This window comes from Phocoena phocoena, chromosome 16 (assembly GCF_963924675.1).
Source record: "Phocoena phocoena chromosome 16, mPhoPho1.1, whole genome shotgun sequence".
NCBI classification, from domain to species: Eukaryota; Metazoa; Chordata; class Mammalia; order Artiodactyla; family Phocoenidae; genus Phocoena; species Phocoena phocoena.
Window position 1 is genome coordinate 46,072,350 of NC_089234.1, and position 64,695 is coordinate 46,137,044.

Below are 64,695 nucleotides of genomic sequence, written 5' to 3' on the forward strand. Positions count from 1 at the left end.
ACTATGAGTTTTTTAAAATTATGAATGACTGTTGAATTTTTTGAATGTATTTTAGTGATTTTAATGATTAGAATGATCCTATTATTTTTATTCTTTAGGCTGTTGATGAGTAAATGACATTTAGATATCTTCTAATATTAAAATCCTTTGCATTCTTAGATAAACCTGAATTGATCATGGGTGTATTATTTCTTTTATATTCTGTTAGAATTTGTTTGCTAGTATTTCATTTAGGATTTTTGGATATATATGCATGAGTTAAATGGGCCTGTAGTTTTTTTTTTTTTTTTTTCAGTACGTGGACCTCTCACTGCTGTGGCCTCTCCCGTTGCGGAGCACAGGCTCCGGACACGCAGCCTCAGCGGCCATGGCTCACGGGCCCAGCCGCTCCGCGGCATGTGGGATCTTCCCGGACCGGGGCACGAACCCGTGTCCCCTGCATCGGCAGGCGGACTCTCAACCACTGCGCCACCAGGGAAGCCCGGGCCTGTAGTTTTTCTTTGTACGTCCTAGTCTGGTTTGGATATTAAAGTCACACTGGCTTCAGAGAATAAATAAGGGAGTATAGAAGAAGAGGGAATATCCCTTTATTTATTTTGGATACAACTGAAATGAGTACTTCTTAGAATGTTTGGTAGAACATGTCTATAAAATTTAATGTTCTTGACACCCCCCTTTCTTCCCCCGAGTGGGAAGACTTTAAATTATCACTTTGGTTTAAGATTTATAAGACTATCCAGAAATTTTATTTCTTCTTACATCAGTTTTAGTCAATTATATTTTTCTAAGAATTTTTCTGTTTTTAACCTGTTTTTAAATTTATTGCCATAAAGTGGTTGATGTGTTTTTGTTATCCTTTTATCATCTACTTTATTGTAGTTATGTCAGCTTTTTTTTTTTTTTTTTTTTTTTTTTATGCGTTACGCGGGCCTCTCACTGTTGTGGCCTCTCCCGTTGCGGAGGACAGGCTCCGGACGCGCAGGCTCAGCGGCCATGGCTCACGGGCCCAGCCGCTCCGCGGCATGTGGGATCTTCCCAGACCGGGGCACGAACCCGTGTCCCCTGCATCGGCAGGCGGACTCTCAACCACTGCGCCACCAGGGAAGCCCATGTCAGCTTTTTATTCATATTATTATTTATTTCTGACCTTCTCTTTTTATTTTATTGGTTTTACCAGAGACTCGTCTATTTTGTTAGTCTTTTCAAAGAATCAACTTTTTCTTTATTTAGCTTCTCTATTGTTTTTTGCTTTCTCTTTCACTGAGAGCTGTTTTTATCTTTATTACTTTCTTTGAGTTTACTGTTCCTTCTGCTTTCTTTGAGTCTATTGTTTGGTCCTCTTTACTTACTTTTAAAGTTACACTTAGCTCATCAATCTTGAGTCTTTCCTCTTTTCTGATGTAAGTATAAATTTCCCTCAAAGCATCGCTTTTGCTGTATCCCAGAGGTTTTGATATGAAGCATCTTTATTATCATCCTGCTCTAAGTATTTTAAAATTTCCATTATTATCTCTTTTTTGACCATGAGTTTTAGAATGGTATGTTTTCTGGATTTTGTAATATTCTTAGCCATTTTCTCTTTGAATAGTACTTTCCCCCCACTGTATCTAATCTCTCCTTTGTGAACTTCTATATGTATCTCTCCTGTACTTTTATTTTTTTATAATGTTAAACACATCTATTTCATGGCTTCTCTTTGAGTCATCTCTTTTCTCCAGCCTTTGTGATATTATTCACCTGTTTCTTTTATCCGCTGCTTTCCGTCCTGTGAGCCATCTCTTGTGCTGTTTGTATTTTTTGACTGTGAGCTCATTTTTAATGGAGTGTTTTCCCCCTGGGGGTTTGGTGTGTCCAGGGTTGTGGAGAGTGGTTTTATACTTGATTCTGCTGAGGCCCTTCGGATCTTACTAACCCAGGCAATTTAAATAAATTATTGGCTTGGAATTCCTGCTTTACAGATAAGGTGTATACATTCAGATTCTACATCCACATGTGGCATAAGCTTATAATTAGATTTCTCATGGATGTCTTTTTTCCACCATCTGCAGCCCTGAGTGAATGGCCTGGTTCCTTAATGCTCCCCTGGGCTGATGGGGAGAGTGTTTCTAGTCCTTTATAGAAAAGTGTTGGGACACCCCTCTGAGGTTCCTGTTTTGTGAGGGGTGTTTAGCTGTATCTCCCACCTTGGCTGGGCTGAGGTTACGTCCTGTCAACTTGCAGGGGTGGAAAAGCCCACTGTCAACCACTGGAGTCTGTGTCTGGTCCGACATACCTTTAGCTCCCACTCACTGCTCTGTTTTGAACAGCCTTTTTTTTCTGGAATGTGGGGATTTATTTTCTTTCTTTTGAACTTGACTCTATGTTTAAAATTTCCTTCCTCTTTGTGTGTATGTTTTTATAGGCAGAAGGGGCCCTTCTGTACCAGCTCAGCCTGCCATTTTGCAGGCTCCTTAAATATAAGAAATGGAGACCAAGGACAGAATCCTGGGGTCCAACGATATAAAAGGAACAGAAATAGAAAGTGAAATCCCACAAGGAGGTGGAAGAAGCAGTAAGAAAAGAACAAGGAGAGAGCTGGTCCTTAGGGAATGAGGGAGAACAGGGCTTTGAGAAAGGTGAGGCCAGCTTTTCCCCCAGATGCCATACTATTCATCCTGCAGACTCAAGAGGCCTCTTTGGAAAGAAAACTCAGAGAAACATAAAAGCAGGGAGACTGCCTGAATTTATAAAGGGAAACCAAGGTACTGGTTCTTTCTCTACCCCCAAGAAGAACTGCTTAGGAGTAATTTGGAAACTCATGGTTGCCCTTGTGAACCTAGGAAGGACCCCTCCTTACATTTTTACCTGAATGTACCAATGGCTACCTCTCAGGACCTTCAGAGACAATAGGGAGGGGGTGGCATTATTTTGCATTTTGGGGTTGGCTTGCCTGTTGGTACTCTTCTCTGTCGCCTATATCTTGTTATTTTGGAGCCACGTGTGATATATGTGATCAATAAGAGCAAACCCAGATTACTTTCCTCCTGTTCCTTCCTATCCCCCCCATTGCTCCCGGAATATTCTTAGCCATTGTCTTTTTGGATAATGCTTTTCTGCATCCCAGTCACACAAATTCATACACTTTAAGGTTCGATTTGGGCTACTATCTGAAGGAAACTCAGGTCTGGTTCTGTGGATCCTTGGGGCTGTGGAGGGGATGTTGCAGCTGGGAATATACCTGTGCAGGGTGCAGGAACCTGTGTGCACATGTACCTGTGAGCCTGCAGTAAGGATGTTAAGTTTTTACATCACTTCTAAGTTTTTGAACAGTGACCATCTTCTGTCATCTTGCTACAACCCTGGAAATGGGTAGTGCTGATATCAACATCCCCATTTTACAGGTGAGGGAACTGAGGGCTAGAGAGGTGAAAGTGACATCCCCAAAGTCACTCTGTCTCTAACAGCAAGCTAGAGATAGACCTGGGGCTCCAGTTTAGGCATCCCGCCTCTGAGCCTGATGCTTTCCCCTCCACTTCATTCTGCTTATGCATGTTCGTGCAGGCTTGAGTGGAAACACTCAACTCTACACCCAGGTTTCTGCCAACCTGATCACAAACATCCCATGAAGCCTCTCTGACCCTCACCCCCACCCCGTGGTGGCATGCCACACACTAGGAGAGACTAAGTTCCTTCCCCCCTTTTCTCTCCCAACCCCTGTCTTTTAGACGTCTGCCACTGCTGCTGTCAGACCTCAGAGGCGAATGAATTGTTGACCCAGCTCACAGAATTTACTACAGAATTTTTATAGCATTTCTGGGTAGAAACAATAGCCAACACCATCTTTCTTGGCATTACATTTTATTGAATACAGACTTACAGTCTTTAAATAATTTGAATATAGTGCTTTAGTTCTTTAGTCATACATATATTTCTTTAGAGCACAAAACTGTAACCTAAAATTGAAAGGCTATAAATACACATGTACATATCGCCATAAATCTAGAACTATTTTATAAAAATAGAACTCAAATATCAACTTTATATATTTTGGAAACTTAGCAATATTGTAAGGTGGCCACATACATTTTTCTTATGCATCACTGTCCCCCAAATGTCTGTCTCCAAGTTTCATTTTCCATCCCTTTGGGGACGCTTGGAACAGTCTCCTTTACCAGGGTCCCCACAGAGATGCCCATGGCCATGGCTCAGCATTGCCTTGACATAAAGGCTCAGCGCCCCCACCAGTTCTTGGAGGGGGAAGACCAGCTTCCAGCCCCTTCCTCAGAGGGAGGAGGTGTTCCCTCCAGCCAAATGTCTGCCATCCACACATGGTTGATATCTGAATATACAGAGACAGGTTCCTTTCCCTATGCTCAGAGAATGTCAGATGTGAGTTTGTTTCTGTCAAATCAGTGTAGAAAGGTTGAAACAAACATCACTTGAACAATGCCTGCTGGGGTAACATCATCCTGACAGCAGGCACCAGTGCCCACCTGCTTGTGGAAAGCCCTTTACGCACGTGATATACAATCCTGACAACCTCACAAGGCCGGGACACTCTTTTCCCCATTTGATGATGGAGGCAATTGAGTCTCTGGGCTTTTAAGTTTCTTGGCCAAGGTCAGTGGGGCTGCCTGATCCCCAAACCAGAGTTCTCTGCCTACCCAGAAATCCATGGAGAGAAACCAGAAGAGAACTCGGATCTTCACTGTGGTCATTTGATGAGAACAGATAAGTGGCCTTGGGTCAACCTACAGCAGGTGGACAGCAGTTCCCCAAACATTCCCAGAACTCTTGGGCTGCACCTTTCCAGGGGGAGCGGGAAGATGGACGTGTGAGGGAAGGAGCATGGACCTATAGACCAATAATTTTGAAGGGCAGTGCCAGAATCTCCCAGATCATCCAATAGAAATCTGCAATCTAAAACCAGGGGTTTAAGGAATTCACTACATTGGGCTGTTTGTGTTACAAAGTTAAAATGCCCATCCCATCTCAGCCCTGCCGGCTTCTATACAGGCCAAAGTGCAGAGAGGTGGCGCAGTGGTCTGAAGAAGGGACACATGCAGGGTCCCTGGGCCAGTGTGGACGGCTCAGAGTGATACAGAGCAGGATGGGCAGGGGCAGGGAGGCTTTTCCAGAAAACCCCGCAGGGAGCATGGCAGAACTCAGTGTGATGGGAGCCCAGTTCTGCACCTCTTCTGGACAGAGGCAGGCTGCCTCAGCTTTTTGCAGTTTTGATTTTTCTGGTTGCTTTCCCATAAAAATATGCCCCAGCAGAAAGTGCCTCTCACATCTCCTCCACGATCACAGCCTCCCCAGACAATCTCACCTCGGCTCTGTGGACTGTCTGCCCCTCTGTCAGGGCTGGCTCTTCATGTGGCCATTCCCTTCTCCCAACCCCGCTCTCTGCCAGCTGTGCCCTCAGCCCCCAGGCCAGTGGAGAGCCCTGCTCTGGGCTCCTCCACACGAGTTTTTAGGCAGAATCCCTAGATAACATCCTCCACATAAAGGAGCCCAGCTGTCCAAGGGTGCCCTGCTTAGGCTGCTGAGATCTGAAATTAACGTCACAGTGGTTTTCTTAAAAGCCTCTCAAGAATGAACAGAACAAAACAAATAAACAACAGCAGCAGAAAACCCCCTAAGCATCCCTCTCTCCTCTAAGAGTCCTCTAAGAGACAGATCACCTATCAGGGCATGTTTCTTGTGAAGGCGGGTGGGAATGCAACCAGAAAAAATGCAAGTGGCAGGATCCCTGGGGAAGTGGTCCCTGCCACGTCCCCGGGGAAAGCAGGGAGCAGCAGCTACTCCAGGGCAATGGTGGACCATTTCTTTTCCCTTTTAGACTAGCCGGACCAGATTTTCTGAACTCACTGGAAGGCTGCTTCTGGGAGGCAAAAGGAGAAATGTGTCTGCAGGCCCAGATCATTATATTTTAAATTAACTTGTGCTCTGTGTGTGTATGTGTGTGTGTGTGTGTGTGTGTGTGTATGTGGGGGGGGGGTGGGTTAGTGCTTACAGGCCTGTGTGTCTCGGGGCAGGTCACTCTGAATGCCGTGATCAGACTGCTTTGAATCTGAAAACAAAGCCCCCTACTCCTCCCAAAAAGACACAAGGTCATGACCTGGAGTTAGCCTCTTCCTTTGTGGTTCATTTGGGTACATTGCACATAATAAGGTGACTCTTTCGTTGGGCAGAAACATCACCTGAACACGCTAGGTCCTGCTGGGAAGCAAACCAATATTAAGCTTCCATGGCCATGGAGGGAAGTCAGTGGTGCCTTCCCCATCTCGCCCAGGCCACCTCCGGGCCAGGCTGGCTTTATATCCCAGTGCGCAGGCCTGAGGGCACCTTGATCAATAATGACGATTCCCATGCATCCTGAGGGACGCTTTCCTCCTAACACTCCAGCTTTGTGTGATGCCTCAGTGTGGTCTGTGTGTTGGGTCCAGAGTTACAGGGGAGCTACAGAAAGCTGGGGTAAGGGTTGGGACAGGGGTTCGGCAGGGTGTGGCAGCTGCAGAATGCTGGGTTTGAGGAGGTGAAACCTAGTGGCAGCAGTTAAGGTTGGTGCCCCTGGCTGGGCCTTGTTACTTTTTCCTTTGTCACCAGTGGCTTGCCCGTGGCACAAGGTGGCTGACTGCAGAGGCCTCTCATTTCAATGAGGCTTTCTTCCACAGCTTTTGCAAACTTGGTTGAAGAGGTCTCTTTGCAGCCATGGAAGCTGGAGATGCAGAAAAGGATGCTCTCTGGCTGGGGGTTGTAGCAGGCGCCGTAGCCATTAGGTACCACAGGACCATAGCAGCAAAACATCTCCATGGTGGTGGGCACCTGGAGGAGAGGACAGGTCAGAAGCGGCTTGTTCTGAAAGTCTGCTAGAAAGCATGGCGTTCCAACAACCCAGGGGCCTCGATGGGATATTTGCTTCTCTTTGACTATTTTCCACCTGGGTGTTTGACTGAATTAACCCCATCAACTGATTGCTTCATCATGGATGGCCACAGCCAGAGTCGTCAAAACAAACCCATCTAACTGCATGAAATCAGAAGAAGAAGGGCCATAACGCCCTCCCTGGTGTGAAATCTGCTCTACTTGTGAAGTCAGAAGTTCCCAGAGTGACCTGGTGCTGGGTCTCAGCCGAGTCTCTCCTTCACCTGGGGGCTGTTTGAATCACCGAGGCAATCAGAGCAATTTACTAAATGGTACCCTGGTGGCACCCAACAGTTAGATGGCTTCCCAGAGGGAGTAATTTATGAACTGGAGGAAATCTGGCTCGTCTTCTCTGTCGATTTTTCCCACATCCTTAATTACTGTCAGTATTGCCTGGCTGGTCTGATTTTCTCCCCACAGCCTGGCCATGCACAATTACCCAGCACTGGGCGTTTCAAAGATGGCCATCAACTGGAGTTTTAGTTATGTACCTGATATGTTTTGAATTCAGAGGGCAGAGATTTTGTAATTTGGATCACAAACCAAGAAAGTGTTTCTGAAGGCATTCAAGCCATAAATGTTCATTCCAGTTGGAAAAAAGAGTCACCACGCCCTAAATTAATTTTATTAGCTGGCTTTAGAGGGAAAATAGAGCACATTCTTGAGCAGGTGCAGGGTGGGGTTTGCTTTAAACCCACAGGCTCTGTGTGCTCCAGCCTTCAGAAATGACACTGGCCATTTGAATGGGGCAGAACAAACCATTAGTCTTGCTAATAGAGTCACCTCATTGTCAGATAAATTTGCCGTGTAACAGCCGAAGGCCATAAAGCCGTTCTGAAGCACTTTTTGCCCATGGATGGTTTCCTGAAGAATTTATGTTGCTGTGTTCTGCCCTCGTTTATTCACGTCTGCAAGCTCACTGCCATAATGCCAAAATGAAATTACTGAGTGTGCTTTTATCCTCAAACACAACGTTATCAGCCCTTTTTATTGCCCGCATCCAGCTTTTCGCAGATGAGGTGGAGTTTTAGTAAATTGACATTCGCGGGGGCGGGGGTGGGGGGAATAGGTAATTTCTTCCCTAAATGGCTGCCTTTCTCTAATGGATTGCATTCTGTTTTTGTGTCAGTGATCCTCCGACAGAACAAGCCTGTAGCACTGGTTAGGAGATGCTGGGCCAGCAGTGGCCCCTTAGAATAATGGCTGTGACCTGTTCGGAGGACCCTGTCTGTGCCAGCCGCTGGGCTGGGCTTTCCACTGATATTGTCACATCTGGTTGAGCCAGGACCTTGCTGTGGGCCTGTCGGGCTTCAGAGCCTGTAGTCACCATGGTGGAACACCACGTCTCAGGCAACGTTGGAAGGAGTAAGCCTAATGGTTAGGACACCAGAATGGGTGTTCTCCCATCCTGCCCACCTCTGCTAAGGTGGCATTCATGATTATGCCCAGAGTACAGGTGGGGAGACCTGTACTCTGAGCATTCAGGTCCTTCCGTTGAAGGCCACGCAGCTCACTGGGAGCAGAGCCAGGACTTGCCTGACTCTAAGCAGTGGGCTGTAGACACCGAGCTCTTTAGAGAGCCCACTGCTTCTACTAAGTGGCTTCTTGGGTGATGGCCGTGCTAGGGCTGTACCTGGCTGGTGGAGAGGACAAACCGGTTGCTCATCAGGTATGTTTCATCCGTGAACATCTCGGGCAGTTCCTTGCACACTTCCCGAGCCAGCTCCTGCAGCCCCAGCAGGTGGTTGTCAATGGCCATCCCTGTTATGGCCTGGGTAGTTGGGGACAAAGAACAGGACATGAGACACGGGCTCCCCCTCCTCCCCTCCCCTCTAGTCCGCAGTGCTAAAGGGGACCCTAACTGCTCTCGCCTACCCAGTGCTTGCTGCAGACCACGTGTGTGGGTGACCGCCCAGGACTGACCACTGTACTACATGGCCTCTGCTCCTTGGGCCCTTGTGCATTTCTACGTCCACAGGATGAGCCGGAACAGGTTGGGTTCTAACACGAGGATGCCTCAGTTAAAAGTCAGTGAGTCTGAGTCCTCCCAACAGCATGGTCCCTGCTGGCGTACACTGTGTATAACTACTCCGTGCTCTAAGTGGAAAGAGTGGGGTCGGCTGGGCCATCCCCAGTGCCTTCTCAGGTAGGGCAGGAATCCGGGCAGGAGCACGGGTGCTGGGCCCCATCCAAGCATGGGGAGGGGTGCCCCGGGCTATCACTGGACAGACTGTCACCACAACCAACACTTCATACTCCAGCAGGAGCCCAAGGAATGAGGGGTAGAGAGCACTGAGGTCTGTTCCTGAGTCTTGGCTGCTGTTTTGTGGGCCCAGAATCAATTCAACTAAACTGGATTCGTAATCTAAGAATAATTTTGAGACAGGAACTAGACAGCTTAGCAGAGGCTCAGCTCACATTTTCAAGGGTTTTTGGATGAAGAAAGGGTTTTCCTTTTTGTCACAGGTATTTGAACTCTTATCAAAGGATAAGAGAGGGACTTTCATGGCGGTCCAGTGGTTAAGACTTTGCCTTCCAATGCAGGGGGTGCGGGTTCAATCCCTGGTCGAGGAGCTAAGATCCCACATGCCTCGTGGCCAAAAAACCAAAACATAAAACAGAAGCAATATTGTAACTAATTCAATAAAGACTAAAAATAGTCCATATCAAAAAAATCTTTTAAAAAAAGGGCGGGTGAGAGAATAGCAGTGGAAGCAGTGGTAAGAGAATTTCTGTGTAGGAGGAGCCCAGGGGTGGTGGTGGTGTGGTTGGAAGTGTGGCAGTGAGGCCAGGGCACTCATTCTTCATATTCCCCACTGGAGGCTGCATGTGTAGCACGCACATGGGTTTTGCTTGGATTACATGCTTATTTGGGGCAATTCGGGGCGCTGATGGAGACATAGGGGCCACATCTGGTCTCTCGTATTAACCTCTGGATCAACAACAGGGTAATTGTGAGTAACTCTTGGGGGTTTCACGGTTACGTAGGATGGCCACTTAGCTGTTAACACCCCACCTAGGAGGAAACCTCCCATCACAATGAACTTTGTTCAGGTTTACAAGTCACGTTTTGGAATTTGACAGCTATTTTCTTTCAGTTGACAATGAATGCATAAAGATGACTCAGAGGCCCCAGTCTCTCCAAATGCCCCTAATTATGGGCTGAAAAGACATGTTATACAACCACCGCTCATTTTAGATGTGCCCCCTTAGGACAGAGGGGAAGAACTGTGAGACAGACCAGCTATGAAGTAGATGCACTTTTAATTTCTCTGGTTGCCTCTGTTTAATGACTGATTTGTGTAGATCTATCAAAGCAGCTATTCTGTGCAGCAGCCAATCCACCCCTGTTTTCACCATCTCTGAAGTCACTGTAGCAATTGGGGTTGATTTAACAGGTTGTTTGGATCAGAGCCATGAGTAGTAATGAGTAAAATGACTCGGCATTCAGTCTTTCGTTTCATTCAAGGGATCTTAATTGAGTACCTACTATGTGCCTGAGCAGCTGCTAGAGAACAAAGCAGTCACAGATTCAGCCTCACGGAGGCTGAGTGTGATGGGAGACAGATGTTAACCAACCATACAACTAAGCTTGTGATCATAAACCGAGTAAATGCTAGGAAGGAAAAGCATAAGGTGCTGTGAGAGTATGTGATAGCGAGTCTGGATCACATTTGCTCCTTTCCCTGGAATTTCCTTTCTCCACTACCACTACCAAATATACTTGCCAGATATCTGGAGGTCTCCTGGCTTCCTTCCTCTGTCCCTTACCCTGCACGGCCAACCAGGTACCAGATTTACCTACAAAGCATCTTTATAGCTCTCCTCTTCCCATCCCTTCTCTCTTTTACTTTGTCGTTTTCACCAACTTAAAATAGTTAAAACAACAGAAGCCTATGGCAATGCTTTGGAAGATATGTTTCTAAATTTTTCATAAAAATTTAAATTATTATCAAAGTTGTATATTTATAGTTAAAAAAAAAAAAACCCCAAGTAAGCCAAAGGCTTATGTCACTTTGCCAGCACTGAGTCTCACTCCACAGAAGCAATCACTTGGAACCCTTTTAGCGACTGACTTTCTTAGTTCTAAACAACACGCTTAGACTGCCGTTACTGCATTTTTCAGTTTTCTTATTATAGAAGATGAAACTTTGGTTCTTTTATATCCCCACTCCCCAAATACACTTCCACTCTCCTATGCTCCCAAATAGAGTTACATTTGAACTCCTTGTTGCTTGATCAATATTCAGTGTTTACGTGGTTATAATTATACAGGTACTCACAGCTGAGTCCTGTAGTGTATTAGAATCAGATTTCCTTTCTCATCCAGTTTTTTGTTTTCCCTAGAAATGACAATTTGTAAATAATCAAACTATGATTTTCCCACTTGCTTACCTTTCTATGTATCTGTAACTAATTGATTCCTAAACCCTTAGCTCGAAGTGTAAAACTTCCCTTAATACACTAAAATGTATCAGATAATTTATCAATTTAATTTCTCCTTTCACTTCTTGCTTCTCTGTGGACCCTCTGTTCTCTGGATCTGATGAACAGCTGTCAACATGGGATCTCCCTTTACTCTCATCCTCTTTCTCTACCTCTTTCTTGTGTTGAATCTTCTGATGTTTGAGCTTATGACTTTCCTTTTCGTGCTTTATTCTCTTACATTAGTGGTCTATATCCTCCAATAGTTTTACAAGAAAGAGGGCTTAATAAGTAAAAATTTTAAGACCTTATCTGTATAAAATGTCTTTATTCTAGCTTCAAATTTGATAGTTTAGCTGGGTATAGAATATGCATTAAAAATCATTTTTCCTCAGAATTTGAAGGTATTGTTTCAGTATCTTCCACCTTCCAGTGATGTTAAGTCCAATTATGTTTTTATTCCTGATCTTTGTATTTGATTTTTTTCCTCTCAGACTTTTTTTTTTCATACCAAGGAAATTGGACAACACTAAGGTCAAAGGAGGAATTGAGGGGCTAACTGCTTCTCATATAGATCATCAGTGAATCCTCTTCTTTTCAGTCCCACATGCACTCCTACTTTTGGTGGAGCCTCCAACACCTGAGCCGTTCTGAGGTTCTGCAGTGCACTTCACTGGGCTCCTGGGTCTCCCTCACTGTTTGCTTGGGTTTCAGCTTTCTCTGGTCTGCTAAGTCAGATGCCATCTGTTCTGCTTTCCAGCTCTGAAACTTTGTTGTCATCTCCTTTCCCATTCTCTTTGCTCTAGTGTATTTATGGCTTTAAAAAACCCCTTTGCTGATGTTTCTGAGGGTTTTAGAGGGAGTGACAGTAAACCCTTGTGTTCAGTTCACCATGTTTGATCAGAAGTTTGTGTCTTCCTCTTCAACACCCCCTGCCCCTGATCTACATCAGTCCTTTTACCAGCTCTCCCTAAACATTATATAGGTCCCTAATTCTGTCTCTTGGCAGACCACCCCACGCTCCAACCAGTCCTTCTACCTGGTCACCAGGGTAAGCTTTGTGACAGGGAAATCCAGCATCACGAGCTTTCCTGCTTTTCTGTCCTTTGCAAGCTGCACATATGGAACTACCTGCTTTCCCTCCAATATGTCTTGTTCTCTCAAGACTCTTTGCCATTGCACATGCTGTTCCCTTCTGGGGCCATCCTTCCCTTCTATACCCACCTGACAAGCACTTCTTCATGCTTCAAGTCTCATATTAAGCACCACTTCCTCTGAAAAGTCTTCCCGGCTTTCCCAAGCAGAAGAAGGACCTTGCTACTCCATGTTCTCCGCTACTTCCTGAAGCACGTGAGACCTCTTCTCCCAACTACACGGTACACTCCCCAAGCATAGGGCTTCATTTTTTATTTCCTAGTACCCAGGGCCTTGCCTGGCATAAAGTGGGAAAACAAAGGCTACCCACTGAACACATGACAGCGAGCTTGATTTTCCCCAAACAGAACAAACACTTAACCATTCCGATGAATCAGGGACCTAGCAACTGAATTACAGAAAAGCCTACATTGGCTAGTTCTAAAACCCAGATATGTGTTGTGCTTGCTTTCAAGTATATAGAGTGAAATCAGTCAACCTTTCAGAGATTATATGATCCTTCAGAGACTGTATCGAAAGATTTGCAATTAATACATCGATCACCAGCCCAAGTAGTAGCTTATTCTCTGTTTGTATGCAAATGATGGCTTTGCAGTGCTAGAAAATATATTATTTCCCTAAACTAGGGAAACATTTCCCTTACAATTTCGATTTCACCGTTAAATTTCAGCAAATATTTTTTTAATTCACAGGCAGTATAAATAAATACATGGAGAATAAGAAGACAAAACCAGTCCTGAGTGGGAATAAATACCGCCTCACCTGAGATTGTGCCAAGTGTGCAAACCACCACACGCCTGACTCTCTTGTATAATTTGTAAAGCGCTATACATGCTGGTGTTATTATTACTGTTGTTGTTTCAAAGACCATTCATTGTATTCTTGTAAAATCTGTGTAAAAACCAGGAGTGGTGTGTTACCCAGGTTCTGAAAATAAGGAAGAGGAGGCTCTGAGAGGTGAGGTGCCCTCACCAAGTCGCTGCACAGGTGGTGGCCCGGCTGTCACCCAGAGCCCATGCCGAGGCCCCAGCACTGGGCACAGCCCACAGTCCTGAGCTGAGGCGAGGTCACTCACCATGACTGTGTACTCGGTCTGGGCTCGGATGGCATCCTTCAGGAGCAGTAGCTTCTCTGAATCCTGTAAATGGACCAGAGACACAGCGCATGGGGCTTTAAGAGGGTGCTCAGCGGCAGACAAGCTAAAGGAGCTGGTTGTCTCGGGGCTGAGAGGACAGGCGGTCCACAGCTGCCTCACTGGTCCCCCTGAGACTCCTCGGGCCAGCAGGACTTACCGGCACGGTGGCCATGGGGTCAGTGACGGTTTTCACAAAACGCAGCACCTCCAGAGTGGCTGATCGAATGTTGTCCACCCGCCCCTCGCGGAACCGACGGATGGACGCGCTCTCGTAGGTGGGCACGAGTCTCCTGTGGAGCCTGCACGGGATGAAGGAGGAATGGCAGACGGCGCCGCCTTCTCGGGGAGGCATAAATGCTGAAATGGCCTTGGCTGCCCTTACTTTTACAATCCTGCCTTCGCTCTGCACAGTATTTCATTTTAACGCTAATAGGATTCTGGAGGAGATTCCCCAAAGATGAATGTCGGGGAGCCTCGGATACGAAGAGTTGAGCACACTTTCCTGCGTGGGTGATATTGTGTGGATATAAAATAAGGAAGACGTGACTGGTAGTTTTTTTTAAAGTCCCAGTCTGGTGGGAAACCTAGGGTTTTCTGCGAGATCCAATTAGTGTTTGATTAATAGCACAGCATGGACTAATTCATCATTCGCACTCTTGAGGGAATCCTGTTTTATTTAGAAACAATTCAAGCATGATCTATGGATGGAGGCAGGAAAGGGGCCTTAGTGGCCGTGGGTGTCAGCTGCTGCAGAGGCTCACCGTCCAGGGGCAGCAGGGCTTCCAAACAGACCCACGGGCACAAGGGCTGTGCCTCTCCTCCCTCACGTCTGTGACCAGAAAGCAGTGGCCGCTGTCCCCACCAGCCAGAGCAAGTCTCTTCCCCTCGCACACCAGGCTGGCACATGCCCTTCTCACCAGTCAGGAAAGTTGTTGGTGTTGGGGTCAGGGAGGGGAAAGACACAGAACTCAGAGAGGGGCAGTGACACCCTGAAGTCACACAGCAAGCTGGGGCCCTGTATCTTGGCCTTCTCAGGGCATGTCTCTCCCACCCTGGGTGAGCTCCAGGAGGAGGGAAGGCAGAGTCTGGTTTGGCACAGTGCTTGGCACTGTATGGCTTGCCAAGCGAACGGCACTTTCTGTACACTTATGTCTCATTTCCCCAAGACTCTGGCAGGGAGCTCACTTCCTGTATCTCTCTAGCCCCTGGGGGCAAATGCCATGCCGAGCACAAAAGTAGACGCCATCACTGGCTGGTCGCTGATCAATCCCAATTTAGGTAGCTTCCAGGTTTCTGCTGAATGTAGGAGCAGATTAAAAACTATCTCTTTTGTTACAGCTGAAACTCTGAAGAACGCATTCCATGGGCAGCAGGTCGTATTTTGCCTATTCAACGAGCCCGGGAGCCTCTGGCCACATCTATTCCTGGCCATGTCCAGTGACAGCAAAGATCCCTGGAGGGTGGAGTTGGGAGGCTCTATGCAGTGTCTACCAGCCCCTCTGGGCTTTGGATCTGAAGCTCTGAAGTGCTTGCCAGGGGGGTACCGGTGCAGCAGTGTCCCCAGTTATGGCACCAGCAGAACACTGACCTCGTGGCCCATTTTAGCCACATACATCTGAGTATCTGAGTATCAGAACGGCATTGATTGCAGTTCCAGAGGCCAGGTCCTGCCGGTGAGGTCTCCATGTCCTGGTGACGAGCACAGTCCTTGTGTGGGGTGACGTCAGCCTGACAGATGACAGAGTGGCTGTACTCCCTTCCCCATGAGTCACAGCCCCCTGCATGGGACACTGGGCTCTGGGATGCCGCCTGCTCGTTAGTGACACCTCCTTGCCCCGGCTTTCTCCAAGGTCGCTTTATGCCTCCCCCGGCTGCAAACCGAAGGCAGGTTCTGGTGGGGGCATAGTGCTATTTACTGCCCGTGCCAGTTTATGAGCTATAGCTTCTGGAACGCTGAAACCAACAGGGGCCAGCCCTGTCTTGAGGAAGATCTATTTTGCATTTTACTTTTCCCCTCCTATAAAAGACCAGTTAGGCTCCCAACCCTGCCTTCAACTCTTACCTCGCTACGCGGCATCCCTTCCCCAACACACAGCTACCATTATAGAGATTTTTCTAAACCACACACCTCACTGTGCCACCCTGGGCTAAAACTCCTGCAGTGTCTTCTCATGTCTGTGACAGTCCCTGATGCCTACTCTGTCCCAGGTGTGCAAGATACCCAGAACATCATGCCTGGGGGAGACAGTCTAGAAAACAAAGTCAGCAAATTAATGAATAAGGGAGTCCACATGGATAACGACTGCCATGAAGGAAAAAGCGCAATGTGCCGTGACAGAGAGCTGGGTGGCAAGGAGCCCCGAGGTGGCCTCTGAGGGCTGACACCTGGGCTGAGACCTGAGCGGTGGGAAGGAGCTGGTACGTGAAGAGCAGTGGTGATGGGTGGGTGGGCAGAGGCAGAGCCAGAGCAAAGATCTGCAGGCGGAAGAGAGCTTGGGGGCAGGGCCCCAGGGAAGGCTGGTTCACAGGGAGCTGGACTTTGTTCTAAGCGTGAAGGGAAACATGGTAGGTGATAAAGACTGACTTGCATATTTCAAAGTTCATGCTTCATGAAGACAGGATTAGAGGGGACAAGAGTGGAAGCAGAGACCCCCCAGGGCATGCTACAGTTGACCAAGCACTGGATGATGGGGGCTTGGGAGGGGCCGATGGCAGTGGAGGTGAAGGGAAGAGGATGGAGGGTAGACATTTGGAGGAGAATTGACATGGGAATGAGGGGAATGAGAGAGACAAATCAAGCCCCAAATCTTTGACTTGACCCCCTTGCCGCGGCGGGCAGGGTGGTGATGCTAGTTCCGTTTCCTTATCAAGGCCAGGAAAGGTGGAGAGGAACAGGTCACAATTGTACAGGGAGCCAGGTGGGCTGGGTGAGATCAGCAGGAGAAGCCGCCTCCCTACCTGACGTCCTCATCACCTCCCTGGCCCTTGTGAGTTCTGTGTTCCTTCCCTGTGAGCTCTGTGCCCCTGGGCCGTCGCTCGCCAGCTCCTTGACTGCAATATCCTTCTTTTCATTTCTGAGGTTGGACTCACACTTTGAAACCCAGTTAGGTGACACCTCCTTCCATGCAGCCTGCCCTGATCATACCCCCATCCTCTAGGCCCACAGGAAGTCATCTCTCCCTCCAAGATGATTCTAGACTCTAGAGTAGCTTGTCAGTGAGCGCATCTTAGCAGGCTGTACTTACCTATAGAAGGCCAGCTGGAGGGCCACCTGAATAAAAGCATCGGGGCTGCATTTCTGCTGCTTAATGAATGTTTTCCCATAGTCATCAAATTTATAAACGGTGAAGTCGAGATTCTTTACTATTCTGTGGAAGAAAAAGAAAAGATGCATCCATCACATGCACTCACCACAGGGTCTAACGAAGTTTCTTGATCCTGGTCTACATCCCAGCACGCTAGATATCCAGTGCACTGTCAGAGACAGGCCTTGACGTTTGGAAGTGGCAGAAGGCATGCCAAGCAGGGTGACTCTGAGCTAAAGGTGAGGCTTGGCTGGGTAGTGGCCCTGCTCTGGGGGTAGGGGAGGTGGGCCTGGCTGCAGCGAAGGACACGGAAGCATGAGGGACATTTGCATGGGCAGGGAGAACACTGCCCACAAACAAAGTCCTAAAACTTCATTGCCCACAGAAGGCCTGAAAGAGGCCATGCATTCAATCTGTTTGGGAAGGTGTGTCCGACATCCCTATGGACTCTAGGCATCCCGGCCATCCTGCCAGACCTGCAAATCCCCAATGTCCAGGGAAAAGCCCGTTCCTCTGATGGCTGCAAGCAGCATCTCCTCACTGAGACTCGTCCCTGTCGTGCTATGGAAGAAAGGCCTGGAGCCTGGCCGCTGGTCACGGTCACCACAGCAAGAGCTGCTCATCTGGGCTTTGCTGGTGACTGAAAACCCATTTTACCCAGAAAGGGCTGCTGAGCCTCCCCTGACATGCGTAGGTCTTTGCTGCTCACGAATCATTGTCAGAGCAGCAGGAAGAGTCCCTGAGTCCACACTGAGACCTTTCAGCGCCGGCCTCCCCCAACGCCCACCCTCACATATTGACCAGTCTCCTCCTTCATAATGAGTCTGGGGTCCGGGCTGACTGCTGCCTGAAGCGACGTCCAGCAAGGTCCTCGCCGCCCATCCACCAGCCGCACGTGTGCGCGTGCGCAGAGCCCTCGGTGGGCAGCCCTGATCCTCCCCCCCAACACTCCCTCAGGATTTTCTGTTCCCTGCCTGCTGTGCCTTGAATTATCCCCCCAGCCATGTGAGCTCAGCTCTCGGTGGGCCATGCCAGGCTCCGGGGACCCATCAGGACTCGGAGAGGGCCCAGTGCTCACGGGAACTCACTGCTCAGTCGGGCCTGTTGACCCACCATCCCCCAACAGGCTGAGCTTACCGTCACCACAGACACCTGGGAACCTCTTGTCCAAGCCCTGGCCATCAGACCCTACCTGCCTTCCATGGCAGCTCAAGACCCCCCTCAGCTCCTGCTGCTTCCCCACCCACAGGCCTCTCTTGGCTTTTCTGGTCCTCCAGAAAGGGAAGCTAGGGGTCTCGGGACCGCGTGACGCCTGCTTGAATCCCTGAAAGTAAAGGGGCTCCTTCCTCGGCCCAGGGTTCACCAGCCCACCAGTTCACTCTCCTAACAGCCTGTGTGTCCCAAGAACAGCCCCGTAGGGTTGAGATACGAGCACAGCTTTACAGATGAACACCTGAGGCCTCTCTTCCTCCCCGTGGAAAGCCATTCAACCTCCCCAGCAGCTCGCTGGGGGCTCATCCTCGCCATCACTCGGCCTCTGAGCCCGGCCAGGTTCTGTCCTGCTCACCTGTGCTATTCCCACGGTCTCCTCACTGGCTCCCTGAAACCCCATGCACAAAATCCTCCAGGGGCTCCTCACTGCTACAGGACAGCTTCCAGTCCCCATAACATAAGGACATGAAGCTCTCCACAATGTGACCCTGACTTCCCTTTATTGCCCCAACTCTGGCCATTCTCTCACTTGCTGGCCTCCAAACCAGCCTGGTCTCTTATGAACCTATCTCTCCCCCAGCTGCTGGTACCACGAACTCCTAGTCAACCTTCAAGGCCCAACCCTGTAAAGCCCTCCCTCAGTATCCTGGCAGAACCCAGCGCCCGTGTCCTCTGTGTGTTCAGGTTCGAACGCCTCTCTCTGGTTTTGGTGCTTATTGCATCTGATATTTTTGTGTTGGGGGTCCACTTCCTCCACTAAAGTATGGAGGGCAGGCCCCGTGGCACATTGATCTCTGTGTCCCCAGAGCCCTACCAGAGGCCTGGCACACACCAGAGCTCTACACGTGTTTGATGAATGAATGAATGAAAGAGTGAATCAATGTACCCATGCTCACTTATTGAATGAGGGAATGAACAACCAAAGTCCAGATCAGGTTGCCAGCCCGTGGCTCCCAGCACACCTTGCCACTGTCAGCGAGGGCTCACATCCATCCCTGGCCCGCCTGCCTAGGTCCCATTAGGGCCAGCATGGCCCTTGGGGAAAAAGGCCCCTTGTCAAGTTGCAGTGTAAATTCAAGTAAATTGAAAGAGCTTGGATTCAAATGACTTATTCAAACCAGTTGTTTATGACTCCCCAGAAAGCAGAGGATGATTTCCCCGCCTTGACTCTGCTCAGTCAGGTGAAACCTGCGGAAAAAAATAGCTCCACGTTTGCATTTTATGGAAATGATGGATACTTCAGCAAGGTTATTTCCCCAAGAGTTATAACTCCCCTTCTGTTTGACTACATTTCCATGGGGGGGTGGGCAGAGGCAGGTGAGAGGAGGAAGAGTGGCCGGGGTCTTTGGAAGCTTCCAGGGTGCCTTGGCAGCTGGTGGGGCGGGGGCGTTGTAGGGTGACCCCCGGAGCACCACCCCCAAAGACCTGAGATTCTCCTTACTGTTGAAGTTTTTCTGCCGAGGAGGCTAAGAGGCCTTGAATTTCCGGAGAGCATTTCCACCTCAGTCTCCTGGGTGCTGGGAGCTCGCTGACCGAGTCGGCTCGGACCATTTTCTTGCTGGTCTTCACCCTGCAGGACAAAGTGGTGACCTCCTGTGGCCTGCAAGCTGGGGGGCTGCGGGCAGCTTGTTTCTTTGTGCTGTAGTCATCTTAGCTGTTGGAGTTTGATTTGCCCCCCAAACCATGAAACAGATGAACATTCTGAAGCTCAGAAAGGCCACCTAAATGAGTGAGTGGCAGAGCTAGGATTCCATCCGGTTCCACCTGACTCCGAAGCCCAGTATTCCTTTTCATGTTTTCCATTTGACCACGCTACACCACTAACTCTTCAAAAACACTCTGGGACAAACGGAACAAGCAAATTGTGTTGTTCTGTTTATGAGGGCAGGTTTGGGTTTTCAGTGATCCTGAAGGGTTCCTGAATCATGGAAGAACTTATAGATTCAGGGAGAAGATCCTAGAAGGAGAGATGAGCAAAATTGTGAATGGAGGAAGGAACATGGTGTGGTTAAGGGACACAGAAGTACTCAGTCTGTGCAGGATGGGAGTTGGAGAGAGAGACCCAGCCCACAGAAGTACTCAGTCTGTGCAGGATGGGAGTTGGAGAGAGAGACCCAGCCCAAGGGAAAGGAAAGAGGCGCAACTCAGAGGCCTCTCCTCTGTGCTGGGTCAACAGCAGGCCCAGCCCTGACTCTGGACAAGCAAGACATCGACCTGGACTTCCCTGGACCAAAGCAGAGGTTCCTTTAAAGCTGAGAATTCTTGGCCAAGCCTTGCCCTAACTGCCCCTAACCCGTTGCTCAGTCTGCCCCTAACCTGTTGTTCAGTCTGCCCCTTCTGTCCATGACCGATAAAGCATATGATGCCTTGTTCAGGTTGGTTTTCAAATTCATCTTCTGCTAAGACACTTTCCAGACTAGTGTGGCCCCCCAGCGGCCGCCCACATTTTTCTTGGCCTAGCTTGGCGGCTGCTTGGCAGTCTGGCTTTGCCTCCTCTGGCTGCTCGGGAGGGGCCCTGCTCCCAGACTCACATGTGCTTGAGCAGATGCTCTGTGCATTGCACCAGGACGATGCCGTCGAAAGGGGAGTGTTCGCACACCACGCCACAGGTGCCGTCTCGTCCCACCACAAACTGCAATAGGAAAGAGAAGTGAGTGGACCTCTGGGACAGTCAGTATTTCAAACCAGCACCTTGGCCCCAGGTCAGGAACCCCGCATTCTCCCTCTGCCCCCACCTCTCAGGGGGAAACTCTCCTCTAGGGACACCAAAGCACATCATTTCCTGAAAGGAACGCTGCATGCAATTGCCATGGCCTGAGAGTATGGGAGCCTCAAGACAGCTCTAAACTGTGTGACCTCCTTCCCAGAAATGCCCCAGGCAGTGAAGGTGGAGCCCAAAGCTCCCTGGCTCAAGTAGCCCAGCGATTCCTAAGAGCTCACGCCGAGGCTGTACACACTCTCCTCAGGTGCTGGGCAAGCTCCTTAGTCTCCTGTTCGCCCTGTTTCCCCTTCACGGTGCACGTAAGGGCCACCATCTGCTTTGTGTGATTACGTGTCTGATGGACCCTGTGTGTTTGGCCACCACTGATATTATTCTCAGGATCGCCCCATAGTAGGTGCTTCATAATTTTGTTAAATGAATAATGAAAGATAATGATCCATATTGGATGGTGTGCAGATTCCTAGGGAGAAATAAAATATCCCTTGATGGGAGTGAAAGAAAGGTGAACGGAGGATGCCCCATTAACTGCCACCTGGGCTTCAAGTCAGGAACCCTGATTCCAGTTCTGTGGTTGCCGCCTGCCAGCTGGGAGAGCTTTGACAAGACACTTCAACTCTCTGGCTTCAGTTTGCTCTCATTTAAAATGGATCCAATAAGGCCCAGTTCACCAGATCGATGTGAGGATTAGAGAGAAGGCATATGAAAGGCCCACGGGAACTGTGAAGATTACTTATGATTTTTATGACTGTACAAAGGCTGGATTTAGTTGACTTGGAAAAGGGACATACTCAGTATGTACAAAAGGACTAGGAGAAAATAATGAGAAGAATGGGATCTGATTCTTAAAGCATAACGCGAATAAAGTGGGGCTGCCTTGAGGTCCACCTCAGCACAGCATGACACTCAAGAGGTACTAGCCTGTCATCCATAAGCAAAACAAACCAACAAGCTACTGAAAAGTTTATGAGACCTTCCAGGGAACTGAGGCATAGCACACCTCTGAGCTGTCTCCCTGTCTCCTCCAGTCTCATAGCTGCCCGAACCTTTTCTCCCATTCTTCAAGCAAACACACTTCCCACAGAGTTTCTCTCAAGATTCATCCCTTGTAGGCTCTTTGCTCTCTCCCTTTGTGTCCCCTGCCTTTCTGTCCTGAGACTCGCTCTTGAACTTTACAGTTCACGTTCATGGAGCCTGTTTGGCTTTTCCAGCTCCCCTGATAATCTGTCCTGCCTGCAAAAAGAGCCCAGAGGTGGGCATGGTCATCCACGTGAGGCAGGAGGGGAGGGCTGTGCCCACTCACACATTAGCGCTTTTCTGTCCCTGTCGCTAAAAGAAAGGGAGGAAAATGGTATCTTTTAAAAACCACTACCAAGGCTTACTATATTTCAGGTCCTGTACATCCATTATATCATTTCAATCCCACAGCTGCTCCATGAAAGATTACAAGCCATTAGCACCACTGGTGGAGGCTAAGTAGCCAGCGCAGCAGGGAGAGAACTCAGCAGAAATAGCAGAATCAATATGCAAAGCAATACAAAGGGTAACCTGCAGAATGTAGGGTACAGAGAGGGAGAAAAACGAGAGGCGGCCTAGAAATGCTTACCAGCGTGAGTGATGCTAAATCAAAACATAAAGATGGTTGCGTGCTACTTAATATGGTCATTGTGAAACTGCAGGGGCCTTTACAAATAAGATTAGATACAGGATTGGCGTGCTGGGGTAAAAGAATGGGGAACGGGAATGAATGGCCCAATCTTCATTCTCATCTGGGTGAGTATTTTTCTCCAGGCCAAAGTGAATGTCTTGTTTCTGGGCTGATGTCACGTGAATGAAAAAATATATGAACAGGGACTTCCATGGTGGCGCAGTGGTTAAGAATCTGCCTGCCGATGTAGGGAAAACGGGTTCGAGCCCTGGTCCGGGAAGATCCCACATGCCGCGGAACAACTAAGCCCATGCGCCACAACTACAGAGCCTGCGCTCTAGAGCCCACGAGCCACAACTACTGAAGCCCATGCGCCTAGAGTCCGTGTTCCGCAACAAGTGAAGCCAACGCAATGAGAAGCCCGCACACCACAACGAAGAGTAGCCCCTGCTCGCTGCAACTAGAGAAAGCCTGTGTGCAGCAACGAAGACCCAATGCAGCCAAAAATAAAAATAAAATTTAAAAGTATATATACGAATGGTTTTGTTTCATTTTATGACTTTTCTTCTGTGGAGATGCTGGGCTACCCTACTCCTCAGGGATGAAGGGAGGTATATCGAAATGGCCAGGCCAGGGTGACAGAAATTCAGAAAAGCTGACATCTTCAGGCATCAGACATGATTCTTTTTTTTTTAAATTGGAGTATAGTTGCTTTACAATATTGTGTTAGTTCCTGCTGTACAGAGAAGTGAATCAGCTACATGTATACCGATAGCTCCTATTTTTTTGGATTTCCTTCCCGTTTAGGTCACCACAGAGCACTGAGTAGAGTTTCCTGTGCTGTATGGTAGGTTCTCATTAGTTATCTGGTTTTTTTTGGTGTGTGTGTGGTACGTGGTCCTCTCACTGCTGTGGCCTCTCCCGTTGCGGAGCACAGGCTCCGGAAGCGCAGGCTCAGTGGCCATGGCTCACGGGCCCAGCTGCTCCACGCCATGCGGGATCTTCCCAGTCCGGGGCACGAACCCATGTCCCCTGCATCGGCAGGCGGACTCCCAACCACTGCGCCACCAGGGAAGCCCTAGTTATCTGTTTTATACATAGTAGTGTATATATGTCAATCCCAATCTCCCAATTCATCCCACCCTCCCTTTTCCTCCCTTGGTGTCCATATGTTTGTTCTCTACATCTGGGTCTCTATTTCTGCTTTGCAGATAGGTTCATCTGTACCATTTTTCTAGATTCCACATATACGCATTAATATACGATATTTGTTTTTTTCTTTCTGACCTACTTCACTTTGTACGACAGTCTCTAGGTCTATCCACGTCTCTACAAATGACCCAACTTTGTTTCTTTTTATGGCTGAGTAATATTTCATTGTATATATCAGCGGTCCCCAACCTTCTTGGGACTGGTTTCGTGGAAGACATTTTTTCCATGGACTGGGGGGAGAGGGGGATGGTTCAGGCGGTAATGGGAGCGAGGGGGAGCCGCAGATGAAGCTTTGCTCGCTCCCCCGCCGCTCGCCTCCTGCTGTGCAGCCCGATTCTTAACAGGCCGCAGCCCGACACGGGTCCATGGCCCAACACCCTAGATGATATATGTGCCACATCTTCTTTATCCATTCATCTGTCGATGGACAGTTAGGTTGCTTCCATGTCCTGGCTATTGTAAATAGTGCTGCAGTGGACATTGGGGTACATGTGTCTTTTTGAATTATGGTTTTCTCAGGGTATGTGCCCAGTAGTGGGATTGCTAGATCATAAGGTAGTTCTATTTTTAGTTTTATTTATTTATTTTTTTGCGGTACGCGGGCCTCTCACTGTTGCGGCCTCTCCCGCTGCGGAGCACAGGCTCCGGATGTGCAGGCTCAGCGGCCATGGCTCACAGGCCCAGCCGCTCCGCGGCATGTGGGATCTTCCCGGACCGGGGCACGAACCCGTGTCCCCTGCATCGGCAGGTGGACCCTCAACCACTGCGCCACAAGGGAAGCCCTATTTTTAGTCTTTTAAGGAACCTCCATACTGTTCTCCATAGTGTCTGTATCAATTTACATTCCCACCAACAGTGCAAGAGGGTTCCCTTTTATCCACACCCTCTCCAGCATTTATTGTTTGTAGATGTTTTGATGACGGCCATTCTGACTAGTGTGAGGTGATACCTCGTTGTAGTATTGATTTGCATTTCTCTAATAATTGGTGATATTGAGCATCTTTTCATGTGCCTTCTTGCTGAATGTGTTGAGGATTTGTTGGTTGGGAGCCCCCACCTTACAGTGTGTGATGGGAGATGGGGAATGAGTCCCAGGCCTGACCCAGAGGCCCCTTAGGCTGGGCTGCAGGAAGATTAGGGGGGTTGGAGCTGGGTTTCGTCACTTGCTTCTGAGAAGAGTTCTGGCCAGTCCAGGACCTGACACCAATGGCACATGTCCTCCGCTCCCTCGGCCCCAGATGCAACCTCCTAGGCAGCAGAAGCCAGCAAGAGAGCCTGCTGGATGTAAGCACGAGGCAGCTCCGGCCACTGGCCCTGCCAGGGGGAGGCTTACCTGCAGGGACTTGTCGTACCAGCGGTTGGCCCCATTCTTGCTGCAGCCTCCGCCGTGGAGGAGCTGGAGCGCCCTGTTGGTGTCGCTGAGCTCCATGCCTCCCGGGGCATCCAGGCACACCAGGCAGATGCAGCGCTCGATCATATCCAGAGAGTCCCTGTTGGTGGAGTCTGCAGGGAAGGCAAGCACGGCCTTACTTAGCACCTGCCCTGCCCTGGGCCCGGGGTCCCCTCTGCAGAGCCCCACATGCCACAGGCGGACACATGTATGGACACCCAGATCTTGAGCGAGTCCTGAGTCCCCCACCACCCCAGGAGTTGGGCCGGGAAGTCAGCCTGACTGTCCTGAGCTTCTATGCTAACCCCAGGGGCCAGCTCACCGTCAGTGTCCCTGCAAGAGTCCTGCCCTTCAGCTGTAGCCAGTTCTGACCCCAGATGTGAGGTCACTGGTCCTGCCTGCCAGGATGAAAAGGGGTGGTATGGGACCTTCCCCGTAAATGTTAGACCCTCGGGCCAGCCTGTGCCAGAGAAGGAGCTCCAATTCCCCCATCCAGCGGTACCCTCCACTCACACCTGAGGCCCATATCTGGCACATAGGCAAGTTCATTTGTCCTGAACTATAATTTTCAAACATTAGTTGCCAAAATATTTTAATTAGTCAATTTCACATGAAAATCGGAAGTAAGGGAGTGAGGGTGTTGTTCTCCCAGACCCCTCCCACCACCATCACCCCAGTTGTTGTTTCCACGCAGAGGGTAAGTGGAAGGGCCAGGTTGCCCCTTAACCTATATCCAGATGAGATCACTGGGGCAGTTTCAGACACGTAGAACTCATCTAAAAGCCACTGTGTTGTGCAGGAGACACGTCACCAAGGGAGCCTGACTCCTCCATGGGGGACACTGGGTATGGAGTTCCTCCAGTAATAGAGCTGGGCCGGCCAGATGGGCTGCCCCAGGCAGCTTCCTCCAATAAGCACAGGAAGATTCACAAAGCCTGCCCAGCGGGGCCTGACTGTGTGCTGCTGTGTATCCCTTCTCCCAGTCAGGAGTCTTTACTGTGGTGACAGTATTCTTTTTCCACCATCCCACACAGGGTGTGCGGGCATCAGGACCCGATGGCGAGGGATGAACATCACCCAGACCTCCTGACCTCTGGGCTGGATGAGGTGCAGGCTTACAGCCCTCCCCCAGCCCCAGTGTGTTCTATGCATGAGAAGATGGAGTGCCTGTTATTTGGAAGCAAAGGGGCATTACGTGGCGTATTCCAATATCCATACCCCCTTTAGTCATCGAACTCCTGGTTTTTAGCTTGGCACAGGGACGAGCAGCACTACAGCTACATTTCCTGGCTCCTCTTACAGCTGGGGGAAATCATGTGTTCAATTCTGCCAACAAAATCTAGAAACACTATATGACAGCTTCCAAGAAACCTCCTTAAATACAACTAGCACATGCTCTTTGCCCTTCTGTCCACCTTCCTCCATCCTGCTGCCTGGAACACAGGTGTGATGGCCAGAGCTCTAGCCTCCGTTTTGGGCCAGGAGGCTGTGGGCCACACCCTTGGGGTGAGATGGAAGAATCCTAGCCACCTATCAGCTCTGGAGGGCTCAGTTCTCATATATGTGAGAGAGAGAGGAAGAGAGAGAGAAATCTCTATTTTTTTTAAGCCACTATTATTTTGGGTTTTCAGTCACATGTGGCCAAATCTAATACTAACTTATACAGTCTGGTTACACTGGATTCACATCTTCACCCTGCAGGAATTAGCTGGAGCTGAGAAGCTGCGCCCTTGGTTTGCCCCAGTCCTCTCTCATTTATTTAACCCTCTTGTCCCTGCAGTTATTTAAGTACAAGATCCCTGTCCAGAATGCTATTCTCTGTGTCAGAGAGAAACACTCTGGGGGCTGAAGGTCCCTCCAAGAAGGCAGTCGAGCCCCCTCCCAGCTCCCTCCCGTCTCAGCATTAATGCAGACCCTTGGGCAGCCCTGGTCCTGGGTGCTGGCTCTGCTCTTTCCTGCAGTCAGCTCTGTGCCCCTCGATTCTGAGCCTGGACACGCAGCCCTCTGCTTCTGCAGCCACAACTCCTCTCCCCTCCTGCCCCTCCCACTGGAACCCCAGGGACTGCTGAATCAGAACTTCTCTTTTCAGAGCTCTCACCCCCACCCCAGCCCCCAGCTCTGGAGCCTTCTTTCCTTCCAGAGCCTGAAGCCAAGAAATATACCCATCGTGTGTCATAGTCGTCTGGAATCTGCCTTCCTGAAGTCCAAGGAATGTGTGGGAGCAGGTACGGCTTCCACACCCTCAGGCTCAGGTCTCCCTGTGCTGTTCGCCAGCCAGGTCCTGCCCATGGGTTGAGCTAGGCCCAGCAGCACCTTCCCCAGTCAGCGGGAGGCTGAGTACACAGCTGACGCTGCCAGTGAGGACCACAGCCGGACTCTGCCCATCCTTTCCTCTGTCCAGTTAGGGGCCTGGAACGGCCATCGAGAAAGTCCTGTCTGCTCCTCCCTCCTCTTGGCCTCACCCCAGGCTCTCGGGGCTGCTTTCCTTCCTGGCATAGGCAGCCTCGAGTGAGGCAATCCCTGAGACCCTCCCTTGGGTCTCCTCAACACCTACTGGGCACACAGATGCTAAGGCCACCTGTGCAGTCCCCGCCATGCCAGGGTGATTTCTCCAGGATCGTGAGAGGGGTCCACAGACGTCCTCGAGTGAAAGGAGTCTGCAGTCCCCACTATCCCCTTCCTCCCTCCTCTTGCAAATCCTGGGGGAAGGAGATGTCTCTCAGAGGAGACCTTCTAGCCGGCGAACGAGGCTAACCAGCAAGCCAGCCCACCCTCGGCTCTCCCTTCCCCGCTTCCTGTCTAGAATATGGATTTGGGGAGCCCTGGGAGTTCAGGATCCCTCTTGACTCCTATGGGTCCAGGATGACTCATCACCTTCCACATGGTCTCTTGGACTTTCCTGCCTCATCTGATCCACATCAAGGTTTTGGGCCATGACCTGGGGACTGAACGGCAAACGAGACACCATTGTGCTGGGGGTGGGGTCGGGGGTGGAGAACTCCCCTCCGCCCTTCCTTAAGTGTGATACAGTCACCACATCACCCTCTTCGACCTGGAACAACTTCTATGGCCCACAAGGAAGGATCCAAACTTCTCAGCGTGGCTCCACTGCTCGCGTCTGCTGCCCCTCTGGGTCGCCTGCTCTGAATCCCTGCATGGACCTCAAAGGAGCCTCCTGTCACTCCCAGTCACCTGTGCACATTCATCCCCTCACCATCACGCAGGCTGCCCCCTGTATGGGGGCCCTTCTCCTCTGCCTATCAAAGCCCTACTGGTCAAATCCTCCCAAGTTCCCTAACCCTCTCATGGTACCGACCCTGCGCCCGGTGTGGGTGGGAGCAGCCCAGAGAGCTCCTGCCCTCCAGGATGCCTCACACCGGGAACAAGCCGGCTCGGCTGCGTGCTCAGGGCAGATGAGGACCCTCTGCTCGCTCCATGTAACCACCACCTCCTAGCGCTCTGTGCATGACCCTACAGTGCGTGACCCTGTCACGCCCCAAAACCCTGTCACCGACAGTCCAGCTCCAGGAGCCCTGATCTGGCCCCCTCTTCCCACGCCTTTGAGCTCACAGAGAGCAGGGCCTGGGTCCCCAGCCCAGGTGGGCACAGGAAAGTGTCCATGGCTGGCAATGGACTTGAGTGTGCATGGATAGGTGAGGCTGAGATCTGTGGGCACAGCTCAGAGAGGGAGCTCAGAGGAGCCCAGCCAGCCCCTTGAAAGTCAGGAAACCACTACCTTTGGGGCATGGAGCTTCATGGGATGGAAGGGATGGGGGAGAGATGGAGACAGGAAAGGGATTCCTCACTCTCTGAAAAGCTTCCCACCCTGCCCCTCTCTGCTCCTATAGGAGTCCCTGCCAATGGCCATGGTGCCTGGCCCTGCACTGTGTGCTATTCTGGGGGTCCTTTGGGATCAGGGTGGCTGGGGGCTTCAAAGCATGGGAGGCCTTGGCTAGGCCTGGGTCTGATTCAAACAGGCGGAGAGGAAGGGAGATAACAGTGCTGGAAAAGGCTCTGAGGCTAGGCAGTAGACACCCAGGCTTGTGGGTGGAGCTTGTCAGTGATGCCTAGCCACTTGGGGAGGGCCTGGGCCTGGGGACCATGGGCAACCCCGATGTTACACACGTTGGTCCATGTCTCAGTGAGCTCTGAGAGCCCAGGCTTGGTATTTGCCTATGAAACAGCCCCAAGGCCAGTGTGGAGTGGGCAGGCTGCAGCTCCCCAGGAAGCCCACGGCAGGCCTGTCCATCTCAGAGGCTGGGGAGCAGGTCTGATGCCGCCTCTATGCAGAAGAGTGGGAGTTTGGCACTCTCCTTCCCAGCCGGGTGACTTGAGGCTGGCAGCAAAAAAGGCATCAGTGCCCCAGCCACCTCCAGGCAGGAGAGAGGGACCCCTGAGGAGGGGCTGAACTATCACCACTGCGTGCAGGTTGAGCAGGGCCCCGGAGCGCAGCACCAACCAGCGGGAACTGGGTCCCAGCTCATTAGACAGAGTGAAATGGGAGCAGGACAGCAGAGCTGGGATGCCAGGTCGCCTTGCAAATGAACTCCCTGCATACAAGCAGCTGATCGGTCAAATGCTGACAAGTTTATCGTGTAAGGCAGAAAATGAACTACACCCAAACTCATCCACCATGACTCCGGCCCAAACGTAATGGAAACACGGGGCAGTGGGCTGGAGGCACACGGCAGGAGCCATTTGTCTTGTGACATCCTCATCGAGCACATGGAGGCTCGTTTAATGTGGTAAATCAATCTTCCTCAAGGAGCCCCTGCTTAATAGGTAGAAGTCGGAGTTGAGTAATAGGAGGAGCTGCCACCCATGCCTGGGGGGTTGACAGCTTCCGCGATGCAGAAATTCCAGAGGCCATGCGGCCTTGGAGGGCCCTGGAGCTTCTGTTAGAGGTTGAAAGCATCCAGACTGTGACTAAGGTGAGCAAAGATAAAATGAACACAGCACCTCTGCCTTTAGAGGGCTGCAGACCCCTCAGGTGTTGCTCCCCGACACATCCACCTGTGCACACGCACACACACAGATAGACACACAGCCCTCTGGGATCTATTCCCTGGGAATAGATAGTCTGGGAGATGGAGGCACTGGGTTCCTTCTCAGACACTTAGAGCTTCTAAATATTTGTCAATCACATCTGAGCATCTTTCCTCCGCAGATAAAGGAATCACAGCTCCTTTTGGGAGGGAAGTCTGCCATCACACCTCTCAAATTCTTCTCTACTCAATGGCTTATGGGGTGATCTTTATACTCCCAGCCCCTAGAGGCTATGAGGAGGCCAACAAAAAGTATGTCCAAGCTATATTCTATCTACAAGAAACTCACATCAAATATGATGATATAGGTTGGGTGAAAGGAAATGGAAGAGGACATATCCAGCAAATATTAATGAAAAGAAAGCAGGAGTGGCTATATTAATATCAGATTAAGTAAACTTCGGAGCAAAGAAAATTACAAGAGATGTCGAGGGATATTACATTAAAAAAAAGGTCAATCTACCAAGAAGACATAGCAATCCTAAATGTGTATCTACCAAACATACCTCAAAATATGTGAAGCAAAAACTAACAGAACTGAAGGAAAAAAGGACAAATCCACAAGTGTATTGGAGACTTCAACACCTCTCTCTTGATACTTGACAGAACAGCTACAGAAAGTCAGCAAGGATATAAAAGAAATTAACAACACCATCGACCAACAGGATCTATTGATAGAACACTTCACCCAACAACAGCAGAATGCACATTCTCTTCAAGTGCCCTTGGAATATATATGCCACAGTAGACCATATCCTAGGCCATAAAACACCCTCAACTAATTGAAAAGAATTGAAATCATACAAAATGTGTTCTCTGACCACTGGAATCAAGATTTTTAAAAACAGCAGAAAAATAAATGTTCCAAACATTTGGAAACTAAACAACACTCTTCCAAATAATCCATGGGTCAAAGAGGAAATCTTAAAGGAAATTTAAAAAAAAAACATAGAAATAAATGAAAATAAAAATACACCATATCAAAATTTGTGAGACACAGCTAAAGCTTTGTTGAGAGGGAAATGTATAGCACAAATGCTGACATCAGAAAAGAGGAAAAGTCTCAAATGAAAAATATAAGCTCTCAACTCAAAAACTTAGGGAAAAAAAGCAAAATAAACCCAAAACAAGGAGGAGGAAAGAAATAACAAAGAGCAGAAATCAATGATATTGAAAACAGGGGAAAAAAGAAAGAAAATCAATGAAAAGAAAGATGTTTCTTTTCAAAAATCAATCAAATCTCTAGCAAGACTAACGAAGAAAAACAAAAGAGATAAAAGACGTAATATCAGGGATTAAACAGGCACATCACTATGGATCTTGCAGATATCAAAAAGATAACTTTTCAGAAATACTATGAACAACTCTACAGACATAAATTTGACAACTTAGATGAAATGGACCAATCCCTTAAAAAGTATAAACTACCACAATGCACCAAATCTGAAACAGATAATTTGGAGACCCTGTAATTATTAAGGAAATTGAATTTGTATGTTTAAACTTTCCCCTCCCCACCAAAATCTCCAAGCCCAGATGGTTCTAGAGAAGTCTACCAAACAGTTAGGGAAGAATTAACTTCAATCTACACAATTTCTTCCAGATAATATAAAAGGCGGGAACACTTCCCAGTGTTACCCTGACACCAAAACCAGATAAAACAGTACACCACTGCCACCACCCCCAAACACATGAAAAAAACAACCAACTACAAGACAAATAACCCTTATGAATATAGATACAAAGATAGTTAACGATATATCAGCAAATAGAATTAAGCAACATATAAAAAGAATTATACACTGTGACTAAGTGGGGCTTATTCCAGGGATGCAAACCTGGTTCAATATTTGAAAATCAATTGATGTAATCCACTGTATTAACAGACTACAGAAAAATCACATGATTATATCAATTGATGAAGTGTAAGTGACAAAATTCAACATCTTGTCATGAAAAAATCTCAGAAAACTAGGAATAGAAGGTAATTTCCTCAACTTCATAAACAGCATCTACAAAAAAAGCCTATAGCTAACATCATACTTAAGGGTGAAAAGACTGCATGCTTTGCCCCTACGATGAGGAACAAGAAAGAATACCCATTCTTACCACTGCTATTCAACATAGTACTGGAAGTTCTGGCCAGCACAAAAAGGCAAGAAAAGGGAATAAAAAAGAAACATACAAGAAAGAAAAAACAACTGCCTATTTTCATACTACATGATTTGTCTATGTAGAAAATTATAAGGAATCTACCAAAAATAACCCACGTAGAACTAATAAGTGAGTTAGAAGTTCACAAGGTACAAGATAAACATACAAAAATCAATTGTATTTCTGCATACCAGTGACAAGGCAGGAACACCAAAATTAAAAATACAATGTGATTTAAATCATGCAAAACAAATGAAGTACTCCAGTGTAAATCTAACAAAACCATACAGGACTTGTATACTGAAACTACAAAACACGAATGCAAAACTTCAAAGATCTAAGTAAATGGAGAGACATACCGTATTCACACGTTGGAACACTCAACAGGGTGAAGATGCCAATTCTCCCAAATTGATATACAAGCTTAACACAGCTCCCATCAAAATCTCAGAAGACTTTTTGTAGATATAGACAAGATTATTCTAAAATCTATGTGAAAAGGCAAAGGAACTAGAATAGCTAAAACAATTTTAAAAAACAATAAAGTTGGAGGAGTCATTGTATCCAATTTAAAGACTTACCACATAGTTACATAGCCAAGAATGTGCGGTATTGGCAGAGAGATGAACACATAGATCAATGGAAGCAAACAGAAAACCCCAAAATAGACTAACACAAATATGTCCATTTGATTTTGACCAAGGTGCAAAAGTAATTCAGTGTAGGAAGAATGGCCTTTTCAACAAATATTATTGGAGTAATTGGACACTCATAGGCACCCCTCCTCAAAAAAGCTTGGATAAAAATCTCGTATATTAATGCATATGTGTGGAATCTAGAAAAATGGTACAGATGAACTGGTTTGCAAGGCAGACATAGAGACACAGATGTAGCGAACAAACGTGTGGACACCAAGGGGGGAAAGCAAGGCGAGGGGGATAAACTGGGAGATTGGGATTGACATATATGCACTAATATGTATAAAATAGATAACTAATAAGAACCTGCTGTACAGCACAGGGAACTTCACTTCGCTGTATAGGAGAAACTAGCACAGCATTGTAAAATAACTATACCCAAATAAAAAAATATTTTTTAATCTCATATCTTATAAAAAATTAATACAAAATGGATAGTCAACTTAAATGTAATATTATAAAACTTTTAGAAAAAAATAGGAGAAATTCATCTTTGGGATCTCGGGCTAGGCAAAGAATTCTTAGAGTTGATGCCAAATGTATGATCCATAAAAGAAAAAATTGATAAATTGGATTTCATCAAAACTAAAAACATTTCCTTAGTGAAACACCCTGTTAAGAAGACGAAAAGACAAGCTACATATTGGGAGAAAATATAAAGCCACATATCCAATAAAAGGCTAGTAAAGAATATAGAAACAATTCTTAGAACTCACAGTAAAAAGAAAACCCCAAAACCCCAAACCTGAACCCCAAACAATCCAATTAGAAAATGAGCAGAAGACATGAAATGATATTTCCCAAAAGATGACCTCTAGAGGGAAATTAGCCATGAAAAGACATTCAACATCATTAGTCATAAGAGAAATGTAAATTACAACTATAGTAAGATCACTACATACCTATCAGAAGGGTAAAAAAAAAAAATAGTGACAATCCCAAATGCTGGTAAGGATGCAGAGAAACTGGATCACTTATACGTTGCTGATGGGAATGTAAAATGGTACAGTCACTCTGAAGAACATTTTAGCAGTTTCTTGAAAAATTAAGCATGCAAATATCATATGACCTAGCAATTTCATTCCTGAACATTTTTTTCTGAAATGAAAACTTATGATCACACAAAAACTTATACATATATGTTCATAGTAGCTTTATTTGTAATAGCCAAAAAATAGAAACAACTCAGATATCCTTCAATGGTTATATCACTCATTGTGATATATCCATACTGTGGAATGCAGTATGAACTATTCACACATGCAATAACTTGGATGAATCTCCAGAGAATTATACTGAGTGAAAAAACCAATCTCCGAAGGTTACATACTGCATGACTCCATTTATATGACATTCTTGAAACAACATCATAGGAATGAAGGATAGATTAGTGGTTGCTAGGGGTTAAGGAGGGATGGGGCTGGAAGGGAGGTAGGTGTGGCTATAAAGGGAACAGAGGGATCCTTGTGGGGATGGACGTGTTCTGTATCTTGACTGTATCAATGTCGATGTCCTGGTTGTGATATTGTAAGATTTGCAAGATGTTACCATTCGGGGGGAAAACGGTACAGGTGAGTTTATTTCTTACAAGTACATGTGCAATTATCTCCAAATAAGTTTAATTTAATTTTTTTTTAAAAGTCAGGAGCTAAGAATTTCTTTCTTCTGGGTTCTAGCCACCTTTCCCACAAAGGCAGATTTAAAGAGCTATCATACTTCCAGAATATAGGGGAGAGGTGGTGAGTGGAGAAGGTCAGGAGATACAAAAAAACCCCAAAACCCCTTAGCTGCCTTGTAACCAAATATCATGGTGCTGGTCATAAAATGGACGGTGAGGGCCAGAGAGATGGCACCCAGCGAGAAATGAAAGAGGACAGGTGTCTGGAGTGTGTACACACAGAGCATGTGGTATATGGGGAGCCTGGGGGAGGCAAAAGAGCACCCCAGAGTCAATAAGGGTTAGGGCTCCACACAAGGACTATAGGCCATTCAGTCTGAGGCCATGGGCCACTGTCACTGACTTGCAAGGGCAGTGCCCATCAACAGGTGTCCATTTTCAGTTCACCGGAGTTTTCCAGAGAGGCTGTGGGCTTGGGCAAAACATCCCCAGAGTGTTTCCCCCAATCTAATAAGAGTTATCCCTTAGCGATCACCCTCTGTGTGCCAGGCACCAGGCCACCAGCTTTGCATCCCCTTGGTCCTATCCATGGGTGGGGCTGCTATTTCCACATCCTGGCCTAGGAAGCCAGGCTCCAGGGCACAGCAGTGAGGCACAGGTCAAGCTCAGGCCTCTTGCCTTGGACCACATGCCTCTCCCTGCCTGGATGCTCTCATCCATAAAAGCCTTCACGCTTCCACCGTGGGAGGGAGGGGTTGGTCCCAAGAAACAGCATTCAGCCTCAAGAGACCAGGAGGTATTTCTGGGCCAGTTAAATCAGACATGCTGTGATTGCTAACATGCAATTGTTTTTCAAATCAGCAGACTTGCCTATCTCTGGATGACAGTATTTAAAGAGCAAAATGCCCCATCCCGAGTGGTTCTTGTAAACCATGACCGAGGAGGCCTTCTGCAGACACAGCTACCTTCTGTCAGTTCCCTCCTTGCAAGCAGTGGCTCAGCTCTAATTGGCTGCTGGGGATAAATATTTACGGGACTGTGTAAATGACGGCATATGCCTCCGAAGTCTGCTTGCAGGTTCTCCACGGCAGCACCCATGCAAGCCAGCGGGCTGCGGTGGGTGAGTGGGGTGGAGGTGTCTCCAGCTGGCTATCCTTTTCCTACAAATTGACAAGCACTGTAGTCTTCCAGACTCAGGGCTGGATGTCAAATTAAATTTCCAGACCAGGATAACGGTGTTGGCTCCTCCTGGGTTCGGGAAGGCCATAGCTTCGCGTTGGGCAGGGAGGGAGGTTCTGAGTGGATGTGCACGGCCCTTCTGAGGCCTGAATCCCACCCCTGCCCACCGGGCCCCGCAGATCTCAGGCTGGGGAGACAGATGTTCCTTATTCAGTCCTGGCTCCACCGCCCACCACCTGTAAGGGTGGGGACTCCCTCAAACTGTGGGAGACACAGCCTCCTCTGCTCTGTGGGGATGAAACTCTCGCCTCATAGGCTATTATGAAGACTGATGGCAACAAGGGACAGAAAGCGCCCAGGACAGGGCTCAGCACCAAGGGGGACCTCCATGCACAGTAGCCGCTGATATCCGAATAAGTGGGTCCCAACCTGCACTACACCTGAGGGTGCTTTAAGAATACAAATCCCTTGGCCTCACTCCAGTCCCACTGGAAAATCACCAGCACCACCCAGGAATCTGGGTTTTCGGGGTTCTTTTTAGGAGCGCTCCAGATGATCCTGATACTGTCAGCTAGCCCCAGTCCCACCCACCTCAACCCACCTGGGCTTACCTCTAGTCCCACTTGACACAGGAAAGCCTCCTGGGCTATGACATGCAGAGGGGTGAGGCCTCCAAACACCCGCAGGACTCCTGATGGAGACCCTCATGTGGTTTTATCCTGTCCGCTCTTGCCCTCACGATTCTGCTTATTCTGGTCTCCCCAGCAAGTTGGCAGCCCTCAGGGGCAGTAATGGTACCAGCAGGTCTTGTAGCCCTTGGCCTCCCCGGAGGGCACTCCATGTGGGCTGTGCCCCACTGGCAGTTACTGGACCTCCATGAGCTCCACCCTCTTGATGTCATGGCAGAGGGTCAGGGGCTGGGCAGCCTGGGGGTTCACAGAGGCAGCCATCCTGGTTGGGGGATCAAGGAACCATCTCTGGAAAGACAGTGGGTTGATGAAGTCAACTGCCCCTCTGGGTCTCAGCTGACCCTGTGAGAATACAGGGGTGGATTTTGTCTGAGTTCAGGCTCCTTGCTCCAGGCCTCCACCAGGACAAGAGGAGCTCAGCATGGCTAAAGCCTCCTCCTGGACAGTGCCAGCCTGGGCCCAGTGCCCACGGACTGGGTCTCTGCCTGGGTCCCAGGAAGGGAGGTGGAGCCCTTGGGACTTCAGCTGAGATACCCCGGAAAGTTCAACCCATTTCACAGAATTAACTGTGGTTTTACTGTGAGCCAGAAAGACCCCCAAGCCTCACAACCACAGCCAGCAGCTGCTCCTGGAACCAGGAGAGAGGCTTCCCCGAGGTTAGGGCTTTGGGAGCAGCATTTGCAACAGTGACCACCATCCCTGGGTCTTTCCCTGGCACTCTCATCCCCTGCCGTTCCAGTGTCCCCTGTGTGGACACAGCCCTCCCCCCTCCCCCTCTCCTCCTTCCTGGACTCTTCACGGTGACTGATTGGCTATTCCCTGTGTTGTTAACCTCTTCTGAAAGTGTTCTATTCACCTTCTGCCTCAAGTGGAGGGTGGCCCCCCTGAGGGCCCACCTCCCTGAACCCCCTCCTAAGAGACTGTTGTGTCCCCTCATACTCACCAGGGGACCAGATTGGTAGGGGGCTTCCCCTTCTCTGTTCCTGCTCCTAAATGACTCCTCCTCCCTTTACCTTTGGAGCTGTAGCTGTTGGGCTTTCATCCCTCCCATCACACCCTCCTCCTTGCTGCTGGGCTCTGCTGACTTCTTCACAGTGCCCGGCCATGATGACCTGGGCTCCTGGCTCAGCTTCTTCCTCCCCATCAGCACTCTGGCCGTCCTTCCAGTAGCTTGGACGTCCCCGTGTGTGTGACCTGGCTGGCATACTCCTCTCTCAGCCCCTTGACTTCTCACTTTTGACAGTCTAACCTCAGTACCCACTCCCACCATCACATCTGGGGATGTGCCTCTACCAGGAGCCAACCCCCTCTGAAGCCTATTTCAAGCATGCCGCACCCTGACCACACTCTTGACTCCTGCTTCACACTCTCTTACCTCCCACTGAACCATGTCTCACCTCTCTGACACCCCCAAAACCCTTGGGCCCCACTGCCTATTTCAACTCTCCACCACCCACCCCTTTCTTTTACTTCCCTCCTGTGATGGGCTGAACTATGTCCCCCCAAAATTCCCAAGTTGAAGTCCTAACCCCCTCTACCTCAGAATGGGACCGTATTTGGAGATGGGCATCTTTACAGAGGTAATTAAATTAAAATGAGGTCACTGGGGTGGGGCCCTAGTCCAACATGACTGGTGTCCTTATAAGAAGAGGAGATGAGAACACAGACATCCACACACACAGAGGGAAGACGATGTGAAGACACAGGGAGAAGATGGCCATCCATGAGCCAAGGAGAGAGGCCTCAGAAGAAACCAACTCTGTTGACATCTTGATCTTGGACTTCTAGCCTCCTGAAGTGGGGGAAGATAAATGGCTGTTGTCTAAGCCCCCCAGTGTGTTGTACGTTGTTATGGCAGCCTGAGCAGACTAACGAATCTCCTTACTCAGTTCAGATTCCAACATTATAGTCATTCCCCTGCCACACCTGCCCCCCACTCCCTCCGTTATGCTCACCAACCTTGGCTGAACCCAGCAACGCTCCTTCTCCTTGCCTGAATCTCAGGACCTGAACACTATGGCGGGGGGAATGCAAAACAATGCTACTTAATTTCTTCTAAAATGTATGACCCCAACCCCTCAAATACAAGCTCGACATAGCCCATGAATCTTAGCAAGTTTCCTGAGTAGGCTGTCTTTTCCACTTTGCAAGAGGCTATTCCATGTATTCTCTTCTGCCTCCAGTGTCCCACCCTCGCCTCTCTTGGTGCATAGCCGTGGCTCTGCGGATCTGAAGCCAGAAGCCTCTAGTCAGGAACCTGCTCTTATTCCTGCTACCACAGCCACATCCCCGTGGACCTCGGGCCCAGCTCCTGTTTTCCCTGTACCAGTCAAAGGCCTCTGATTCTCTGGGTTCCATTTCCTTTTGCCTTTGCAAGAATTCCACCCCTCTGTTTGTCTCTCTCTCCTCATTAACAATTTCACTTCCTGGATTACTTCCATGCACTTGCCTCTCCTACTAAAAACATTGCCCTTGAGCCCCATCGTCTTCCCACCACTTCCATTTTCCTGCTCCTTCCAGTACCAAAGTGTCTGAAAAGAACCACCCACCCTTCAAGATTCTACTCAGTGACCGTCTCATCAACAATTCCCTCCTGCTGTTGGATGGCTTCCATCAGCATACAACCATTCACCCTTCCTAGCACTCTAGTCTGACTTTGGTGAAGGTCACGGATGACTTAGGGTTGCTAAGCCCAGCGTTTCCTCTCTGTCTTGCTCTTCCGCGAGCTCTCAGCAGCATCCCACGTGGTCAGCGGCTCTCTCCTTCCCTCTTGGATTTTCGTGACTCATCTCCTGGTTTCCTCTTGACTTCACAGGCTGCTCTTTTGCAATCCCCTTTGCATCTTTCTCTACCTGACCTCCAAGGCCCCATTCTTCTGTTTCCAGATGATCTCACCCAAGTCCGTGACTTTAAATATCACTTCTGTGCTGATGGCTCTCAAATTTATATCTCTGTACCGACCTCTCCCTTGAGGACCAGACACATAGATCTAACTTGACTCAAGGCGTCTCAGCCCTAACGTACTTGGAAAGGACTTCTCCATTCTGTTGCCACTTCCCTCACCTGGTTCTCATCTCAGTGAATGGTACCACCATCTACTCAGTTGCTCACATCAAAAACCTAGGACACTTGCTCCTTCCTCTTTTCCTTATTGTCACTTCTAGTTTGAAATGTATCTAGACCCCACCCGTGTCTTTCCATCTTCACTCTCCACTCTAGCCCAAGCTGCCTTAATCTTTCATTTTTACACCAAAATTGTATCCAAGTGGTTTCCCTGTTTTCCTCCCACGGGAAGGGGCACTCCAGAGAGGAGAGTCCTGTGAAAGATTGGCTTCCTGCTGTGCAGATGACACAGTCAGTGCTAACTGGATTAATTAGATTTCCAAAGGGAAGGCGTGTTTGCGCCCCCTCCTTTCTGCGGTGCTTCCTTTAGAAACAGCACTTCCATTCAGAAAGCCAGATCAAGTGCCATTAACAAATTAATTCCGATTAGCGCACCCAAGCACTCAAACCCCAAGGCAGTCCCGGTCAGTTCTGCAGAGAGATGGCTTGGGCCTGGCCTGCTAATAAAGTGGGAACCGTACTGGAAGCAGAGGCGATTCTTTTGATGCCTGTCTCTTTCCCTGGAGGGGAGAAGAGTGGGATTTGATTACACCATGGTCTGCTGAGGGAATCAACTCACTTTCAAATCATAAGTTATTAATTCCCCCACTTGGCAGTGAGTTCGGTGAGAACAGGGTCAACTCTTACACCTCCCTGCGACCCATGCAGCCTCCGATTTAAGACCAACCACTTTAAAGTGCCCAAGAATCGAATGAAAGAAAAATTCATTGGTAAGTGGGAAATAAGTCTGGGGCCCAGTATCCTTAGTAGTCCTTCATTCTTTTTTATTTTTTATTTTGTGGTACGCGGGCCTCTCACTGTTATGGCCTCTCCCGTTGCGGAGCACAGGCTCCGGACGCGCAGGCTCAGCAGCCATGGCTCACGGGCCCAGCCGCTCCGCGGCACGTGGGATCCTCCTGGACTGGGGCACGAACCCGTGTCCCCTGCATCGGCAGGCAGACTCTCAACCACTGCGCCACCAGGGAAGCCCAGTCCTTCATTCTTTTATTTAACAAATATAACTGGGGACTAGCTGTGTTTGCGACAGCAGATTCAGAAGTTAAACCAGGCAAGGCCCCTGTTCTCCTGGACCTTGTAGACTTGGGGGGTGGGGCAGGACAGATAATCAGCACGAATCAAACAAATGAAAAGCTGACTTCAGAGGGTGAGAAATGCAATCAAGATGAGAAAACAGGACAAGGGGACAGAGTGAGCTGGGGAGAGTTGGGGGATGCTCCAGGAGGGGCTAGGGTGGGGCACCTGAACTGAGTTTGGGATGCTGCAAGGAGCCAGCCAGCCCTGGGGGAAGAACCTTCTAGGGAGAGGGAAGTGCCTGTGGCCATACATCCAAGCCCCATCACTTTCTCATTCCCTCAGTACATTTAGCATGGCCACCTTTGCCAGCCAGACTGCTCTCCTCATGGTACTGGCAGGTCAGACGTGGCCCTGCTGGGCGGTCGACTTTGCCTGCAGTTGGTGTACTTGCCTGGACACTGTCCCTCCCTCCTGCCCCTCTCACTCATGTCACAGGGCTTTGCTCAATTCCCACCTCTTCCTACAAAGCCTTTCAAAAGCCTCCCAATTAGAAGGGCTCCCTCCCCTCTCTGAGGTCCTGGAGCATTTATTTGGCACCTGCTGGCCCGACTGCCTTATATGGGTAGACACTGCATTACTATGTACTTAAATCTGCTCCCTCATCTGTCGTCCCTTCCCCGATTCCTATCGAAGGGGCTGCTCAGGGCCAGGGGCTCATCCTCTCTGTCCCTTACACTCCCTAGGCCTATCCCAGGTCCTCAGCTTACTTACAGACACTCCGGGAGTCCAAATGGTCACCTGGCTGCATCAAAACCTGAGGGGCAGACAGAGGTTCACAGAAGTGTCACCCCTCATCTGGGAATCTCTAGCGTAGACAAGAAAGGAAGGCTCTCCATCCAGTTTCTGAGAATAGGGCTCGCTTTGGGTTTGAAAAGTCGTTTCCAGAAGGATGATCTGAAAATTGTAAGGCTCTTCCTGGATTTCTTATGGGAACGCTCAGAAACTTTCATAAGAGCAGCAGCCTGCAGGATAAGGTCAGCTTGAAGGTGAAGAGTTCTGGGACCGTGAAATCACAGGAAGGAGGCAGCCAACCACCCTCCCAGAGGTGGGCTCCATCCCAGATCCCCACCTGACAGCTCTTCCAGTGACTCAGACTCTTGAAATGAGTACCATCCCTGCCCACCAGTAAAACACAACTGCTTCATTGCAGCTGGCCTTCATCCAGCTCGTAACCTTCCCTCCCTCAATATTCCTGGACATCCTCAGATTCCAGGGCTAGTCAGCTTCACCCAGAAAGCTAGCACATTGTCAGATGAATTACAAGGGCACAAAAGGTGCCTTCAGTTTCAAGGCACCTCAGCTGACAGTAGGACATGCCATCGGTCGTGCGTTGGAGGGAGGCCTGAGCTCCCCGTGCTATGGCAAATGGGGATGAGGCATGGCGCCCGACCCTGGAGGGAGGGGAGCCGATGGGTGTGAGGATGAGATGAGCGTGGAGATGCACTGGGCACTGCTGCTAACCTTTCACGAGGACCGTCCTGGCCTCAGCCCACTCGCTCCTCCCGTCTGACGTCAGCAGGCCGATTGGAGGTAAGCGTTCATCCTCGTTGGAAGCCATTCTGACTATCTTTCTCAACTGAGTGAACAGATCCCCCTCACTGAGACGGCGGAAATTAATCACAACATCCAAGACAAAGAACTGTGGGGGAAACAGGTCAAAGACGTCACTCAGGGCGGTCAGCCCAAGGCGTCAGGCCCTCCCTGAGCCTCCACACGGGGCCAGGGCGGGGATGCTCGGGCCCATGGTTCCCAAGGTATGTGATGGCTCTGAAGAGTCATAATGTGGGGACCAGCCCAACACTGCTGACTGTGCTGGACTCCAAACTGCCCCAAATCAAAGAAGGTCAGATTAAACTTACTAAAGAAAGCTTGTTTCTGTAGTTCCTAGATTACATAAAACCATTATGTTTGTGGGGAATTGAGTAGAAATGGATACAACTGCTGTTGGAGGGCTGTGTCAATCAAAACTGAAAATGTGCATGCCCTATGATCCAGCAGTTGTTCTTATAAATACGTACTCTAGCCTAAGGCTTAGAGAAACGTATACTCTTGTGCCCGGAAAGACATAAAGGAATGTGCATATCAGCCTGTTTGCAATAGCAAAGCGGTACAGAGAGCCCAAATGTTCTCCAGTAGGGGAATGGTTAAGTAAATTGTGTACTCATCCAGTGCATGTCTATCCAGCAGTTAAAGGGAATGAACTAGCTCTAGGTACATCTACGGGGATAGATCTCAAACACACTGGTGAGTGGAGAAAAAAAGCAAGTCAGCGAATAATATGCAGAGGAAGATTAAAATTGGAGAAACAACACACAAAATGCTCTACGCGTACGTGTACACACAGACATGTGCACCTGCGTGTGCTCAGTGTGTAAGGCTTGTGAGCTGTCATTCAGCAGTTTTGAAGCTAGAGCCTCGGGCATTGTAAAGGGTTTTATTCCCAGCCCCAGGTCAAGAACGTTTGTCAGCTGGTTGACGTGAGTGCCTGGTCCCACACGCTGGACAGCATACAGGTGGCCTGGCTCAGGGTGGGAGCCTGAGAGCGTTTCTGGAAGGGGTAGACGCTAGGGTGCGTGGGCGCTGGGAAATTCTGGGTTTGACTTTTGAACGAAGATGGAGAAAGGTTCTCGTTCTGTGGCCGGCCAGGTGTCAGGTGGGCTTCGAACCTGGGAACGGCCATCCTCCGATGGCGGACTTAGGGCTCCCGGCTTAGACTGAAAATGTCAGATGAGCCCAAGAAGAAAACACTGTAGAACAAATACCAGGGGAGTCCCCAGGGTGGATGTCAAACTTGGGTTTTGACAGAAAACAAAACAGCTTTTAGTCAGATGGAATATTTATGTGGAGCCTCAATATATAGAATATACTGTCTGTTGTCAGAAGTCCTCATGCTCGCCCTGTCCCCTGGGCCCCCATGGACTCTTTTTTGTTCCCTGGAACCCAGTCTGAGGACCTTGTGGGATTGTGACACTGGCAGACCTAGGAGGACTTCTCACCCTTGGACAAGCCACTTAACCTAAGTCTCGTTTCCTCATCTGTCAAATGGAGATTCCAAGGCCCCCTCTGCAGGGCCATCGTAGGATCAGATGGGATGAACGGAAGTGCCAAGCCTATGGTCTGGACATGGAAGTCCTGACAGTCAGTCTGTAAGCTGTCCATCTGTCTGTATGTGGTCTCCAGGAAGACCACAGCCTGGATGACTGCATGTGGAAGGGCTAAGGACATGCTGGGTCTCATTAACGACTCTCAGTCCATCCAGGCGGTTCTTTGAACCTGACCTGGCTGGTCAGGACTGAAATGGGAACCCACTGAAGGCATTCTCAATTGATGACTCTCCTCGTTCTTAAAATCCAACCAGCGGAGAGAAATGGGACTGACCAGGAATCAAGACACCCCACTTTGGGGCCACCCTGCCCCAGCTCACCGTGTGACTCCGGGAGGGGGTTGAACACCCTTGGAGAAGCAGGAATGGATGAACACACGTGCGCCCTCCCCAAGCCTGAAAGGCTGCAGCAGCAAGGGGCCGCCTACCTGGTTGCAGCAGGCCACAATGACGTGCTCAGGCTCCGGCATGACACTGCTCTCCTGGGCCACCAGCGTGTCCTGGGTGTGGCCGGGGAGCCGGTAGGAGGAGAAGAGCCCGTAGTACTGCTTCATACAGAGCTGCTGCCCTGACAGCTGGCCCTTGGCACAGTCAGTGGGGATGGAGTGGCTGGAGGGGAGGGAGGCAGGGAATCAGAGTTGATTCTACTCTAACCTGATTAGGCAAAGTGGACCAGAAACACCAGAACTGCATGACGATGGCTGTCAAAGAGCTCGATTTGCCACTTTCCAAAGCAGTGGAGTGCCCCGTGGAGCCCCTCGGGGTGTTCTCCGGCCTCCATTAGTCTGCCTCGCCCCGGCCTCATGCACTACATGTGCACGGGTGCGGATCTGGCCATCTCAGCCCTCTGGGCCTTTGCTTCTGCTGCTCTGCTTGGCACACTTTCACCCTCACTCCTGCTCTCAACTAATGTATTTAGAAAACTCCCGCTACTCTTTTTTTTTTTTTTTTTTTTGCAGTATGTGGGCCTCTCACTGCCGTGGCCTCTCCCGTTGCAGAGCACAGGCTCCGGACGCGCAGGCTCAGTGGCCATGGCTCATGGGCCCAGCTGCTCCGCGGCATGTGGGATCTTCCCGGACCGGGGCACGAACCCGTGTCCCCTGCATTGGCAGGCGGACTCCCAACCGCTGCACCGCCAGGAAAGCCCCCATCTACTCTTTTTAGAGCCTACTCCTTCATCACCTCTTCTAGAAACCTCCTCTGAGTTCAAGGTGGAAAGTTCTCTTTCTCCTGTGGTCTCAGCGTGTCTCGTGTACTTTCTTCCCTCCTTTTTTCTCCTTCTCTCTCACTCTCTCTCTTTCCCTGTCTTCCCTCCTTCTGTCTCCTCCTCCTCTCCCCCTTCTGCCTTCCCTTCCTTTTCCTCTTCCTCTTCCTCCTTCTTCTTCTCTCTCTTTCTGTCTCTTTCTCCCCTCCCTCCTTCCCTTCCTTCCTTCTTTCCTTTCTTCCTTCCCTCCTTCCTCCTTCCTTCTTTTCATCCTTTCAGCCAACAAACGTGACTGAGCACTCTCTGGGGCCAGGCACCAGGATCTGGGCATATAGCTGCAAACAAGACCTGAGTTTCCTGTTCTAATGGGGCGCAGGTCTGGGGTACGTAGTAGGGCAAAGACAGCAAGCAGGTAGTGAGACAGGGTGATGAGATAGTGACTGGTGGGGCAGAAGGAGTGACCAGGGACATCCTCACTGTGGACAAGACCTGTGAGCTGAGCCCTGAGGGTAAGAAGCAGGCAGGAGGTGTGCTGGGTGGGGTGTCCCACGGCCCTGCTGCTCCAACTGTGGGTGTCGGACGGAACTGTAATGACCAGCTCACGACAGGGTGAGTGTGGGACTCCAGAAGGAGCTTTCAGAAACTTGTAACAGGTTGACAGACGACGTTTGTGTGTGTTGAATCTAACGATAAAACAAATGGTGTCGTATTTTGTACCTTTGGGCCATTTTTCTGCTAATTCATTTCTGCGGTGTTTTACAAACACTTTACTAAATTGAAAGAATATATCGGTCCTTCACCATAGATCATTTAAGGAACACTCGTCCAAGGTGAAAGGAAGCCAGTGCGTTGAAACTGAGTAAAGAGATGGCCAGCGAGGTGGGGAGACTTGTGAGTCTCCTTGGCAGTGGAAAGGTGGTACCGTTTCATTCTTGGGGCAGTGAAAGCCCCAGAAAGTGAGAGCTTTCAGGGGCAGGATTTGATCTGTTTTGCTTTCGTAATGGCCCTGGTTCTGTGTGGAGAATGGGTGGAATTGGGTCAAGGGAAGAACCAGGAAGGAGGCTGTGGGCTGCTGGGAAGGTGATGGGCCTGGGGAGGGGGTGGGAGGAGGGGAAGGGAGGCATCTGCACTTGGACTAGATGAGCAGGCGAGGGAGAAAGACACCTCGGGTGATTTCTAGGGTCCCGGATTCACCACTAGGGGTGTGTGGTGCATTTACTGAGATGGCAGGACAAGGTAAGGGTCCAGCTGGGGTGTGGGGAGGGACCCCAAGGGCCCACTGGGGATGACTCAGCTTGCAATGACCGGGAGGTGCCCTGGTGGGGACGTCAGGGGGTCAGATAATGGAGTATGGGGCTCATGGGGACCGACACAGCTGTATTTTGTGCTGTTGAGGTGTCTGTCTTGCCAAACGGTCTGAGAACATTTCGAAGACAGGGATGGGGCCTTATTTCCCTTCACCTTCCCAACATCAATTTGCAAGGTGAGCAAATGAATAAATGAGTAAATGAAGCGTCTAAAACAGGCGCTTGGGCAATGGCATGAATTTCCAGCCTTATGACATTTACGGTGATCAGATGTGGGAACCTTCACTTGGATATGTGTGGGTATGCATGTCTGTGTGAGTGTGCCCACATGCACGCGTACAAGCGCACGCACACACACGTGGGAGTCTGGGGTCTGGACTGTCAGCGATGGAAGGGTACAAGGTCGTGGGTGGTGCCCTTCCTCCTCTGCTGTCCAGCTGGACAAGGTAAGGGATGAAGCGCTCTGAAATCAGAGAGTTGGAGTGTCAGTAGCACTGAGTTCTGGGGGATGGCAGAGCTCTCCCAGCGAGGAAGAGAGACACCAAAAAAACACCACGAGTAACAGTAGCCGGAAGGTCTGGTGACCCAGCGAGGGAATGGTACGGTGAGGAGTGAGCAGACAGAAGTCTAGGAGCGTTTGGTTCAGAAATGCATGGAGAGCCTGCTGTGTGCCTAACTTAGGGCTGAAAGCTTTGAAGGCGTCATCTCATAGGACAGTTGCAGCAGCCCCAAGAGGCTGCTACTATTATTATTTCCATTTGACAGACAGGGGTATATAGCTAGGAGTGATTACTCACCCAAGATCGACACGTCCTGTGTTGTGGGTGTCAGAATTCAGACTCAGGTCTGCTGACCCCAGGGCCCAAGCCCTGAGCTACTCTGCACTTTGGGTCTGGGGGCCTGCCCCCTCCTCTCCAGAGGAAACAGCCCTACCCTGGAGGGGCTGCAGGTCTAAGCCTCCCCCACAAGTCTGGCTAAGACTCGGTTGGATCAAGTTAAAAAGAAAGTGAAGTTTGCCCCTGTGCCTTCCTCACTCTGCCACCTCCTGGCTGTGTGACCACGGACAAGACCCTTAACCTCTCTGAGCCTCAGCTTCCTCGTCTGTGCAATGGACATTGCTTTGGACCCTTCTTTCTTTCCAGCATCTGACGCCCTTATATTTCCTGCCTCTGGGGACTCTGAGACCCTCTCACGGGGTCCCCCACGTCCTCTCACTCCCTCTGCTGCTCCTGGGCACGTGGTGCTTGGCTGGAAAAGGGACTTTCCTCCTAAAATCAGTGATGATCCACTGTGCTTATGCAGCTCTCTCCATCTGTCAGGACACCTTTGGGTCCACTGAGTCAGCTCACCCATTTCTCAAGCTTGATGGGGTTGAAGAAACAGGCTCAGAGTGGGGAGCCCATTCCTTTCACGTAGTGAGTAACAAGGCTGAACTCACCATCACCGCGCTCCAACCACTTTTCCTTCCCCACCTTTTGACATGCTCTCTATATTCCTGACATGCTGAATCATGGCATGTGTATATATAAGACGTATGGAGGGAGGGGGGCATTTTAAAGAGATCAAGGAGGGATCGTGCTTACCCCGGGCAAAGTAACCATTAATGGCTAGGCCAGCTGGGGTAAAGGTCATTCTGATGCTCAGGAAGTTCAAGGGGGCTGTTTGCTCTGTGATGGGAGCCCAGAACACAGAGCTGGAAAAAGGCAAGTTCTCTGCCCTCTGGGAGCTCCTTGGCTAGTGTGGTAGGGAGACAGATGGGTCAACAGACTGTGCCAGAACAGGGTACTACCCTTCGTGGTCAACAGACTGTGCCAGAACAGGGTACTACCCTTCGTGGTCAACAGACTGTGCCAGAACAGGGTACTACCCTTCTCAGGCTGGGCTCTGTCCTACCTGTCCAGCAGGGCCTTGTAGCTGAGCACACCGGAGATGAGGTTGGCTGCAAACCTGCAGAGAGAGATGAGGCCTTAGTTTTTCCTCTCCAGGGCCCAGGCTCCCTCCCTCCCTCCATCCTTCAGCTCCCTCCCTCCCTTCTTCCTTCATTCCTTCTTACTTCTCTCTCCACCTCCCTCTGCCCCTCCCTCCCACCTCCACTCTGTCTCTCCCAAACTCATGGACCACCCACCAGATGTCTGGCCTTGATGGTACACTAATCAGGTGGGGTTCCTGCTGCCCCGCCCCTACCCCCATGCTGTCGGTCCTTCACAAACCTTGGATTAAAAATGGTCCTGAGCATATACACACTAACAAACGTAGTAAGGTAGATAGCTAGGGGGAAGCAGCCGCAAGGCACAGGGATGTTAGCTCGGGGCTTTGGGACAGCCTGGAGGGGTGGGATGGGGAGAGTGGGAGGGAGGGAGACGCAAGAGGGAAGACATATGGGAACATATGTATATGTATAGCTGATTCACTTTGTTATAAAGCAGAAACTAACACACCATTGTAAAGCAATTATACCCCAATAAAGATGTTTAAAAAAAAAAAAAAAAGGTCCTGAGGAGAGAACTGGGGGGGAGGAGAGGAAACTGGAAGGTGACTGAAGAGGAGGAGGAGGAGGGAGAGGAAGCCAGGAGAGGCCACAGAGCAGGCAAGAGGGGGTTGGACAGTCAGGGATGGGGTTCTTCCAGGTGAAGGCCTGTGCTGGGGCTGGACTGGGCCAAAACCCCGGGGTTCTGGGAAATCCAATCTCCTGGGGAAAGTCAGTCATTTTGTCCCCTTAATGCCAATGAAAAGGAAAGCGGGTGCTGGCGTGGGGAAAAAAGGCACCAGACAACCTTACCACGGGACTCTGTCATCTTTTTTTTTTTTTTTGATCTTTATTAGAGTATAATTGCTTTACAATGGTGTGTTAGTTTCTGCTTTATAACAAAGTGAATCAGTTATACATATACATATGTTCCCATACCTCTTCCCTCTTGCATCTCCCTCCCTACCCTACCCCTCTAGGTGGACACAAAGCACCGAGCTGATCTCCCTGTGCTATGCAGCTTCTTCCCACTAGCTAGCTATTTTACGTTTGGTAGTGTATATATGTCCATGCCACTCTCTCACTTTGTCACAGCTTACCCTTCCCCCTCCCCATATCCTCAAGTCCATTCTCCAGTAGGTCTGTGTCTTTATTCCTGTCTTACCCCTAGGTTCTTCATGACATTCTTTTTTTCTTAAATTCCATATATATGTGTTAGCATACGGTATTTGTCCTTCTCTTTCTGACTTACTTCACTCTGTATGACAGACTCTAAGTCTATCCACCTCACTACAAATAGCTCAATTTTGTTTCTTTTTATGGCTGAGTAATATTGCATTGTATATATGTGCCACATCTTCTTTATCCATTCATCCGATGATGGGCACTTAGGTTGTTTCCATCTCCGGGCTGTTGTAAATAGAGCTGCAATGAACATTTTGGTACATGACTCTTTTTGAATTACGGTTTTCTCAGGGTATACGCCCGGTAGTGGGATTGCTGGGTCATATGGTAGTTCTGTTTGTAGTTTTTTAAGGGAACACTCTTGCACTGCTGGTGGGAATGTGAATTAGTACAGCCACTGTGGAGAACAGTATGGAGGTTCCTTAAAGGACTCTGTCATCTTAACAGCCCATGGATGATGAGCCTGGCTTAATTGCATCAGGAGGAAAACGCCCCCTTCAATGCAATTTTGAGAACTGTTTCCGGAGGTTGTTCATCCATCCACACACTTCCTTCTGCCCAGGGAAGGCCTGGCTGCAGGGGAAGGGGGAAGACTGCCCCCGGCCAGCAGGTTGGCCGAGCTGGTCTTGGTGAAGCAGGAGGTGGGCAGGGGTCTTCCAGCATAGTTGAGCCCTGCTCAGAGGCCAAGGTGGGCCCTGCCTCTTTTTTTTTTTTTCCTCCCTCTGAACTGTCCCCATGCTGTGCCACTTTTGGGTCTTGAGGCCAGAGACCTGGGTTTGGCTCTGAGAGACTTTGGCAGGGAGACCCTTCCTCCCGACCCGACCCTTGCGTAAACGGCCCCTCCGTTGTCATCAGTGGGCTCAGAGGCTGTTCCAGGGACTCAGTGAGCTCTGAAATTGCAGCAGATGGCAGAGACTCTGGTGGTGGCTGGCGGGAAGAAACCATTTCCACTCCCTCAGAGCCTCTGTCCAGAGCTGGGGGCTGCAGGGCAGCAGAGGTCCTCTGAGATAGCCTGGGGCCGTGGGTCCCAGTAAGAAGCCCCAGCCTCAAGTGCTGGCAGGATCAGAGGCTTCAGGCTTCCTCCCAGGGCCTCAACCAGGCCCAGACTGCCATGGGGACACCTGGGGGCCCGCGACCTCCCCACCCCACCCCAAATAGATACATTCTGAGGAAGACCCTGTGTTTGTTACCCACGTGCCGCTTGCCTAAACTCCTTCTGACACCATGGCCTGGATGCCACTGTCTCAGGGCCATTCGGCCTCAGAAAGCTCAGCCAAGGCACGAGTTTCAACCTCTCCTTCCTGGTGCTGGTGCCAGGCCCCCTCCTCCAGGCAGATTCTCAAGCTGTGAGCCCAGGGGCATGAGGGTCTCACCTTAGCTGGTCACTGGTATCTTGGAAGTGCTGCCGGGCAAAGATCACAGCTGGGCTGGAGTTGACAGGCAGGGCCAGTCGGTTATTGAGATACATGTCATTCAGCCAGTACTCAGACACCTGCCAGGGAGGGTGGGGAAGGGTGCCATTACCCCCAACGGCCACACACATCTCGCCTGTGGAGCGCACCAGTCCCGTCCTGGCAGCCCCAGGGGAAAATGGGGACCCTTCAGTAGATCATGTACATTTTTCATTCATTCATTCATTCCACAAACATACGCTGAGCCCCATTTACGGGCTAGGGCCTGTGTGCTCCCCGTCTACCACACCTGTCCTTCAGCTTTGTCCCATACTATCGCCTTTCTTCCATCCCAGTGTTCATCCTGGTTGTTTACTGCTTCATCCATGCCCCCTGCCCATTCTTATGAATGTCTCATTCCTGCCTTTCACCCCTCTCTGCTCCCCTGACCTCACGCTATCCTCTGCTGTTCCCATCCCTGTTATTCATCTGCCCCCCCATTTCTGTCCCCCATCTGCCCCATCTCTGCCCCTGTCTGTCCCCCATCCTTATCCCCATCTGTCCTCTCTCTGTCCCCGTTCCCATCTTGTCTGTCCTTCACCCTTGCTCCTCACTATCGCTCTGTTGTCTCCCCGATGCCTGTCCCTCCATCTGCCCCATCTTTGTCACCTACCTGCCCCTCATCCAAATCCCTCTGTCTCCATGACTGCTTTCTGCCCCCTGACCCATGGGTTCCTTGTCTGCCCCCTCCCAGCAGCTCTTACCCAGTTGGCTGTCTTCTCCCGCCGTTCCAGGAGCTTCTGCTGCAGGGTCTCACCGAGGCCACCGGGAGCCCCAAACCGCTGCACGATGGCCTGGCTCCTGCTGAACTGCTCCTCAGGCACCAGGTGCTGCATGCACCGCAGGTAGGTGGCCAGGGTCTGCTGCAGCGGGGGCACGGGGAGTTTGGGCAGCCCCTGGAAGAGAAGGTTCACAGGCTTTGGTTCCTCTTCTCATGTGTGGCCCACGCCTGTCCCCAAATTGATGCCCTGTGTCTGTCTCGATCTGCCCCATCTTTGTTCCCTATCCTGGGACTCATCTGTTTCCAGGGCTCAGCTCAGCAGAACTGTGAACTTAGGAAGCTCCTGTTAGCTTTCTCCCACGCCCCATCCTGGTCTCTAGGAGGGGACAAAGTGCAGAGGAAAAGACCTTGAGGCTGACACCAGACAGACGTGGGTTCATGCCCCGACCCTGCTGCTGACCACCTGTGTGATCTTGAGCAAATCACCCCTACCTCTGTGCCTCAGTTTCCTACCCTGTAAAACAGAGGTAATAACCTCTATCTCTCATAAGATCAAAGAGATCACGAATAGGAAAGTGCCTACAAACCATAAAGAATGAGTATAAGATGAAACGGTCCTGTTATTGATATTGACTGCTGGCCACTCTTAATTTAGGACTTGTTCCCAGCTGGGGCTCCACAGTCCAGTTGATCTCCAGACCCAAAGGGTGTGACTTTAATGGAGAGATTTGGACAGTTGAAAGGTGGTGCGAGGTGTAGTTCACTGCTTGCCCTAATGACCAGAATTCTGCATGATATTTCCTGGGAAGGTGACTCATGCACTGGTCTCCTTATTAAATCCCTCCCAGTTATGAAACACAAGGAGGGGCATTTAGCTCCATGTGGGTAGGGGGGAAATGCATTGGAAGTTTTTCCATTCTTAATCTCTCCAAGCCTCAGCTTCCTCATTCATAGGACATAAATAACAATTCCTATGTGAGAGGGGCACAGAGAGAATTAAATAAGAGAAACAACTGGCCCCAATTAGGCACATCATAAAACGTTATGATATTACTATCCTTATCCCTCCAGATGGATTCCTAAGAGAAAACCCGTAATACCTGGGGGCCCCCAAAGTGTCTCAAGAATCTAAGTAGAACTCCCTACCCATGTCCTCCTGATCTGGGCTTCTCAGTTTACGAGCTCTCTCACCCTGGGATCTTGTGTGCGTTCAACAGTGTTATGGCTTAGCCTGGGAAGGAATTTTTGTCCCATTTTCAGATGAGGGAACTGAGGACCAGAGGGTGAAGAGCCTAGTCCAAACTCATCCTGCCATTCTATGGCAGAGCCAGGACCTGAAATCAGTCCCCCGCCCCCGACAGCCCTTCTGCTCCTTCCTCCTTGGGCGTTCTTTCCCTTGCTCCCTTTTCCATCCATCCTTTTCCTTCTTCCTCCCTTAGCTGGTCACAATCGGAAACCAGGACTCTTCATGCTGCTACTTAACCTTTACAAAGCTGGCACATGGTGGGCTGCCTTCTTTTCAGGGGTTTCTCCTCTGTGGGTTGGTGGGGTCAGTGAATTTCCACCCTGGCCAGGCTGTGGAGTGAAGGGGGTCCATTGAATGCTTACCTGTGCTCTGCTCCTGCTGCTGCAGGGACTGAAGAGGACCCCCACCTGCATTCCCGGGAGCTCTGGGCAGGTGGACCCCAAGTGTGAGTGAGCCGGAGCGCGTGTGCTGATGAGGGAAGGGGCTCTGCCTGTCTGAGCCTGTCTCTAGAGTTCACTGCCCTAGGGGGAGGGAGGAGGGTGTCAGTGCCAACTACGGGCTGCTCCTGCCCTGGGTAACCCTTGAGGATGGGTCCGGGCAGCATTCCCGGTTGCTCTGCGCACTCCCAGAGAGGCAGGTCCAGCCTCCCCACCAAGCTGCTCTAGTTCCCTCTTCCTTCTCTTGGGGTCTTGGGGGTCTGTGTGGTGGGTGAGTGGGGAAGCATCTACAGAAAGCGCAGTCCAGCTGGTGGTTTGGCCAAGAGTGCCAGCAGATCTGGCTAGAGCCCCTGCTAGAAACAGGCTACCCTTCTTCGGAGCTCTGACAGTGACTTAGCCTGGGTCATGGGGGATCAGTGATGGGTAAGAAGGAGTGAAGCAGCAGGAAATCTCTGCTCAGATGTCTCAGCCCCTTGGGGCTCTTCCCAGACTCTCGTGGGCTTCTGGCCTTGCCTGGGTACAGAGGCAGGGACTTGTACAAATGAGGGTCTTTGGGCCCTGGGGTCTTAGATCAATAAATATTTCTGGGTAATTTATGTGAGCCAGGGCTCACATTTCTGGGCTGGTCTCAGGGACAATGGAGATACAGAGCCTGCTCTCAAGGCAGCCACAGTCCAAAGGGAGGGACGTGCCACGGACCAGAGGCAAAAACAGAGGTGTTTGTCAGGCTGTTTGTCTGGACAATGTGGTGAGCAACTTCATGAGGAGAAGCCAGAAAGTTCTGATCAGGTTTTCAAATGAAGCCCTGGGGTTAGGGTTGGGGTAAAGGGGTGTCAAGAAGACAGGAACCGCCGTGTGCAACAGCCTGAAGATCAGATGTGTCACTCTATCACTCTGGAAGGTGGGTTGAGTGTGGTGGGGAAGGAGGATGCCTGCCCAGGGAAGGGTGGCATTGTCTCAAACCAGTGGGGAAGACGGCGCTTAAGGCTCCAGGGCTGACAGCAGCTGGGGCTGGGATGTGACAAGGCTGAGAGTAGGGAATTCAGCCTCACCCTAAGGCAGTTCCACTGGGCTCACAGCCATTGGAGGTGGAACTTGGAGAGAGGGGAGGCCCTGAGAGAAAAAAGAGTGCCCGGCTCAGGTCAAGGGCTCTCCCTGGCCTTGGAGGTTAGGAAGTGTGGCTGTCAGCATTCCCTCAGTATTCCCTGACGCCACTCCCAGCCCCTCCAGGCCTCCCCGGGCTCCTCAGCAAACTTGGGGCAGGGCTGCAGCCTGGGCCTCCTGCCCAGGAGAGCACAGGGCTAGGGGCCAGGCAAAAGTTGGGGGTCAGTCCCTCTCAGGACTGTTCTGGAAGCAAAAGTTTGTGAGTGGGGGGAGAGGGATCCAAACGTCACTTACAGGTTCCTCCTCACTGCTGGGACTTTTTGCTGCCATCTTAGGGGGCGTTTTTTTGAGGATGGGCATCTTGGTGACTCCTGATTGGGGAAGCAGAGGTGTGGACCTGGGGACCAAGAAGCAGAGAGGCATCAATATAAGAGCCACCTAGACCGGACCCTTCACTTCCCATAGCCTGGTACCCTGCCTCTGCCCTGTGAGGAGGCCAGAGCTGGGCAGTAGTGTTCACAGCCCTCCTTGTGGGCCTGGTCCCAAACTCCTGACCTCCAGACCAGTCCACACACTGACCACAGTGTCCTCTCATTCCAGATCCATGAGGGGTCACTGGCAGAGCACTTGCGCTGTTCCTGCCTGGGACCCGATAGATATGTGCTTTGCAGATTAAAATCTCTTTCCCACTAGACTGTGAGCTTCTCCGGGGCAAGACTACACCTGCCGTGTTCAGTGCTTCACCTCGGAGCCGTAGCCCTGTGCCTGGCATGGAGTAAAATCAGTGTTGGGTGGCTGAGTACAAGGAATGCATGCGCACATGAATGAATCCAAGGTCCTCTAAGGCTCTGGGCTCCAGGAGACACTCGAGGCTTATCAGAGACTGGCCCGTGGCCAAGGCAGGGAGGACCCTGCTGGATGGGCTGCGACTTAGGCAGTCTCTGGTCAGCTGGCTGCCAGTGTAGGTGGCATGATGATGCTGAGGGAGACGGTACAGGGAAGTTAGGCAGCCCAGGCCCCTAGGGGTCCCCTGAATAGGCCTGTAAGGAGGTGGATTAATTCTGAAGGTACAGTAGAAGTGAGCCAGGCCAAGAGGGGCAAAAGCCAGTTTTTAAGGTTACCGGGGCCCAACCTCTAACCCTAAGCATAAGCCTGCATAAGCATAAGCGCCCACCCATGGTTTCCACTCATCCATCCCCTATTCTCTCCCAAGAGCCTAAAGCTAAGACGTAGCCCATTCTACCCCCAGGCAGACACAGTGGGAGAGGGGGGTTGGGTGCAAGGCACAGCTGACCCTAAGACACAGCATCCAGAAAGATAGATAATCCCGGTCCAGGGGTGGAGGAGCCTGGGGTTGCCTGGTAGCACTGGGCAGAGAATGTAGAGTCCTTGCGGGCACTGTGCCACAGCACTCAGGACTAGGTGGTCCCCAGACCAGCGAGCGCCCTATAGCATAGGGGCTGCCACTACCCACTGCAAAGCAGAAGCAACGGTATCCAGATGAGAGTCGACCCCAGCGCCACGGGAGTTTTGAGGGGGCGAGTAGGGCAAGGGCAAGGTGGTAAGAGCCCTATAGACAATGCAGCCAATACCTCCTCTTGCTCTGGCCCCCAGCCAGCCCATAGCGAGAAGATACTAGTCAAGCCTCAGAGACCCCATGTCTCGGAGGGGCACAGGAGACTGAAGTAGGATGGTTTCATGGGTGCCAAATGGGAGGGCTTTGTTCCTGTCGGCCAGCTGCTCTTCCTCACTGGCCCTTGGGCTGGCGCCTAAACGGTGTATTTGTGTCGGTATCTTTCTATGTCAGTTTGGTGCCCTCCACTTCACACTCCCACCAGCCTGGCTTCTGAAGCCTGCCTGGAGGGGGCTCTGCTTTGCCCTGGAAGCCGAAGCCCAGCTCAGCCCGGGCACCACAGGCTGCCCGCGTGCTCCAGGGGCTACCTGTCACCCGGCTTATACTTGCCACTTGCGCCCACGCCTGCACCCCATCTCCCGCCTCCGCGAGAGAGTCGGAGAGAGGCAGGTGCATGCCAGCACTTCAGGGGGTTGGAGTGAGACCTGCAGACCCTCCAACTGGGCACGGAAAGTGCAGACCTTGGCACTTAGCAGATGGGGGTTCAGAAGTGTGGACACACACGTGAAGCCGCGAAGCTGACAGTCAAGCCTGTCCAAGCCCTTTCCCCCAACTTCGCACCATCCAGCTCCCCGTCCCCTGCCCCCACCCTCGGTGGAGAAACGCCAGAGCCACAGAATCCCGCAGTCTCCTGGCCGTCCCCCGACGGCCACTGCCCTTCGGGACTCGGAGGACTCCGCGGGTTCTGGGGCCTCCCGGCCCCGGCGCGGTCCCTGGACGGAGCCTCCCTGCGCTCCCGGCTCCCCGCGCTGTGCTCCGCCAGTCCAGCCCTACTCACCTGCTCTCCTCGTCTCTGCTGCCTCGGCCGCCGCTGCACCGCACCCAGCAGAACTAGGGGCTAGAATGTGAGCCGGAAGGGATTCGGGGGCGCGTCAGCAGTGCGGAGGTGGGGGCCACCGCCTCAGTCGGTGGCAGAGCCTCCGACGTCGCCGGGTCCCCAGGCCTCGCGACTGGCTGCGAGCGAGCCGGCCGCGCCAGTCGCCTCCCCTCTTTCCTCCTGTTCCTCCTCCCTCCCCTTTCTCCCTTTTCCTCCCTCCCCCCAGCCCCACCCCTACCTCTCACCCTCTCCATCCTTTGTCCCCCCCTCTCCACCCCGCCTCACCACTCCGCCGCCTTCCGGGATCCCACCTCCCGGCCCCCATCCCGTGCTCTGACGGCTTCCCGGACGATCTCCAGCAAAGGCAGCGGAATCCAGGCCCGAGATGGGGGGGCTGCAGAACGTGGCCCCGCCCGTGCCCATCGCCCTCAGCTCAGCCTTCCCCAGTCCCTGCGCTCCCCTAACCCCTTTATCCTAGCCGTGGCTGCCTCTGCAGAACCCTGGGGAGGGTTGGGTCTGGATAAATCTGTGCCCTCCCCACTGTCTAGGGCAGGCTCAAACCTTATTACAACTCCTTTTACAATATAATAATAATAATAATAAATAAAACAACCTGTTTATCGATCACTGCAGGTCCTTTTCTATTCCCACTCATCCCGGCTGGCACTACGGGGAATATGCAGGATACAGACCTGGGGATGCTTAGAGACACGCAGCCAGAGGCAGACATTCCTCCCAGACAATGCATTCCCCCCCCACCACCCCATATAGATCCTTACACACGAACACACACAGACAGACTCACAAAGAGAGACCCTGCTCAGACAGACACACACACAGCCGGACACACAGAGTCAGAACAGACGTGCACACACCAGCAGTACAGACCCCCACAGACGTTGTCTAATACACAGGCGTACCCCAACACGGCGACCTCTCCATGCCGGAATCCGAGGACTCTGCAGCCTTCAGGAGGCCACAGGTTGCAGGACTGGGAGTGGTGCACACACGCTGGTCTGGGACTCTGGGGACCCCCACTCAAGGTGGGGAGACTTCTCTGGCAGCCCTGGGCACTTGCTTGCACTCAGGACCGGGTAGGGTGGGGTTGCTATCAGCTCTCACACTATCATTCTCTCCAGCCCTGACTCAAGCCCGCATAGCTGGGACACAGCGGACACATCGACAACTGTTCCTCCACTCCTCGTAGGATAGAGTCCAGCGGTCTAACGAACACACAATCACACACACGCGTCTCGAGAAATCAAGCCCTTAAGGATGCGGCCGGTTTTTTTTCAGCTGCCCGTAACAATTCCACCCCTATTCCCTTTCGGAGACTGGACGGGACAGGTTGCCAGGCTCGAAGGGAAGGGAAGCTTGGGCGCCTAAGAGCTCTGCCTTAGACTCAGGGTGTGTCCTCAAGGGGCGGGACCAGCGCACCCAGAGGGAGAGGGTCCTCAGGCTCCCCCGGGCGGCGCCCTGGGGCGCTGCGCTAGGCCTGGGTGAGGGAGGGGCTGTCGCGGGCTGAGGCTGGCCTAGGCACCAGGGTGTTTGTGGGTGGGAGCCCTTGTTGAGTTTGCTTCTTTCGTATCTCCTTTTCCAGGTAGCAAAAGAGCAACAGGCTTCCTGCATGCCCGCTGGACTGAGACCCGGATTTGGGTTAGACCCAGCTCACCCTCCCATTCTGCCCTGGCCCCTTGCCCGGCCGCCCACCCCATCAGTAAAGAGACTCGGTCTCGTACAGATATAGTTTATTGATTCGGCCCGGAGGCACCGCAGCGCAGCGGGCCAAGTTGGCACTGGGAGGAACGGAAGGAAGGACAAACAGAGGCACGGCTCTACATCGGGGAGCCCCGAGGTGGCGACCCGCGCGCCTCTTCGTCTTTGCCAGGAGCACATAAGTTCACGTGCCTCGGTGCTCCACGCCCCATTGGAGGAAAGGGAGGAGGACACAGAAAGGGTCATAGGGAGGCGACTCGGGCAGGGGAAATCAAGACGGAGGAGGGGCTGGGGTACTCGCTGCAGGAGGCGGGACCTGAGCCTGAGCTGGCCAGTGTGCTCACAGAGCAGCCACCTTGACCCGGGGGTGGGGAGTGAGCGGGTGGCCTGGAGGAGAAGCGGGGCTGCTAGCTGCGGGTGTAGTAGTCGTAGTCGTCCTCGCATGCGTCAAAGGGGCCTGGCGGGCTGCGAGGCGCGCCTTCCCGGTCGGACAGAGGGCGCTCCCGCAGGCGCACAGCATCGTATAGACCCTGCGGTGGCTCATCCAGCAGCACATCGCGCTCGGAGCGGGAGCGCTTCAGGCGGCCCACGTTGCGCAGCAGCAGCAGGACGGGCGCATACAGCAGGTTGGCCAGGCCCATAACGAGGCTAAGCTGCTCGAAGCCAAGCGAGTGCACGATGTGGCCCGCCACTATGGGCCCGAGCGCATAGGCCACGCAATAGGATATATCGGCAATGGCGTAGACGCTGCCATAGACCGAGACGTGGCGCACGTCCACAAGAAAGGCGAGCGTGGGCAGCAGCGCCGTGTCCACCAGCGCAATGCCGAAGCAGAGGCCGCAGAGCGAGACCACTAGTGGTGCAAAGGAGCGGCAGGCGGGCACCAAGCACGAGCTGGCGCCTATCACTGCCAGCCCGAAGGCGCCGTACAGCCACTGCAGGTGGGGGTAGCGCGCTGCCAGTCGCACTGTGAGGTACACACCTAGCACGTGCGGCACGAAGGCCGGCAGCCAGGCTATGCCTGCGTCCCACTCGGACGCCGCCATCGTGTGCTCCATCCACGTGGCGATGGTAGGCTCGAGAAAGGCGAGGGGGATGTTGCAGGTGGTGAGCGCGCCTGCCACCACGGCGATGTAGGGGTCCAGCATGAGGCGGTGGATAGGCGTGCCCACTGGCAGGTTGGCCCGCGCCCGCGCCGCGGCGGAGAAGGGCTTGGCCACGACCAGCAGCAACAGGGCGTCGAGCAGCGAAACCATGGCGAGCACCAGAAAGGGCGCCGTCTTGCCCACGAACTTGTGGAGGAACCCCCCGAAGGGCGGCGCCACTAGGCTTCCGAAGCTGATGAAGGCCAACGCCAAGCCCAGGGCACGACTGCGCTCCGGCTCCTCAGGATACTTGTCGGCGATCATGGCAATGCCAGACGTGTCCGCGAAGGCCGAGCCGAGACCCTGCAGGCTGCGCGCGGCGAAGAGCGTCGCGTAGTCCTCCGCAAAGGCAAACATCACTGTAGAGGCGAACAGTACGCCCAGGCCCATAAGCAGCGGCAAGTCATAGCTCATGCGGTCGATGAAGGTCCCGCTCAGGGGGTTCACCAGCAGCTGCAGGATGGCCTTGGAGGCAAACAGCACCCCGATCTTCACGTCCTCGTTGTCGGTGGGGTATTGGGGCTGCGCGGTAGACCTGGCCGGCATCGCGGCCGTCGAGGACTCCGAGGTGTTGACCGTGTCTGCACTGGCATTGGCCGGAGTGGGCGGCGGCAGGGTGGTCACACACACTTTGGAAGTCAGGGTGGGCTTCTCGCTGGCCGAGTGCACGTAGTAGGGTACGATGGGCACGATGACCATGTACAGCATGTTGTCCAGGAACAGCGCCACGCACACGATGACCAGCACCAGGCGCCGCTGCCGCCGGGGATCTTGCAGCGCCGCGCCCACCGCCTCCGACAGCTTGCTGGCTGCCGCCGGGGCCTGACCCGCCGGCGCCTCGGGTTCCATCACCCGCACCCCGCCGCTCTTCCGAGGACGCTTCGGCCGGGGCCGGGCGCGCGCGCCCTGCAGTGCAGAGACCAGGGCGCGGAACTTCGGGGAACCCTGCTCGCCGGGAAAGGCAAGGACCCTGTCCGGCGAGGCGCCGCCGCTGTCCGGAACCGAGCTCGGGACCCGCCGCCGCTGGGCTCAGGGGCGGTCAGGAAAGGCGGCCGTGCCAAGGCGCCGCAGCCGGAGACTGAGCGCTCTGAGGCTCGGGCGCGCAGGGAGCCACCCCCGCAGCGCTGAGAGGCCGCCTGAGCAGGCCGAGGTGCATGCTGCTGCCGCCCGCCCGCCGGCTCGCTCGCCCCGCCGCTCTCCCCTCCCCTCGCGTCGGCTCTTGCCTCCTCCGCCGCCGCCTACTCTTTTTTTCTTTTACACTCGGGGCTGTGACGCGGCGAGTCTCGGCCCCCGAGTGGTGCCCGGGCCACTTGCGTCGCTCATGCTAATGCGACGTCGGCGGGGCGGGGGCTGGGGGCGGGGCGCTGCCGGGAGGGGGTCCTCTCCCCAGATGCGCCAAGGCTGGAAGCCCCAGAAAGGGGTCTCGGTGCGGAAAGAGTCCTGGCCAAGACCCTGAGGATGGGTGCGCCGCGCGACAAGCGGGTTCTCCGCCCCAGCAGTTCTAGGACTCGTGGGGTCCGCGCCCGCTCTTCTCCCCACGGAGAGGGGCACACAGCGGCCGCTTTCCCCCGGCCCCGCGGGAGAGGGGGGCGCTAGGGGCTCCAGATCTCCGCCTTAGCCTGGATCTCAGCGCGCAGCGGGTAAGGAGTCCCCGAGGTGAGCCGCGGCTACGTCCATCTGTTCTCGCAGCTGGAATGTGGGGCAGTGACTGGAGGGGCGCCGACTACAGATCCCTCAACCCTTTCTCTGGCCCCGCCCCCTGGCCCCTTCCACGCCGGGGAGGGGAGGCGCATACTGCTGGACTGGGTTCCGACCGACCGGCCCTTCGGGAGAATGTCACAGCAGAGAACTCCGGACTAAGAGCATCTGGGGATTGAGGGGTGAAGGCGCTTCGTCCCCACCCGGGGCCCCCAATATCAGCTCTGCCCCGCCCACCCTACCGCTTTCCCCACCTCCTTCTCCTAACCAGTGCGCCCCCTTTCCGTTTTAACTGTCCGGGTCCGGCAGCTCCGCCTCTTCTCCCTTCCCGCCTCCTCACGCCCTCCCCGTTCTAACTCCTCCCAGGCAGTCTTCGCACTACACCAAGCCCTCCCTCCGCTCCTGCGAGGTCCCGCCCCCTTCCCAACCCCACCCCCACCTCCAATCTCCAGAGCTGCCTCCAAGTCCCGGGTGGGCTCAGGGAGTGATGTGGCAGGGGTCTACGCCTGGAGCCGTAAGAGACCCCGCGTGGGCGCCGAAACCATTTCCTGGGCAGGATCCAGCAGCTTTGCTCTCAGCAGAGGCTCAAGGGGGGCTCACCTTAAGAGGGCCACACCCGCTGAGACGCCCCGTTCTCAGAAGACAAGGTGAGCCGCCCTGGCTTTGCGCTGGGCCTAATGCGTCCCCAGCGTTGACCATGGATGGCACATCGAGTCCATGTTCTGGTCTGCGGACTGGCCGGAGAGAGGCTCTGAGGCAGTGGAGGCTGGGAGATTTGTGCTGTTGAGATTACAGTTTGTCCCTTTCTTCCAGAGTCAGAGAGGATTCTTCCCATCCTTCTGGCCTCAAAAGCAAACTACCATTAGACACCGCTTCTTCCCTTACGGTGCTCCCCACCCCGAAGGAGGCATCCTGATACAGTGGAAAGAACTTGGGCTTTAGAGGCAGAGGACTGAGATGGCTCCTGGCTCTGCCACCTACTAGTTAGGGCGCCTGGGAGGAAGGGGGGGAATCACTTCGCCTCTCTATCCCTCAGTTTCTTTATCTGTAAAATGGATAATAGTACCCACTGCTTAGGGTGCCTGGCACACAGTAAGAGCAATGTAAGTGGCTGCTGTGGTTATTATTATCATCTGTAAGGTGTGTTGTTTTATCTTCATTTTACAGTTGTGGGTCTTGTAAAGAGCAGATAAAAGTTTCAGGGGTACGCTGGCTTCCTGGCTCGCCCCGCTGGTTAAGCAGGCATTATCATTCCAGGCTGTGTCTTGGCTGGTGAGACGCCCAGAAGGCATTGGAAAGTTGGCTTCTGTCCCTGAGATAGCTGTCGGATGAGGTGATGGAGACCAGCATGCCAGGGTGAGAGGCAGCAGCCTTGCCACCCATTGCCCAATCTCTCCACCCACCCAGACACCTCAGGGAAGGAGAAGAAACTTCCACTTAAGGAGTTGCCAACACCTGCTCTGAAGTGGCCAAACTGTCCTCTGTCTGAGGGAGGGAAAAAGTTCCAGTATGGGGACAGGCCTGGCTCTGGGTGACCTTGGGCAAGTCACAGCCTTGGTCTCTGTTAAGTAAGGGGTTAGGGGACACCTAACTCGCTGCAGCCCTCAGCAGGAAATGGGTGCTGTAGAAGGGCTCCGTTGGGCGAGATAATTATTTTAAATTTTATTTGAAGGCCGTTAGTCAGTACACACCCTCTCCAGCTCATTGCAGTCTTTCTCCAGCTGGCTGCACAAATTTACATCACCTGCCTCACTCTCTGGTCTTTTGAGTTGGAGACCTCTGGTCCCTTCTGACTCTCCCATTATGAGGCTTTTAAAGGGACAGTCTTCCAACCTACTGAGCAATTATTATGTAGGCATATGTTGTTTGCCTTATCTGATTTGAAAGAGGGGGGTTGGAATTTAAGGCACAAGTTTTCTTTCTCGTGGCTAAAGAACAGTGGAATCTTAGAGAAGAGAAACTTTCCCAGGGCCTTCAAGATGCAGATCCCTTCTTCCAGCTCTCTGGCCCACAGAATTCATGGCTGTTCCTGAGCATGAAGGCAAGTTATCTCTGGGCTCATGCCTAATTCTCCAGTCCTCTGTTCCCCTATGGCAGGAAACAGGTTCATTTATTAAGCACATCTCTGTGCCAGAGGTGTTGTGTGTGCTGCTTTATTTAATTCTCACTCAATCCTGGTTCAGCGTAGGTGCTATTTCCCCTGTCTTATTGATGAGGAAGTTGGGCATGGAGAAGCTGGGTCACTTGCCTGAGATTCCAGCAGTAGAGCCTAAATTTAAACCCAGGCCATGGGGACCAGTCTTGTCCTCATGCTGCTTCCCTATTCCTTGTGCCTTATCACGCCTCTGCTGCTCTTTGTGCAAGGTGACCACACCCTCCCTGTCAGTGCCAAGGAGAGGGGCAGATGAAGATCCATGGGAGGAAAAGAGGCCAGGATGGACTGATGCCTCCCTCCAAAGCAGCAGCCCTCCACACAAAACTCACCAGGACATCCCCCCCAAAACACACACACACACACACACACACACACACACACACACCCCAGACTTCACCCAGGCAGGCAGGCAGGCAGGCAGGAAGGAAGGAAGGAAGAAAGATGGTCCAGGACCAGCTCCTTAAGGAAGCTCCAGGGACACTAAATTCTCTCACCCTCCCACTTCCAGCTTAGAAGGCAACCCCCCACTGTGCATCAGCAGCCCCAAGGACTAGGGTGGAGGAGTTGGCAGCAGGCCAGGACGCCTTGCCGCAGCAAAAAGCTGAGCCTTGGCAGGAGGGGAACAACCTCTATTCTGGCCCTGGCCTGCAGGGAGCTGTCCAGGGTGCTGGTACAGGCTTTGCAACTTGCCAACCAGCCTCCCTCAAGGGCCCTGACCCTCCATCTTCCTGCACCTGTGGCTTCCTCTTCACCAGAACTCTTGGTAAATTTCCTTCCCAGAGAGTCCTCTATCTGAGCATAACTCGCAGGCAAAAGGGAACTTCCCATCCAATTCTGTTGGAGAAAATGAAAGCAATTTTTTCTCTCTTTTCTCCACCAGATGTAGTAACTATTACTAGAGAGTACATATCTAGTAAGTGGAATGAGTAAAGCAAGGAACTTATTTATAAGACACATAGATGTGTTTATAAAGTGCCAGGCACCGTTCTAAGCATTTTATAAACATTAATTCACTTAATCCTTTATCAACCTTCATACTACCTTTTTGCAGGTAAGGACGCCAAGGTATAGAAATTCATCCACAGTCAGAGAGCTCTCAAGTGGTGGAGACAGACTTCAT

At 51.5% G+C, this 64,695-nt stretch overlaps 2 protein-coding genes across 2 annotated transcripts; both read right to left on the reverse strand.

Annotated features, from left to right (window-relative positions):
• Positions 1-6,469: 6,469 nt before the first annotated feature.
• On the reverse strand, positions 6,470-56,909 carry CHAT (choline O-acetyltransferase). The gene is made up of 15 exons (XM_065894136.1): positions 56,823-56,909; positions 54,706-54,808; positions 51,608-51,799; positions 50,826-50,944; positions 48,195-48,248; positions 44,219-44,399; positions 42,149-42,326; positions 25,051-25,220; positions 20,670-20,770; positions 19,580-19,708; positions 16,867-16,989; positions 13,779-13,920; positions 13,562-13,624; positions 8,540-8,677; positions 6,470-6,807 (listed from the first exon to the last, which is right to left on the reverse strand). Exons 2-15 carry the CDS (start codon positions 54,769-54,771, stop codon positions 6,538-6,540), a joined length of 1,926 nt encoding a protein of 641 aa, XP_065750208.1. The 5' UTR covers positions 54,772-54,808; positions 56,823-56,909; the 3' UTR covers positions 6,470-6,537.
• Positions 56,910-58,984: 2,075 nt separating this feature from the next.
• Positions 58,985-60,571, reverse strand: SLC18A3 (solute carrier family 18 member A3). Its single transcript, XM_065894853.1, has one exon. The coding sequence runs from the start codon at positions 60,569-60,571 to the stop codon at positions 58,985-58,987; it is 1,587 nt and encodes a 528-aa protein (XP_065750925.1).
• Positions 60,572-64,695: the final 4,124 nt, after the last annotated feature.

Coding starts and splice junctions, on each gene's coding strand:
- CHAT (XM_065894136.1), bottom strand. CDS start 54,771: ATGCCCATCCTCAAAAAAACGCCCCCTAAGATGGCAGCAAAAAGTCCC. Junction 25,221..42,148: donor CAGGACGGTCCTCGTGAAAG/GTTAGCAGCAGT, acceptor CCTTCCCTGCAG/ACTCCACCAACAGGGACTCT. Junction 13,625..13,778: donor ACCCCATGGCCACCGTGCCG/GTAAGTCCTGCT, acceptor GTCCATTTACAG/GATTCAGAGAAGCTACTGCT.
- SLC18A3 (XM_065894853.1), bottom strand. CDS start 60,571: ATGGAACCCGAGGCGCCGGCGGGTCAGGCCCCGGCGGCAGCCAGCAAG.